Source organism: Procambarus clarkii, chromosome 17, assembly GCF_040958095.1.
Source record: "Procambarus clarkii isolate CNS0578487 chromosome 17, FALCON_Pclarkii_2.0, whole genome shotgun sequence".
Classification (NCBI taxonomy): domain Eukaryota; kingdom Metazoa; phylum Arthropoda; class Malacostraca; order Decapoda; family Cambaridae; genus Procambarus; species Procambarus clarkii.
Window position 1 is genome coordinate 36,478,896 of NC_091166.1, and position 72,089 is coordinate 36,550,984.

Genomic DNA, 72,089 nt, shown 5'->3' on the forward strand with positions numbered 1-72,089 from the left:
GGTTATCTTGTGGTTGTCTTGAGATGGTTTCGGAGCTTAGCGTCCCCGCGGCCCGGTCCTCGACCAGGCCTCCTTTTTGTTACGCATTCCCCCAGGGAGCAGCCCGTAGCAGCTGTCTAACTCCCAGGTACCTATTTACTGCTAGGTGAACAGGAGCATAAGGGTAAAAGATACTTTGAAAGAACATATGAATAGAAACATTAGAAAGAACTTTTTCATGGAGTGATGTGGAGGAGGCTGAGACTCCATACACAGTTTCAAGTGTAGATATGACAGAGCCCAATAGGCTCAGGAATCTGTACACCAGCTGATTGACTGTTGAGAGGCGGGACCAAAGAGCCAGAGTTCAATCCCCGCAAGCACAACTAGGTGAGTACTACCAATCCACCAGCAACCACTACCAATCCACCAGCAACCACTACCAATCCACCAGCAACCACTACCAATCCACCAGCAACCACTACCAATCCACCAACAACCACTACCAATCCACCAGCAACCACTACCAATCCACCAGCAACCACTACCAATCCACCAACAACCACTACCAATCCACCACTAACCACCTCAACTACCCTACCAACAACCATCCAGCAACAACCCAACAAGGAACCAGCCACCGTCGCCGCTACACACATGCTGCATATCATATATAATTCGTATATATAATATAAGCCATAATATAAGATATATTACGCCAGCGAACACGTAAGACGTATCCTACAAGGGGCAGCAAACTGGTAAGCTTTAAGATCTGTAAGACAACTAAGAATATCTCCTATTGCTGTAACGTAAAACTTACGCTTTAAGTTACATAAATTATATAGATTTTTCTGTATTTTATCCGTCAATAATTTGTAAATATTTACTTGGCAACTATCACTGTGACGCAGCATCCTCCTCCGCCACTCTCGTCAACACCTGCTTATGACGTAGCCCGTCGTTAACCAATCAGCAGCGCTCCAAACGGTCTGCCCGCTATGACGTCATGAGCTTCTTGGCCAATCACCGCGCGAATTTCGGCCAGCTGGGGAAGACTGATGTAATTAGAATCTTGAATCCCGCTTATCGGTCTTGGAAGATGTTGTTTGTTCCTTGAGAACAAAAGCAGCTGTTGGGAGGACTGTCTCGTCTCGTACTCCACCATGTTTTTATAATGAGGGACTTGACCTACACAGCAGTCGACTATGTTTATATATATATATATATATATATATATATATATATATATATATATATATATGTCGTACCTAATAGCCAGAACGCATTTCTCAGCCTACTATGCAAGGCCCGATTTGCCTAATAAGCCAAGTTTTCATGAATTAATATATTTTATCTAATTTTTTGCTTATGAAATGATAAAGCTACCCATTTCATTATGTATGAGGTCAATTTTTTTTAATTGGAGTTAAAATTGACGTAGATATATTACCGAACCTAACCAACCCTACCTAACCTAACCTAACCTATCTCTATAGGTTAGGTTAGGTAGCCGAAAAAGTTAGGTTAGGTTAGGTTAGGTAGGTTAGGTAGTCGAAAAACAATTAATTCATGAAAACTTGGCTTATTAGGCAAATTGGGCCTTGCATAGTAGGCTCAGAAGTGCGTTCTGGCTACTAGGTACGACATATATATATATATATATATATATATATATATATATATATATATATATATATATATATATATATATATAATATAATATAATATAATTTATGATTAATCATTATGATCATTAATGATCAATCCACCAACCCCAACAACCACTACTAATCCCCAAGAAGCACTACCAATCCACCAAGAACCACCACCCAATCGACCCAAGCGGGCATTCCTGCTTTGGATAGCGACACTCAGGCTATCTTCTATCTTGAGGTTATCTTGAGATGATTTCGGGGCTTTGTAGTGTCCCCGCGGCCCCGTCCTCGACCAGGCCTCCACCCCCAGGAAGCAGCCCGTGACAGCTGACTAACACCCAGGTATCTATTTTACTGCTAGGTAACAGGGGCATAAGGTGAAAGAAACTCTGCCCATTGTTTCTCGCCGGCGCCCGGGATCGACCCCGGGACCACAGGATCACAAATCCAGCGTGCTGTCCGCTCGGCCGACCGGCTCCTAGGCGCTTGAAGAGAAAACTTGCTGCTCTAGGGTCTCTGCGGATCAAGACGTGTGCCTGTCGCAGACATAGGGACTGCCAAAAGGAAGTCCCCTGCATGGGGAGCCTGCACAGCTGTGAGGCGTGCACGATCACTGGGGGTTGTTGCTGCCTCCAACAAAGCTGTGGCTTCTTTGTCTACAATGAGGCTGTCCCAACTAGATTGTTTCTTGGCTTTCGGCATGGTTGGTCTGAATGATATATATATATATATATATATATATATATATATATATATATATATATATATATATATATATATATATATATATATATTAGTATATTTTGGTAGCAGTCTTTCCTGTAGACATATATTATTAAATATGACCGAAAAAGTAAGATTAATAATTCTAACACGAATTTTCTCAATCTTTCGTACATTACGCTTCACTGTTGGAGGTAAATCAAAAATCAATTCTCCAAAAATTCTTTTTGGAGAATTGACTTCAGTGCTACACAAGCAGGAGGAGCTGCCAATCACCGGGAAGCGGCCAAGTCACGTAAATACAGAGACCTTGAGCACCACTACAATTTTGTCCCCATTGCCTCAGAGACGCTTGGTGCCTGGGGTAAAAGTGCTGCTAGCTTTTTAAAGGAGTTGGGGTCTAAGCTAATCGAAACAACTAGAGACCCCAGAGCTGCCAGTTTTCTTTTTCAGCGCCTTAGTGTGGCAATCCAGAGAGGAAATGCTCACTGCATCCATGGTTCCTGCCCGCCATCTGAGGAGCTGGAGGAGCTATTCAACTTGTGACAAGCAGCCTTGTACCCTGTATGTAATCAATATTGTAACTTTTTTTGTGTAATGACATTTTCAAATAAAGTTAGATAAATATACACACTTAACAAAAGAATATGGGTGGTAGGAGAAGAAAATATCAAAGTGTTCAGTGAGGATCCACAAGGTCTTCTCTGAGTACTCTTTATTTTCTTCTCCGAGGCTATGGGTCCCTACACTTGCACCAGAGGTGGTACCCCTTCTAGGTTTTAAAATATATATATATATATATATATATATATATATATATATATATATATATATATATATATATATATATATATATATATATATATATATATATATATATATGTCGTACCTAGTAGCCAGAACGCACTTCTCAGCCTACTCTGCAAGGCCCGATTTGCCTAATAAGCCAAGTTTTCATGAATTGTTTTTCTCTAATTTTTTTCTTATGAAATGATAAAGCTACCCATTTCATTATGTATGAAGTCAATTTTTTTATTGGAGTTAAAATTAACGTAGATATATGACCGAACCTAACCAACCCTACCTATCTTTATAGGTTAGGTTAGGTTAGGTAGCCGAAAAAGTTAGGTTAGGTTAGGTTAGGTAGTCGAAAAACAATTAATTCATGAAAACTTGGCTTATTAGGCAAATCGGGCATTGCATAATAGGCTGAGAAGTGCGTTCTGGCTACTAGGTACGATATATATATATATATATATATATATATATATATATATATATATATATATATATATATATATTGTGACGGTAACGCGTTGGTGTTCGGCTGTTTAAGGCTAGGGGTATGGCCTCGTCACATAGTTATAAAAAAAAATAGAAAAAACTGGAACTTCGTCTGTGGTAAGGTAAGGAGAAGGCACACAAAACACAAGTAAACTTTAACAATGAAATTTTAATTACGTTAATTAAATCAAAACATGAATAAAATGCACAAACAAATTCTTATAATAAAATCAATCAAAATAATAAGAATACTTAAATGACACAATGAAAAGTTACGTTAAGACAAAATAACAAGAAGTGCAATATACAAGTAAATGGGAGGTGCTGGAATATTGGCTTTAAGCCACCACTTCTCTCAGTACACGCTAGCGTCTAGCCGGGAGGAGTGGTGACAACGAGAGCACTGAACATTCTGAGGTAGGAGGTTGGGGCGACCCCAGACATCAAGTAGTATGGGGGGGCGAGTGCAGGTACAGCCAGACCGGCGACCAATCAGCGGAGCCGGTAGCGATCAACATGTAGTTTGGTGGTTTGAGTCCGAACAGGTGGCTGGCTGCATACGTTTGCTCACCCTGGCAAGCCTTGCTGGTGTTGTTGTTGTTGTTGGACATGTCTTCCATAGTCGTTTTATATAATTTCAACGACGTGTTTGTGGAGGGAAGAGCAGGCTCAATCTCTTGAAGGAGATTATTGTCACAATATATATATATATATATATATATATATATATATATATATATATATATAAAGATTCCCCTTATTATTAAGGGGAATCTGTCATAATAATTGTAACGTTGGTTGATGTAAGGAGACCTCGTCGACGACCGGGCCGCGGGATCGCAGAGTCCCGAAATCACCTCAAGGTAACTAGGCCATTTAGGTGTGCCGTTATATAGCTAGATTTTAGCTATATTTCAGAACTGAGGAGCAATTATGCATATATTGTTTTCTTATTAGAATTGATACCTCCCTCGTTATTAAATAGACATTATAGACGTGTGTATTAGATATGTAATGAAAATAGTTATATATATATATATTAGAAAGCCATAACACACAGTATATCAGTGAGGTTAATATAATATCTGTACTGAATTTGACCTAGATATATTCTTATATATGTCGTATATAAATATATATCTATCATATCTTGACAGTCAATATGCCTCATTCTTTTTTTTTAACTTCAACTTGTTCTAGCCTAAGTTTGTAGTTAGGCCTCTTAGTTTGAGGTTAGGCCTCTGCCCAAGGCACCAGATGCTGTTTGGATACCCAGAACCATATCTTCCCAATAACATGCGTCTTCCAAGTGCCTTAAATCCCAAATTACTGCTGCGTTAACGGGCTATTCATGCCCGTGCCACCTCTTGGGTGGCATAATCTTCATTAATCTACCGCTGCTGCGTGATTGAGGTCGACTATCTAAGCGAGGGAACAGCCTAATCATCCAAAGCTGCCCCAGGATTTGAACAAACCGTTGTGATTTACCTGTGTGCTCGAATTGCCATATATATATATATATATATATATATATATATATATATATATATATATATATATATATATATATATATATATATATATATATATATATATATATATATATATGACAATGTCAGACCACGGGGGAAAAATGAAACAGGAATTTCCTGACATGAAAAATGAAACAGGAATTTAAGGAAATTCCTGTTTCATTTTTCCTCCGTGGTCTGACATTGTCACATTTTTAATCACGTGTTTATTTTCGTGATATACACACACACACACACACATATATATATATATATATATATATATATATATATATATATATACATATACCGAGCCATTTAAGGGTTTTCAACCAGTTAATTTTAATTATGAAACCATTTAAGGCTTCAACCAGTTAATTGTCAAGCCATTTAAGGGTTCAACCAGTTATCAAGCCATTTAAGGGTTCAACCAGTTATCAAGCCATTTAAGGCTTCAAACAGTTAATTATCAAGCCATTTAAGGCTTCAACCAGTTGTCAAGCCATTTAAGGGTTCAACCAGTTAGTTTTCAAACCATTTAAGAATTTTCAAGCCATTTAAGGGTTCAACCAGTTGTTTGTCAAGTCATTTAAGGCTTCAACCAGTTAATTGTCAAGCCATTTAAGGGTTCAACCAGTTAATGTTCAAGCCACTTAAGGGTTCAAGTTAATTGTCAAGCCATTTAAGGGTTCAACCAGTTGTCAGACCATTTGAGGGTTCAACCAGTTAATTGTCAAGCCATTTAAGGGTTCAACCAGTTAATTGTCAAGCCATATAAGGGTTCAACTAGTTAATTATCAAGCCATTTAAGGGTTCAACCAGTTAATTATCAAGCCACTTAAGGGTTCAACCAGTTAATGTTCAAGCCACTTAAGGGTTCAACCTGTTATTTTTCAAGCCATTTAAGGGCTCAACAGTTATTTTTTAGTCTAGTGGAAACTTTACATATGGCATCTTATGCACCAGAAACTCTTTTGAGATACGAATATAGTAGTGAAATGTGTTTAAAGGATAATGTAAACACACAAATATATAATATACTCATTTATTAAATACAACACACGTATATATATAGATATAGTTACACCCCAAAACTATTCGTGACAATTCTTTTATTAACATTGTTAACATTCAAGAATACAGTATCCTTTCTATTTTTGAATTAATAAAAATGAAATTATTCCAGAATTAAAATTTTGAAATTGAAAAGTATCCTCATTGCTGCATCTTGTACAGCAGCAGCTGTATACAGCAACATACAGTTGTTGTATAGTGTAGCACGAAGTACACAGTAAGTACTAGCGTAGTACTAGGTACACAGGAGGTATTGAACAAGCACTAAGTATACAGGGAGTACTGGCATAGCACCAAGTACAATAAGTGGAGTACATCAAGTGTACAACTTAAGTACAGGTGTAGCCCTAAGTACACAGGAGGTAGCGTGTAGCACTAAACTTACGAGGGATATATATATATCATAGTACAAAATACAATATCTACAGTGTATGCACCACACCATTGAACTTGGTACACTGCATATACTATAGTTCCAAACGTAATACATCCTGTCAATACTGTACCACTAAGGTTGGTACAGGGCTGTACCACAGCACACAACTGAACCATGAATATGTAGTATAATTACACTCACACATGTAGTTATTCATATAGATTCATTCTATATGAATTCATTCATATAATCACATATAGATCATGTAGTATAATCCTGAGCCTGGTGATAGAGCTGTACCATAGCACAGAGGCTGTACCAGAGCAGTACACTTAGTACATGAGTACTTAGTAGCACTAATATTATTCTCGTGAACACAGGAGATACAAAAAAAAAGTATATATATATATATATATATATATCTTGTTGAAGGGATGCCAATGAGCCGGTTTTGCATAGACTAAACAATAAATAATGCATGAGAGGCAATGAATAATTTACATGTCCTAACAAAGGCATGAATAGGCAAAGGCAGTAGAGCAAGGGACCAGAAGCCAGAACACCACACACACACACTCACTCTCACACGCAGAGTCGCGGAGCTAACATACTCTCATATAATAATTTAAGTACAAATAATTAACAGTAAAATTAAAAACCGTCATCAGCAGCTTCTCCAGCAAGAGAGCACGACTAGAAAACACCCGAGAAACCAGGTCACATACCAGTGCTATGCTACATGTTTTCAGCTACCAGAAAATGTCACTAATGTGTGTGTGGGGATTTAGGGGAATTGGTGGGGGATTCTGGGGAGGATAAAATCCATTCTCCCAGGCACACAGCATCCTCCATTATCTTTCATGTACGGTATTTAGTAGCTTACAAAAGTATTTTTTTAGGGGGGGATTAGTCCACTGGACAATTTTATATGCAATCTATAACCCAGGTCTGATTTTAAGCAGATCACAAGTTGGAAACATCATATATATAATTCTATAAATATGCGAGTAAACAGCATTTTTTTCTTTCAGTTTAATACCAAATTAAAGTTTATCATTAAGGCACAATTTTTTTTTTAACAAAAAGAATGACAACTTTTTTTTCAAAATATACATTTAAAGGAATTTAAAATACTTAAGGCACTTATCCAGGTAGTTTGCAATCAATCAAAAGTTCTTTTGACATTTACAAACATTTACAAGAAGCAAACTAAAACGGAATGTAAATGCTACAATGATAAGAAAAAAAATTATAGTCTTAAATTATCAGTATTAACAACATATACACACTATATACAAAACAGGATTTATTATACAAAGAGAGAAAACTTGTTCAGAGTTCCTCACACAAGCGACGAGATTAAGGACTCTGCTTTTGTCATTCTGGACAAGTGTCACAACCAGAGGTAACATTGGACTGAAACACATCTTGGCAGCAATGCCTGACATCCTACCGTAACCTTTTTGAGTTCAATGACAAGTTCAATACAACTTGTCAGATATCAGCGGACCTTGAAAATCGAAATATACAGCACCTTGATTCTTGATAATTTATTTTACATATATTTGATTATTACTTAATAATACTGACACGTTCTCACAAATGCATGTAGGGGGCCCATAGAGGAACTTCAAGAGCAGAGTACATTTTTATCATGTATGATTAAATGATACAACTATTGTTAATCAAACCTCTTAAGGGGTGATTTTAGCATCATAAGCACAACTAGTGCAATAATCACGACTTTTGCATCAAGGAGCATTATACAAACTATATATCATAGTTGTTTTTTGCACTTGAAGTACACCTTCTCAACAGAAACAAAGTTGTAGAAAGGCTGACCTTCTCTGTCACCACCTGCCATTGCCTGCAGCCTCTCTATCCACGCCTCCTAGACCTCGAACTGCCACTGTGCCTGAGCCCATGTAGATATTAAGAGCCCTTTTTTTAACTTTATTTGTTGATATGGAGGAAGCACCAAGTGATGGCAACAGCTTGAAGCCACCGAATGAGGCACTAAATGACTCATTCAGACAAATGAAGACATTATTGAAGACTGCAGCAAAATGTTTAATATAAAAGTAACGTCTTTACTCAACTTCGTTATCTTTGTTCTAGAATCTAAAAGTGAGTCGTGTCTTAACTCCTGAAGGCAGACTAATTCCCACAGGTCCCCCCCCTCCAACCCCTGACTTTGACTGGATACAGGAAATGACTTGAGATCTACACCATTTGGTATGAACCAGACCGCCCTGTCACGAGCGCACGCAAGCACCCACCGCCTTTTAGATTGTATACGATAGCAGTTCGTAGATTCTTTGCATCCACTAATATAGAATATTAGTTCCTGGATGCTTTGTTTGATGAATTGTCCTCAGGAACCACCGCCACCCCACCCCCAGTAATGTCTTTGGTTTGGCTTCGTCTCCACCTCGTTAAATGACTTTGTGATCTGAAGGCTTTCGTTAAGTCCTTGTCGAGTCCACCAACTGCTTTATTATTTTGAGCTGACAGTTTCACTTGGACTTGCCTGGAGACTTGACAGACCGTGGGTACCTGAGGCTTGGTGTTGAAGGTGGGGGTGGCGGGGAGAGGGCTTCACTGGCCGCGCCTCTGCAGTTTGTCCACTGCAACTGCTACTTCTACACTACCTTTGCACCCCCGGAGACGCCACAGGGAGAAGTGCTACCGATCAACTACTGCCGACCTGGGTATCAGAAGTGTATGTCTGTAAGGTCTTTTGGCGTGTCGTTGATGTCGAACTCCATAGGCATGGTGGGCGGCTGCTTATTGGTGGGAGTCGACGACTGCTGCTGCAGCAGCTGCTGTTGGTCGTGTTCACTCTGTGGTAATACGGCAGTTTCATTTTCCACAACCAGCTCGATCTGCTCCAGTACAGGCATGAGGGAGCGAGGATCAAGGTTCATAGCCCCGGCGAGAGTTGAGAGAACAGTGGACCATTCCGACAAGTTCAAGCCCCGGACAGCAGCAGCGATGCTGGCTACGGCCACAGCAGAGGGTTCCACCTGGACAAACTCGGGTTCTGAAAAAGAAGGACAATACGTTAGCACTCTTTAATGAAACATTAACCCAGATATACATGTATATGTAACCATTTTGTTTCACTTTATTGGTTAAAAAATGATTAGCATTTGACTACCTTACACATTTCACTTAATGTGTGAACGTGTACGTTACCCCTCGAATATATCTGGATGTGCCCAGTGTATTTGACATGACACTAACACACCATTTTTTACGTGTATATACTCGCCAAAAGTAAGCCAAATGGTCTACTATCTAAGCATTACAGGAACAACTCTTACCAGAAATTTGCCTTGTTAATATACCAGTTGCAAAGTCAATTAACGCTGCTATATTAACAAGGCAAATTTCCTGCCAGCATGATAATCGAACAACCAGTTCTGATTGATATTCAGAAATTTGTATCATGTAAAATTGGCATAGATTATGATATTGGTTTTCATGTATAATCTTATACATAAAAGTAGAGCTCTACTTTCCTTGTATAGCGACAAGAAAGACAATTCTAAGATAATAGCCAGAAGGGAAAGTGAGATTTTAAAGATAGCGGCGGCAGGATACACGAAGGAAAATAGCGATGGAGAACAGACGAACACGCTAACGAGCCTCTCAAAAGACACGGCGCTGTTGCATTTTAGAGGAAAACTGTGCAGGGGATCTGGACCCTGTCAGCCACGAGACACAACCACAATGCTCCCTTTACAAATTTCAGATACACTCGCTAGAATTGCCTCCCCCCCCCCCTCCTGGAGTCCTGTGGATTTATTACCCTCTGGCGAGCTACGCAAAGGTTCAGCTCAGGCAGTATCTCACGGCAACAGACGCAATCAACACCCCCGGGTGTCCCGATGTGTAGCAGGGCATCTGAGGTCTAAATTCCCCTCCTTACTACCGTCCAAGCTACCATACCAAGGGGTATTCCACGATGAAACATTACCGGTCTGTGAGAGATGATAGGCTTGGCCTCCCGGGGGTAAACAACAGAAGCCCCCTCGCCATGACAATCCAAGCCGACCTCAGAACACATTGCAACAATGATGCCCCCCCTCGGCTGGTAGCCCCAACCCCCATCCGAGCGCCCGCCGAGACATCGAAGCGATCCCCGTTGAGCCCAGCAGGAGGACGCAAAGAGTCCTCGGGCACCTCGCAGTCTTTCCCGCTGGCTCAAGACCCAACGAGAGCGGGTCCACCTCCCGCGGCCGACATGCAAGGCCTATTGAACCCCTCCGGCTGAACGGTATTGTCCTCGCCTGTTCCATTGTTTTGCATTGTTGTTGTGTCGAACAGGGAGCTACGGGAGGGATTTGGAGACACAAGACCCGCCGGGCTAGTCCCAGTCCCCCACACGGCTCAAACTCCCACCCTTCACAACGGGGCTGTAACCTCAAAGAACTTAAAGGTACAACACCGGTCCATACACGTGGAAGAGGTGTATGATTTGTTATTGCCCCAATGCTGAAGTTATAAAGGCAACAGAGGCGGAAATATACATAATGTATTAAATCCAGAAATATATATTTATAATCCATAACGAACTTGTGAACGCAAAAAAAACGTAACTATTGATTTTACGATAATGTTGGTATTACAGTACAGCATTTTCGTACTCCGTGGCGCTATTCTTTATCATGCAATGCGAAATAGTATATCTAAGAGCATTAACTTTTATAGATATGTACAATCCCCTTTCAGCCGGTCACTATATCTAACACCCATTGGCCAAGGAGGACGGGATAGGAAGCGACTTTTAGATCTGACAGGCAGCAAAGACATAAAAATCATTATCAATCTGCCAGACAAGGGCCGGAGACAATATAAAATAAGGGATAGATTAACAAGGGATAAAAAGTTGGGCGGTGGTGACGAAGATGGTGGTGGTGGTGGTGGTGATGGTGGTGGTGATGGTGGTGGTGATGGTGGTGGTGAAGGCAGTGGTGGTAGGGGAACACGTTTCATCCAGTGGGACAGGGTCGGAGCGGCGTGGCTCGCCTCGCTTTTATGGGATGGTGACTTATTTCCCCCCTCCCTTCCCCCCTTCCCTTCCACTGGCAGCTGCTCCACACACACCCGCCCTTTAAAAACAACACTTCCTCAACACACACACACACACCATGGTTCATACACCTTGGAAACAAACTGACCACGAACCTGGATACAGAACCCATAGAACAGGCACAAGATAAAAACCATAGATAACAACAAGAACAGATATCAAGATAAAATACAAAACCACTGAAGACAAGGTCACAACACAAAAAGATAAAAACACGGTCTTTCGACCCAGAAGAAATGAGGATAAATTAGAAACGGACAAGACCGAAGAATTGCAACGAAGTCTCTCCTTAAGGGTACGAGCGGTCGGTCTATTTACCACAAGCTACCACAAACTACACAAACTTCAGAAAGCTTCCTGGCAATACGTTAGTAATGAATAAATATGATATATTTACTCATTATAATGTTGGTGCTGAATGTACAACACGAAAAAACATAATTTTAATCTGAAAAAGTATCTTTTTATAAAAAAAATAGACGAAAATAAAAAGCTGGTGACGCCAAATCAAGTCGACGATCCAAGCTTCGGTTAGGTTAGGTTAGGTTTGGTTAAGTTAGGTTAGGTTAGGTTAGGTTAGGATAGGTTAGGATAGGTTAGGTTAGGTCAGCCTAACTTAATATATCATATTTATTCATTACTAACGTATTGCCAGGAAGCTTTCTGAAGTTTGTGTAGTTTGTGGTAGCTTGTGGTAATTAGACGGACCCGGTACGAGCAACATGAGTTAAGAGGAAGAAGACATAGATGCATCTCCAGTGGCAGCATGCATGGCAACCTGGAGAATAAATGGCAAGAGAGTTGGAGCCGAGAGAAGAATAGGGGTGTGTGGAAGAGAATAGAAGGGTGAGGGTTGGGTGGCGTAGTGAGCATGAGAGAGAGAGAGAGAGAGAGAGAGAGAGAGAGAGAGAGAGAGAGAGAGAGAGAGAGAGAGAGAGAGAGAGAGAGAGAGAGAGAGAGAGAGAGAGAGAGCCAGCATCACCGCGGCGTGGACGGGCCTGCCAGACTCCCTCTGATCACCACTTGTGCTGCGTTTGAATTTCCGGAATAGAGAGTGCGCACTCCGGACATATCCACTTGGGACTTCCGGCGCGTGGCCACTGTTGCATTGGCCTTTAAAGAGCTGAACGTCCGGCAAAAGCCTGGTTGGTCATAATTAGAGCCAGACTAGTCTTTGTAATCCCCACCATATCCCTATTTCCCAGTTGGAACAACAGGGAGGCTGAGAGAGGAGAAGAGGTGTGAGGTAAATGAAACACAAGGGGGGCTTATGAGGAAGGGGGCATTGCCCCCCCCCAAGTCTCTATACAAGGCAGTTCACATCTGAGGTGACTTGCTTGCACAGTTACTCATCCTGCTCCACGTCCATTTAATTGGGCGGCAGTTTTACAGTCATGTGCATAAATTACTCTAAGCAAACGTTGGTTACTTGGCTAAGATTCCTGGTAATGGGTCATGAGGTAGGAGGGCAGCGTGGCGCTCAAGGCAAGGAGGGCAGCGTGGCGCTCAAGGCAAGGAGGGCAGCGTGGCGCCTGAGACCAGGGCGACGTGTTGTGAGGCGAGGCTTGGCAGCGTATCAAGTTTGAGCAGAGCAAAAGCGCCTTGTGTCCCTCCGCGGCCACGTGGTACTGTTGCGGTGAGGCTCTCCCCCACCCCGCCCCCAGCGGGCCGCCACCCTCACAGGTACGGCCCCACATGTTATGAGGGAGAGTGTGAGAGAGGGAGAGAGCCAAGGAAGAGCTACGCCAGCTGGTGGTGAGGGCTGGTTGAAGGTTCTTCCTTCAGCCAGCAGACACTTGGTCATCACAATGCCATCTACCAGACGGCATTGTGATGACGGCCCGCGGCTAAACCGACCAGCCTTTTGTAGCGCAATACCACACCTCGTGGCCATTTAAATGCCATACTGGCAAGCTCCTTATTAAGTTGTTCTTATCATAAGATCATTGGTTCATTACTTGAGCAGTGTCTCCTGGTTTCACATAGAGAAATCAAATAAGTTTACTTGAATAATGGAAAATAAATATATTTCACGTTGTGCGAGGGCGCACCACATCCCGTTTTCTACAGCCACGCGGTCCTCTGCCCCAACACCTGGGGTTTTAAAAATGGCGGCCAGGCTGGTTCCAACTAGTGTTTTTGTTGGAGAGAGGCTGGCAGCATCCGGCGGTTACGGTATAGCGCTGTTGTTGTTGTTAAAACACCCAATTTCAGCCATTAAACTACCCATTAACAATGCCACTGATGGAGTCTATGCACTACACCCAACTGCTTGCCTTAACACCCTGTTTCTCCTTTGCTTGACCAAGCTGCTAGTATCAGTTTACCTTACTGGACAGCCCCCCTCCCCCCCTTACCTTACCCCATTGTACCCCTCCCCACCTTACCTTACAACTCTACTCCCCCCTCCCCCCCTGTACCACACCACTTACCTGACCACATCTTACCTCACCATCACCCACGCACACCATGCCACATCACCGCTAGTACCCCTTCCCCCCCCCCATCACCACTAGAACACCATTCCCTCCCCCCACCGTCCTACCTCAGCTCAGACCGTGTGCAGGCTGCTCCATGTGGAACCTGCTGCCACCTGATCCACCTTTGTCACCGCTAGAGATCCCCCCCCTTAAGGGTTCCACCTTAGTCTACTACTACTACTACACACCTGACTGTATCTCAAGCATTACTACAGGGCACACACCCGACGAGCGACACACACACCTGATATATCTGCACAAACGCTAATCCAGACTTGAGTAAAACCCAACAGTAATGGGGGGAATCTGGTTGTAAACCCATTGGCGGGACGTGTTCCGAGGAAAATTAGCAGGCTAAGGCTTAAGATGAGCTGTGGGAAGGGAAAGCTCTAAGCCAGTCCCCCCCCCCCCTTCCACGTCTTCCTGCTTCAAGTCATAGGCAGACCAATCTTCACACGAAGGCTTTTATGCCTTTCATATCCCAATTTTTTTATCTCCTGTGAGCGGCAGCTGCAGTTGTTAGATGATCCTGGTAATCCATTAGGTGAAACCCAGAGACATACTGCCGAATTTGCCCTTACAGTCCCTCCCCCCCCTCAAACACCAGTCATATGCAAATTAGTCTACTAGGCCTCCAGGGTAAACCCTTCTACAGCCATTAGCATGGCAGAATATCTGAAGTATTACTTTCACAACACATGATCAGATTGGAATCAAAGACCCCGTCTGAATCCTTAAGTAGAAACCCATATAAAAATGCCAATTATTCCAGGGAGACCTGATTGATGAAGATTGAGCCAGCCAAGAGGTGGCACGGGCACGAATAGCCCGTAACAGGGAGACCTGAGAGAGAGAGAGAGAGAGAGAGAGAGAGAGAGAGAGAGAGAGAGAGAGAGAGAGAGAGAGAGAGAGAGAGAGAGAGAGAGAGAGAGAGATGAAGATTAAGCCATCCAAAAGGTGGCACGGGCATGAATAGCCCGTAAGTGGTGGCCCTTTTGAGCCATTACCAGTATCAAGAGCTGATACTGGAGATCAGTGGAGGTGCAACTGCACCCTGCGTGACGGGAGATGTCTACCGTCCGAGGGAGACGTGTCACCTGTAGGCTTATACAGGTGACAGGGGCTAGGGTGAGACCTCGTGGTTAATGCTGCCTGACCGCCCCTGACCTTTTAGCATCTCCGCTCGTCTGATTCTCCTGCTGGTGGCGGCCATTGGTCACTTCAAGGCTGCCATTTGTTGTTGATTTAGATTTAGCTACTCAGAACAAAGTGTCCATGTAGCACGGGCTATGGTGAGCCCGTAATACCATTTGTTGCCGGCTTAGTCTGAAGTGCCTTGAGCCAGCACGTCAACGCCTGGATAGCGAGAGGCGTCACGCCACAGCCCTGTCACGGAGGCAGGTAACCCCCCTCCAACACTCCGAGTTTTAAATCACCATGAACCAGGCCGTCGCAGGCGGCAGACGGGAAGCAACCAGCAAGCCACCGGGTGGTCAGAAGCTTGAGCACGGCGAAGCGGGTACGTGAAGCTTAAAGCAAGTGACGTGGATGACGTGGGCACGTCAAACTTCAACCCAAGCAGCAGCTGCTACTCTTTCTCCCCCCCTCCCCCGCCCCCTTCCCATTTCATCACAGTCATCGCGAAATACATCATCACTTTCCTCAGAGAGACTGCGGGTCCGGGTCTTAAATACCCGACTAAGATTGCTGGGTGAGCGTGTCTTCCCCCCCCCCCCCTGAGAGGCGGTGCTTTATCAAGTAAGTTACACCCCGGAGGACGCCCCCTTGTGCTTGGCGCAGGTTTTCTCCTCGTCTACCAGATGGCGCGCGCGCTCCACACTCGCCCCTCCGGGCCAGGAGGGATCGAGAGGTCATTGGCCCGGGGGATAACTTATTAAAAACCGACAGAAACACAATCAACACATGTACGGAAAAACACGAGATTCTAAGAACCTTCACACAGAGAGAGAGAGAGAGAGAGTCAATCTGCCAAAAGTTTCGTTCCGTTGCCTGTTGCATAGCTCTGTTTTCTCGCATATTAAACAGGCCCGTCTATGGAGACAGTGAGAAATATGAAGATAGGTCTAGCGATACGAGGATAAAATTATGTGTTACCGATAGAAACACAGACGTCAGTCCGGTGACATCATTTTAACAATGGAGGACATCAACATGGGGGTTGTGATGTCAGTTCACTAACCCCCCTATACAAAGACCTCTCTTCCCCTTCCTACACACACACACACACACACACTACACACACACACACACACACTATACACACACACACACTATACACACACACACACACTATACACACACACACACACTATACACACGTGACCATATAATTGCATCATGTAATTACTACACCAATTCCTGTTTAATGTCCAGAATATTTGCGAACAGGGAAAAAAATCAAAACTACATTATGTCTCGGTTAAATATTTCGCATGTTATATATAACCGAGAAACATATATCAATATATATATACATTACCCTGATATATTCCCCGGGTTTTAAAATTGACGCATTAATTACGGGGCATTGAACGGGGGGGGGGGGAAGGGGGGGGGGGGTGGGGGGCTTGGAACCACCCAACTGCTTGCAGGGTTGTTATTGAAGACGCGCCTCTCCAGTTTGTTAATGAGTGTGAGTGTGACATATTCGTGATTGGCGCCAGTGTGGCGGGCATTGGAGGGGGGGAGGGGGAGGGGGGGATGTGTGTGCGTGTGCATGTGTGAATGAATGAATGTGCCACCGCCGGAAATAACCATAAAAGCTCTCCCGACCACCCGACGCAGGCATGACCAATCGCCAAACACCTACAACAAACCCATTAAAACTTGGAGCGAAAATGCCGAAGAAGGCGCTTTACCTGACGGGGGCTTTCGCCGGTTTGCGCGGAAAAATGTGTCTTTTTGAGGGGGGACTACACCAGCAAGCCGGCAGACAGTCACAGAGCGAGGCAGCAGTTCCCAGACGGTCGGGGGGGTGTGTGGAGGGGGGGGGGGAGGGGGAGGACAACTGCACCTCACCCGTGTATAACGAACAAGTGCTAGACGTAAATGCAACACCTGTGAGCCGGGAAATGATCGAGGGAGGAGGAGGAGGAGGAGGAGGGGGAGAAGGGTAGGAGGTCCGGCAAATTACATCCCCCTTAATAACCAGATGGATTTTTTTTTCTGGCTATTCATTAATACTCAACTAAGGGCATTTATATTCCATACACACGTGAATTACTCTCCTGGCGCCAGGCTCTGGCTGGCGCCACCCTCAGGGAGCCAAGCTCACACGATTACAGAGGTGCGTACCACGTATATGGCTTTTAATACAGCCGACCTCCAAAGGATACCTGATCAACCGGGCTGTGAATGCATACATCAGGCTGATTGATAGCAGCTAGCAGTGTCTAAGAGCCTGGTCAGAGACCGAGCCGCGGGGAAGACGATCCTGGGAACCAAGGAATACGCCGTATAGTGACTGATTATCGTCAAATATAACCAGCGAACTATGGCAAAGACAAGAGTCTCCAATCAGGCCGCAAGTGCAAAGATTATTACCCATAATCAGCATCTCCAGCATCCCCAATCGCTTCTACGAGGACGTAGCCCAAGCCATCTCGCTCCTTCACCTACCCCAGCATGTGCACACGGGGTACATAAGAGTCACAAATGGGTGTTCTAAGGAAGGTTTCTCAGCTGTATGGGCCGGGAGGGATGGGCTGGGTCTTGGCCCCAGTCATTGAGAGACCTCTGTGAATACCTGCCAACAAGTCTCTTGAAAGCACTTGGCCAGGGGGATGAGGGGGGGATGAGGGGGAATAGGGAGAAATAGGGGCAGGGGAGGCGCGTGGGTCCCCTCTCCTGATACTCGCCATTAGATTCTTGCCACACCTTTTTTTGTGCCATTTACAATGGTTGCCATGTATGTGTTCCCTATACAGTCGTTACTGCGCCACAGGGATGGCCAGAACATGTGTTATCCTTGGCTTGTTGTGTAAACATCCTCCTGGCGCCATTGTAAATGGCGTTTACACCTTAAGAGCAACAGGTCGCCAATGACAGATCTTAAAGAGTAACAGCTCCTTAAGAGCAAGTCGCAACAGGACACCCCGAGGGCATCAATTGCAGCACAAATTTGCATTCGTTTGCAAACCCACCAACAAGCGAGAAGCTGCACAATCCAGTGGTACCATTGCAAGTCAATACATCTTGCTATACGTTTTTATGACGTACTAGAACGCTGTTGCAACTTGCTAGATGTTGGATATATATATATATATATATATATATATATATATATATATATATATATATATATATATATATATATATATATATGCTCACAGCAGGGTGCATGCTGGGCGACCATTTGATACTCAATTACAGGAAGCAACGACATCACTTTAACGTATTCGTTATATATAAATATATATATATATATATATATATATATATATATATATATATATATATATAAAGCGGGATTGACGGATAACGGCAGTGCAGTCAATCAGAGTTCGTAGCCGCGCTGGACCACCATAAAGACTGCCACCAAGATCCAACGCCACGGGCAGTCTTTCACTAAAGCCCCCCAGCAAGCAGACGACGCCACGGGGGCACAGTCGACTCAATACAACCCCCGGGACACGCCCCTAATGTCAACAACGCATAAAAGCCCCAAATATCACCGGGTTTATAATCGAACAAACCCATCATCATCCTCCTCACGTGTTACAGCCAGAGAGCAATAAACCCCCGAGCGAGGGTACAGCGGCCTGGGGGTGGGGTGGGGGGGGGGGGGAGAGCCATCAATGTGGCCACCAGTTCCTGCGACAGAGACAAATTTAGAGGCCTCCCCTGAGCCTATTGACACCCCCTGGATCGTCAGTCACATGACAATACTCCATTTGGTGAGTTGATATATCGTACGGCATCTTGCCTGAGCCTCAACTGCGCAATAATTCACACGAAGGTCCGCCCCTCCTGACGATGTGGCCCGGAGGGGATACCACACTGACCTGCCTGAGCCTGACGGCTGAGTGGATAGCGCTCGGGATTCGTAGTCCTAAGGTTCCGGGTTCGATCCCCGGGAGTATCAGTAACATCCATAGCAGCCAACAGTTCACTGTTCTGTACTATAAAGCTGGGGAGCAGATACGAGAGGAGTGAAGAGATGGAGCTGGAGAAGCTTAGGAATCTGTACACCCGTAGAATGACGGATGAGAGGCGGGACCAAAGAGCCAAAGCTCAACCCCCGCAACCACAACTAGGTGAGCACAGATGTCGACCAAAGGTACAGCACTCCACTGAACACACAACAGCCTCATTGATCTTCCCCGATGGGGCAGCAACTTTTCCCCGAGGTTCCTTGAGTACGTCTGGAGATGCTGCCGCTAAGCCTTGTGAAGGAGACCGGTCAGGAGCGCCTCAAGAACCGGTTGGCGAACAGACGCAGACGAGGGGACGAAGGGACGAAGGTTCCGAACCGCCTAACCCCCCAAGAAACCAGACTAAAAGAAAACGGAGAACAGGGAGGGATAGGGATGGATGGAAGAGGGAGTTAAAAGGCAGGGTTGAATAAAAGTAAGAGATGAGCGGGTTTAGGGGCAAGGGACGGAGGGGGAGGGGAGAGAAAAGTGGAAGGGGCACGTGTCCTCAGACTTGCACCTGGAGAAAAGTCCCGCTCACGTAACGGTCGGCCGACGCTGAAAGTATCGTTCATGTCTTCCCTGTTACCGGGCGTGGTGTTGGGTGTAACACTGTGAGACACCGAATGGCTGTTGAGAACGCTACCCCCCCCCCTTTCTTCTAGGATCACTCAGGCCCACACACATTCACAAGGGGAGAAAAATTAAACTCATTGTTGTGTATTTGAAACGAACTAGATCCAGAATGAGAACAAATAGGAAATTCTACCCTAAAAAATTGTATATATATATGTGTCCTATCTGCTAGGATCAGCGACTTGCGGTTTAAGAAACTCTTGGAGCGCCTTCGAGATGGTCTCATTCCTTAGGTCAGTATTCAGAAATATGAGACAAGGCGTAGGTCATCCGCAGCACCATAAACGTCTGGTCGTCGCGGTCCCCCACGACCCGGCGTGTCGTCCGACACGACTCTTGGCCACCTCAAGACACTGCTAACCAAGGATGACGTTCATGGGAGAATTGCTCTGCCGCTTCAGCGAGCGACGGAGGCGGGCAGCTGTGCTGTACAGGGGCCGGCTGACAGATCGAAACACCTCGCTAGCGAGGTCAGTGCTGAAGACTCGCCCAAGGGCATCGAAGTGGAGGAACGATGAGCTGAAGACTCGCCCAGGGGCATCGAAGTGGAGGAACGATGGTCAAGGAAGGTCCCTGCACATGGCTGTGTTTTGCAGTTCATTAACCTCGTTACTAGCCTCGACAGGGGTGGTCGACCCCATGCGCTCCCCGCACCCCTAAATTGATTCTGACGGCGGAACTAAATTGATCTTCCAGGAGCTCACAGTTGGGAGTAGCAAAAGAGACCTTGGCCGACTCGTAAGAGTTCAGTCAGTTGTCTCACTCAGAGCCACGGTCAGATATCTCAGGTGGGTTTGGTCAGAATTCACTCAAAGGCTTGGACAGAACTCGCCCAGAACCTTGGCAATACTCCTACTCCACTTGGCCAGGTCTTACCCAGGTTCTTGCGAATCTTGCGTGGTTCACGCCCACACAGGCAAGAACCGCGGCTTGATCGATATAGAGAACCTAATACCAGATTTCCCAACACATCGAGATACAAGTCAATTGGAAATTTTGTTGTTAAAAATAACTTTGCGAGAGCAGTGGTCATACCCTTCAAAACTGGGCCAGAAAGAGCCTACCGAGAGGCAGCTGGCCTGCTCCAGCCGGCCATAACGACGTTCTTGCGAATCAATTACCGGCTCCTTGATCCCCTCCCTCGGGCCAGATGCTAAACTACTCGAGGGCAACGACCCATTTACAAGTTAGACAACATTTAATTACCCGTAAAAGGATCACGGGACAAAAGATCAAGTCGAGAAGAAAAACTCAGGCATAGAATGGGGGAGAAATGGGGCGCCCCTCCCCACCACAATGGTGGTGGGGAGGCACACACACGCCCCACCACAAAACCACCAAACACCACCTCAATTGCCAATACACACCACCAAACGACCCAATCCATCACATTACCCTAGGACATATACCTATTTGATACTTGTGAGATCTACACAATTGGCACAAATTACGACTGAAAGGCACCTCTCTCAACTCTCATCAAATATTAATTGAAATGCAAGTTATTTTGTGTAAGACATGGACAATACGTCTACCATCCCCGCCTTTCAAGAAGAGATCCCCCACGATAGGGCACATCGGACGACAAAAGCCTAGAACCCACAATTTGGATCGGTATCTACGGCAGCATTGAAACTCCCTATAGGGAGAGGACGCCTCGTTCCTCGTGGTGCAGTAACCCAACCCCCGGGTCCAGAACCCCGGCTGTCGTCCTCTAATTCTTCCAGTCTCTTTCCTCACCCATTAGCACTATTATATCAGCTTCTTTAGGCGTACAATTCTCATTCACCCATAGACGAGGGGGGGTAATTACCAGTGTCTCATCGGAAACCGAGCACCTCCGTGTGTGCTGATGCATATAAGCCTGAGGAAAAGGGAGCCCTACAACGCCAACACTGAACGACATAGGGTCACATACACAGGGACCAAAAGAGCCAAAGCTCAACCCTCGCAAGCACAACTAGGTGAATACATACAATGATGTACATGGATATATATACACATACATATATGGACCAATATATTCTCATTAACGCAGGTTTTCAGGTATAAACTACATACAAAGACACTTTGAATGCTTTGAGACGGTCCCAATAGCGTTATCATGACAATGCATGCCGCAGGTATTCTCAATACCTCTGACATTTCTCCTGCATAGAAATAAGGAAATTGGGGACTCCATACACAGTTTCAAATATGGATATGATAAGAGCCCAGTAGGCTCGGCAACCTGTATACACCAGTTGCTTGACAGTCGAGAGGCGGGACCAAAGAGCCGTAGCTCAACCCCCGCAAGCACACCTAGGCGAGTTCCAGATGATGTTTACTACATTCCCAAGAGCATTACCTGTACTCAAGCCTCGGATCTGACCCACCAGGGAATAAGCCTTGGCTAGGCATCTTCCAGGACTGGGCATAACCAACCATAACCACAATAACATAAAGTAGTTCCTTGACAAATTAAAAGTACCGTTGTTCGTGATCCCGGGCAAAATGTAGCGGGTGTGAAGAAAATAAAGGAGGGTGATCTCGGGAGAGTTTAATATGGAGAAGAATCAAAATCCCCAGTGGAGATTATTGCCAAGATTCCACCAGACCTGCCTATCGGATAAGCTGCTTGACAAATAGCTGTGGGATTACCTACCTGGTAGTGAGAGATATAGGTGTGTGTGTGTGTGTGTGTGTGTACTCACCTAGTTCTGCTTGGGGGGGGGGGGGTTGAGCTCTGGCTCTTTGGGTCCGCCTCTTAACATCAATCAACAGTTTTTTTCACACACACCCCCAGGAAGCAGCCCGTAGCAGCTATCTAACTCCCAGGTACCTATTTACTGCTAGGTGAACAGGTGTGGGTGTTAGTAGGAATGATATCGACGAAGCCTACTTAGGACGGTGTTTGGTTTACAACGGGACTCATGGCTGACAGTCTGGACGCATGACAGGAGCAGCGGTGGAGGTGACAGGCATGACACAGGAACCCACCACATGACAGGAGCAGCGGTGGAGGTGACAGGCATAACACAGGAACCCACCACATGACAGGAGCAGCGGTGGAGGTGACAGGCATAACACAGGAACCCACTGGCCATATAATACGACATATAATTGTCAGAGGCGCTGGATGACTAACTTTTTAAAGGGACTCCACCCTACGCACGCGCGCTTGACATCCGCCCCCCCTAATCCCCCCCCCCCACACACACACTCCCACAATCCCACTAGCAAATACAACAATATTTCTCTCAGCTCAGTCTCCCAACACGGCCACCGTGCCGGATGATAAATATCCGGGTATCTATATACCCGGATAATAAATTTACATACATATACATTAGTTGATGTGTTAACTCTTAGGTATCTAAGCATCCCTTGCTGGGGTTTCTAAGCATCCCTTGGCTACCTAATTTCTACGTTCCTATCAAGTGAGAGAGAGAGAGAGAGAGAGAGAGAGAGAGAGAGAGAGGGGGGGAGGGGTTCAGCATCCCCCCTCCCCCACAGTCCTGCTCTGCTGCAGACCTGTGTCCAGGGTAATCACCGTGACGTCACTTCCCCCCTCACAGCCACGCGCTCTTCTGATTGGTCACCACACCTTACACGTGTCCTTCTTCCCCTCACCCGCACTATTACTCACACATCAGTAGCACCACTATTTTAAAACTGCACGAAAACGACACCAAACCCACGAATTAGTTGCAGAAAAAGGGACGAAATTCGCTAGTCGAATTGAATCAAGTCGAATCTTCGATTCCTGAACTGCCCCATTGCCCCTTACTTATTAGGGGACGGATCAGCTTCAATATGAGACTATCCCAGGGATAGGAAGCTGGGAGTGACTGTGGTGCTGGGAGGCTATCCCAGGGATAGGAAGTTGGGAGTGACTGTGGTGCTGGAAGGCTATCCCAGGGATAGGAAGCTGGGAGTGACTGTGGTGCTGGAAGGCTATCCCAGGGATAGGAAGCTGGGAGTGACTGTGGTGCTGGGAGGCTATCCCAGGGATAGGAAGCTGGGAGTGACTGGCGCTGGGAATCTCCCTCGGTACAGGATACAATAGATCAAGATTTCCCCTCTGGGGTGCGACAGGCCGATAGGCAGGACGGCCGGACGGTGGATAGGCTGAGCAACGTCCGTAGATTGCACGTAATGGACGCCATACACGCCCAAAATTGATAACCGGACACACATCCTCTCAATATCGGCCAGGACACACTCATAACCGGACACACATCCTCTCGATATCGACCAGGACACATTCACAACCGGACACATTCTTCCCATACTGGCCTGGAACCCAACATTTTAATCACTGGACTGGTGGTCCCAGAGCTGAGAGATATGAGTAACGAGGAAATACTATAAGAATGAAACCTAACGTTGTTGGATGACAGAAGAATTTGGAGACATGCTTACCACCTATAAAATCGCTAGTTACATTGCCGTTGGACGTAGGTCAACTTGCTTGCCATAATGAGTTGATCTTGATCTGTAAGATGGTACTAAGATGATGGTGTGGAAAGATACTTGCATCTGTCCTTAAAATCTCAAGATCTTTCGGCACAAAGATCAGCAAGATCTAAAACCTACACAGCCATGAGATAGTGTGACAACACACAGCTTGCAGACGCCATTGACGAACTCAGACGTGCCGAGTTCGAGTACACAGCTTGCAGACGCCATTGACGAACTCGGACGTACTGAGGTCGAGTACACAGCTTGCAGACGCCATTGACGAACTCAGACGTACTGAGGTCGAGTACACCACAGCTTGCAGACGCCATTGACGAACTCGGACGTACTGAGGTCGAGTACACAGCTTGCAGACGCCATTGACGAACTCAGACGTACTGAGGTCGAGTACACAGCTTGCAGACGCCATTGACGAACTCAGACGTACTGAGGTCGAGTACACAGCTTGCAGACGCCATTGACGAACTCAGACGTGCTGAGTTCGAGTACACAGCTTGTGCACGACATATAACCCTACTCGAGAAAATGGTTTCAGCCTCCCAGAGCGGGCTACGTTAGCTGTCTTCAGAAGGGTCGTAAAAAACAGGAAAATAAGCGAGACAGGGATGACAAAGGGGATATACAATAGATGAATAACGACCGGATTGAGAGGACCAGCTCAAAATGTCGAAGCTAGAACAGACAGCACTAAACCTCCAAGGAGAAGAGGGTGTGACAGAGGTACCTTAAAGGGGGGGAAGGGGGTAGTGTGGTTAGGACCATGATGGCGGTTGAAGGGGTGAAGGGGGTGGCGGTTTAGCCATTTGGTCAAGAGGGGCGGCGCCCCCCACGCCCTCACCTTCACCATATACACCCTAACATTCTCCCCAGACACCTCTAATCACAGCCAGCGACCTCGCCCACACGGGAGACCCCCTAAGGCTTTAGTCTCCCTACAACCCACAGGAAGTGACCTTTTAGAGACCTCACTACACCTAAGACGAGAACAAGAGGCAAGTTATCTCTCCTCCACTCTTGCTAATCCTTTGTCAAAAAGGAGGTGTTATTTCATAGGTCTACGCTGCTCACCTATGAAATAACGCCTCCTTTTTGACAAAGGATTAGCAAGAGTGGAGGAGAGATAACTTGCCTCTTGTTCTCGTCTCCATCTCACCAAGGAAGAGTTCAGAACGAGGCCGGAGAGGATTTCTCACCTGACAAGCAGAGATGCGGTCAGCCAGGATACCGGAACACCGCCACACCTCACCTCGGGCCCCTGGGGGTGTGGCGGGGCCCCTTGGGGTGTGGCGGGGCCCCTTGGGGTGTGGCGGGGGCCCTTGGGGTGTGGCGGGGCCCCTTGGGGTGTGGCGGGGCCCCTGTGGGTGTGCCGGGGCCCCTTGTGGGTGTGGCGGGGCCTCTGGGGGTGTGGCGGACCCCTGGATGGATAGTGGTGTCCTTATTCAAGTATATGGCCCCAAGCACGGCTCGCATGGGGCCCTTGGCGGTAGGTGGTGATGAGGAATTTAGGTGGGTTGGCCATGGGAGGGGCGAGTGCCCTTATCCTAGCCTACCAGAGGACCCAAAACAGAAAACGGGACAGTACGTCACTTTCACCAGCCGCTTCCATTTTCTAATATGACGATTTTTGGCCTTGTGTAACGCCTACGTGCGAAAAGGGACGTTCGTTGTAAGAGGACAGGTTGAGTCCACTACGGGGTCACCATAGCCCGTGCTACTTGGAACTTTTTGTTCCAAGTAGCAACAACAACAACAACATGACGTTGGGAAACGCTGGGAAAGGATGGTTATCTTGAGGTTATCTTGAGGTTATCTCGAGACGATTTCGGGGCTTAGCGTCCCCGCGGCCCGGTCCTCGACCAGGCCTCCTTTTTGTTACTCACACCCCCCCCCCCCCAGGAAGCAGCCCGTAGCAGCTATCTTAACTCCCAGATACCTATTTATTGCTAGGTAAACAGGGGCATGAGGATGAAAGAAACTCAGCCGATTTGTTCCCGCCTCCACCGGGGACTCGAACCCGGAACCTCAGGACTAGGAATCCGAAGCGCTGTCCGCTCAGCCGTCAGGCTCCTGGACTGACCACTTGGACGGTCAGGGTTTGAACGCTGACCCACAAGAGGCGAGTCCGCCCCTCCACCGTCCGTCCAAGAGGCCTTGGACGGACGTACCTTGAATTAGTGTGTAGACGAATAGTCTTGAGAACTGTTCAATCGGGTTAGGAGCCTTCGGAAAAGGCAAGCCCGTATCCGGACATCAGGACACTGGCGTAGGGAATTATCGGACACAGTATCGGCGTATCGGAGCGCTGGGGAGGGTAGAGGCGGTATCGTGGGTGATAATCCCGGTGTTCGGCGGCGGGCGGCGGTCCTGCCACCAGCGCCGCCGCGGCCCTTCCTGCTGATGTATGTGTGGGGAGGAGGGCGTGCCAGAGGGGGTGGGGGGATGGGCACCACCTGCCCCACCACACACACCTTGTTATTAGTGCACTGCCGCCGTCGCTGCCACCACTACAGCCGTCGCTACCACCACTACAGCCGTCGCTACCACCACTACAGCCGTCGCTACCACCACTACAGCCGTCGCTACCACCACTACAGCCGTCGCTACCACAACTACAACCGTCGCTACCACAACTACAGCCGTCGCTACCACAACTACAACCGTCGCTACCACCACTACAGCCGTCGCTACCACCACTACAACCGTCGCTACCACCACTACAACCGTCGCTACCACCACTACAAGAACAATCAGCGCCGCCGCTAGTCGCCACCACCAAACCACAGAGCAATACAAAAAATATCGCTACATGAAGCGACTATACCGCAACGCAACGTCCTTACATCTACAATAGGACCAAAAAAGCTAAATATATTAGAACATTAACATCTTATGAGAGGGACTTGATAGAACATCTTCTGAGAGGGACTTTGTTAGAACATCTTATGAGAGGGACTTGATAAAACACCTTCTGAGAGGGACTTGATAAAACACCTTCTGAGAGGGACTTGATAGAACATCTTATGAGAGGGACTTGATAGAACATCTTATGAGAGGGACTTGATAGAACATCTTATGAGAGGGACTTGATAGAACATCTTATGAGAGGGACTTGATAGAACATCTTATGAGAGGGACTTGATAGAACATCTTATGAGAGGGACTTGATAGAACATCTTATGAGAGGGACTTGATAGAACATCTTATGAGAGGGACTTGATAGAACATCTTCTGAGAGGGACTTGATAGAACATCTTCTGAGAGGGACTTGATAAAACACCTTCTGAGAGGGACTTGATAAAACACCTTCTGAGAGGGACTTGATAAAACACCTTCTGAGAGGGACTTTGATAGAACATGTTCTGAGAAGGACTTGATAGGACTACAAAGTCCAGAGTCGTGACAGTCCGCGTTCCTTCCTAGACTCGCGCTTTCCACTCCATCAGAATTTTGGTCGAGGCTTAGGCCCTGACCAGGAGCCTGGCGCAGGAGAGGCCGCCCCTACAGCACCTCGACACAAGGTCCAAAATACTACCCACGTCCTGGGATAGGCGGCCCGCCCTTCCACCCAGCAATATCATCACCCGATGCTACAATCTACCTCGGTCGAATTCCTCCTCCAAGACCCATTATAAGTGGGTGTGAGACAGCCGACCTCTGGGGGGTTTAAACATGGCGTGCTCGACTACCCCCGTAGCACATCTCGACGCTGCACAACCCCATGTATTCGACATACGCCAAGGCGTGAAAAGGGTGCGCGCACAAAGACATTCGCGTACACGCTGCCAGATGATCTGTCCTACGGGCGAGGTGGCGAGCCCCGTCACCTGGTTCGCGTGCTGCCCGCAGCCGCGGGCGACCACGATCTGGACACACCTAAACCACCCTCAACCACCACCACCACCACCACCACCACCACCACCGCCAACAACTACACAACCTATTACCAAACCCCGGGCTCTGGGACACCGGGAGAACTTGGCTATTGTCATTGTGTAGCTAAAGATCAGTTTCTGTGACCCGCTTGAAGTCTCCTTCTTCGCCGCTCGAACTACTACCCCCGTTCCTCCACTTCCAGGGGTCCCTATCAGATGGGGAAGATGTGAAGATGAAACCGCTATCATACATATATATCTCTGTACCTACACCTCTGTGTATCTACACAGCTGCTGCATCATACACCCCTCTGTACCCCCAGCACGCACCGTCTCCTCACTGTACCAGTTACAGGTACACCACTCCTCATTGTACCTGTATGAGGTATCCTCTCATCCGCTCCCCTAATCGGCCTGCTGCTCATCAATCATACCACCGCAGCCTCCTGGAACCCGGCGAAATTGCTTCTTGCAACTCACCTGCACAGTCTCCAGCTCCGTCAATCACCAGCAAGCCATCCATCCCAAAGAGACAGTGAAGCTGTCCCCTAGAGCAACGCGGAGCATGCCGGCTCCTGTTGCCGTTACCGCAAGTCTCTGGGCCACGCACAAACTGGTGTGTGCCACAGATGCATCTTCACCACAACAATGGCACGAAGTCTAGTTCGAAGTACCTGAACCAAGTCTCTTGCAAGCTAAGCATGACGGAACTCCACGTGAAATTTCGGGGATTTCAGGCCTATAAGGAGACCTGGTCGAGGACCGGGCAGCAGGGACGTTGAACCCCGAAATCATCGCAAGGATGGAGTGCTAAAGAATATCGGTCTACGTTGGGGAATTGGGGTACGAGGGAAGATAGATCAGGAGACTTCCCCAACCAGAAACTGGTCTCATCCACTCGTAACCTCCCCTCCTCCCCCCTCTCCCCCATCACACACAAACTGAAACTGGGGTCTAACCATGTTAAGGTCATCTGATTTATCTATTGTACAGCACCACCCTCCCTGCTAAGCAAAAATGACACGAAGAACCAGTTTTCAGCTTCCTGGGAGATGTTATTGTTGCCCTCCTGGGGGAGAACTTGTTCAACCTTCAAAAGGGGGAACATTTAAGTCTTAAAAAGATTAGGGGAAGGAGGTGGGGGGGGGGGGGAACCCATTGTTGACGAATCCTAATGTACTTCAGAGACTGGCTAATCCATAGATCTGCAGTGTTGCTGTGTGAGTGATTTATAAATAATATCCTAATGTATATGATCAGATTAACTAATCTCCTAAACAGGAGATTAGTCACAATAACGTGGCTGAAGATTAGATGACCAAACTATACATCAGAAAGTAGAGAAACTACGACGTTTCGGTCCGTCATGGACCATTATCACCTCTGGTAATCCTAATACATAGCCCTAATGTATATACACTGTCCTAATGTATAAATACACTGCCCAAATACATATACACTACCCTAATATTGCAACTGACAGGCCTTAGTGGAACTTGTAAAGAATAAATATGTTCATTCACTTGTAAAAGCGCACAAAAAAGTTCATGATCCAGTGCTCACTGAAGGAACTTTTTTCCACTCAAAAGTGGAGTGGGGATTTTTTTTTTTTTTTTTGGCCCAGGCTGGAACAGTCCTCGTGGAGGGGTGGAGTGGGAAGGGAAGGGGTCACGGGAAAGGGGAGGGCTTTGTGGAATGAAGGGCGGGGTGTGGGAAGGCAATGGAGGTGTGGGAGAGGGAGGGGAGGGGGGAAGGAAAGGGGGGAGGCAAGGACAGTGGAGAGCAGGGAAAGGTAAGCATGGAAAAAAAGGAAGAGACGAGAGAGGAAAAAAGGAAGAGGTGGGGGGAAAAAAAAGGGGGAGGGGGAAGAGGAATAGGAAAGCAGGGTACGAAGGTGTACCCAAGACCCATAGAAGACGAAGGAGAGGGCGTGTAGCAGCAGGGGTCAAGTTCCTGAGAGTACCTTGCCTACCAGTGACTACAGAGCTAAGGAGGCAGGTCTACCTCTCCACGGCACTGCCCTAATGCCCTGCCCTGCCCATCCCACCCCCCCCTCCCCGTCTAGTACCCTCGTACAAACAGGCACAACAGGAACCACTGTGCCCACTTTCCTGTCTCTTTTCTCACCCTTTTCATTGCAGTTCACCGCCAGCGCCCAACACGGCGGACTAGCGAGACAGCCTCCAGAGACTATCCTCAGGCCTACACAACTCCGGCTGATGTGTATATGGCCTTAAAAGTCGATATAAATTAGTAAGCACAAAGCCCAGAGGTCACACAACACCTCCCCCACAAGGAGGCCGGCATTCCGACCCGGGCTCGCGACACCTTCGCCCATACACTAAGCTACTTTATGCAAATCAGAGTGGTGCTTCTCAGTTTGTTTTGGACGCGGCTCTTGTGGGTAGGGATGGCCCTGTGCGTACAGCTGGGCAAAGGTGTATATATATATTCAAATGCTAATTGAAAAAGAAAAACGGTAAATAAGCTCTGACCCTTAGGAGAGACGCAAGAAAAGGCAGAAAGGTCGCGGAAGGAGCATATTTAAACGGAAGAGAAAGGGCAGGACGATAAAATGTTTCATAAACATTATAAACAAGGTTCAGAAAAAGGGAGGTACTGCAAACAAGTTTCAGGAAGAGAAAGGGGGTTGATACACCTTTTTAATTGTCCATGTTTGAGTTCAACGAGTATCTCCCTTCAGCGATGGAGACATAAGTAGGTTCAGATATAGAGCACCCCCCAACCACACACACACACACACACAGCAGCCCATCTCTGACACACACTCACCCCACACACACAACTGCTCCTCTGACACACTTTAACCCCCACCCAAGCAGCTGCCCCTCTGCCACACACACACACACACACACACACACACACACACACACACACACACACACACACACACACACACACACACACACACACACACACTAAACTGCCCCCTCACAAACACAAAAACTATCGTTCAAGAAAAAAAATAAAGAGGCTCGCGAAATTGACATAATGTCCCAAGTTCAAGTATGTTTATTGAGATAAGCAAGAAATACATCTCAAAGGGATAGAGTAGCTTAGGCTATTTCTACCCCCCCCCCATAATGTCCCGTTCTCTGTCCGTGGGTCCTCTATAGTACGTTAGAATAAGGCACTTTAGTACGAGTTTCCTGACGTTGGAAGCGCTCGCGATAACAGGTTGAACACAAAAGACATCTTCAAGACAACAACCATTCGACGCCATACGGGCAAAACACGAACAAGCTGACGCTCTGTCTAGTCGTGTTAATTAAATAGGTCCTGATTGACCAGGAGTCATTGTCAACACACGAATCACAAACATCGCCCTAAAACTCCCCTTTTTCCTATCAAAAAACTTTTGAAACCGGAGAGCAGAGCAACGCTACACGCAGAATCCTTAGACTTCCATCACCCACATGCATAGGAAGACAATGTCACTCATTATCTTACGTATTTTGCTTATTTTAAGCTGGCGATTATAATGTTTACGGTCGAAAAACTTTCCTTTTGAGGAACGATATAATATTTTTTAGGATCTTGTATTTGTCACAACTTTTTTTTTTAGAGAGGAGTGTGTGTGTACACAAGTGGTACTTATGTCGACCGGGAGCAGCGAGCAGGGCAATGCGTATATACGCACCCGAGGCTACTTTACTATGCCAATAGGCCTTAATGGAGGAGTGGGTAACCCCACACCAGCTCCAGCAGGAGGCTGGTAGTACTGTGCTGACTCTCAGGTGTCCGCCCAGTACTCTTCCCCCCTCCCCTCCTGGTACCTCTCAATCCACTCCCTCCCCCCTCTTGGTACCTCTCAATCCCCCCCTCCCCCCCTTACCATCTAATTTACACTCCTACGTTCTATATCCTTATCTTGACCCCTTTCTGAGTGCTATATAGTCGTAATGGCCTGGCACTTTCCCTCTATAATTAATTCCTTCCCTACTACGCCCTATAGCCATAACGGCTTGTCGCTTTCTTCTCATACTTATTGCTTCGTTTGGTCCTACGCATGCGCCAAGAGCTAGGAGGCGTCTGCGCCAAGAGGCTAGGAGGTGTCTGCGCCTGTCCCAAGGGCTAGGAGGCGTCTGCGCCAAGAGGCTAGGAGGCGTCTGCGCCAAGAGGCTAGGAGGCGTCTGCGCCAAGAGCAAGGAGGCGTCTGCGCCAAGAGCAAGGAGGCGTCTGCGCCAAGAGCTAGGAGGCATCTGCGCCAAGAGGCTAGGAGGCGTCTGCGCCAAGAGCTAGGAGGCTTCTGCGCCAAGAGGCTAGGTAACCTAGCGGGTCTCTGCGACACTAGCATGGTGGTTGTCGTGCGATCAACTAGACTTAATAGGCGTATTTGTCCCTCATACAATACACCAGCCGCCCAGCGTACGCTCTATGGGACTCTGGCGGCTAGTTTTGATAGGTGTATTCACGTGCATCTGCTAGGCTACGCGCGCGCTGATTGGCCCGTGGCGAGTGTCAGCTGGAGGTTCCTGGGCGCTGATTGGGCGGCGGAACGCGCCAAGTTGCGGGTGCCTACAATGTAGTATATATTTATAACCAAACGAAATAGAGCAACACTGATAATATTTTTCGGTATATTTACAATTTTAATTGATAGCGGTCAGTTCTCTTTTCATATTTTTCCAAAAACTACGCATTAATTTCCCACTAAACTCTCAAAACGACCAGAGGAGCGGACATATGTCGTGAACGTCCCTCTCATTGGCTGATCGATCGGGAGGGGTCGAGGCAATTCGCTCAGGAAAGGCGGTGGTGTTGATCTGCACTATCTACCTGACTGTAACAATCAAATTCACCTACAACTTTTAGCATTGCTGGCATGATACTCGATTGCAATCGTTGCACGAGGCTGCAACTAGGCTTTGGGAAAGGGATTTTCGAGGCAGTTCGCTTCAAACGGCGACATGTCACCTTTTCCCCCCGCAACCGCAATAGGTAAAAACTCCAGCCAAAGCGGTCACCCCACATCCCAACAGAGGACAGGACCCACCTGCGCACGCGCGTGTGCGTGTGTGTGTGTGGATTTTTGCCTCATAATGAGCACTGCCTCACATCAAGAGGGGGACAATAAACTCAAGAGCCGTGACAAAACATGCAGATAAGCTGTCAAATCCCAGCAGCTGCTGCTGGTAGCTCTCTTGCCATGTTTATCAGTCAACTTGTATCTAGTGTCAACACAACACAGAAGCACAGCGCCCAGTGACACGATCTACGATAACAGATTAACAGTGAAGAACAGTGTTAAAACACTAATCTGCCACAGCCAAATACAATTCTTTACCGTGATGCCCATTAGGAAATTCTGCATAGACTTGTGGAGTTTTTCGACAAAACAGCCAGTTCTATGATGCTAACTTGTTAGCAAAAAGATCAGAAACTCGTGGCTAGAACAGCAATTCAAGCATTCAACAACAGGCTGTTGTTAATGAATGCTTGAATGGGGGATATCAAGGGCACTTAATACCACACAATAGCTACCTACGAGCAAGGAAAACAAAAGGTATACAAATAAATAATGAATATGAAAACCTTAATATCCTTTCTTTTACTCCACACTTCTGGAAAAAAAACTTACAATGTCCTTTAGAGAACATTGTAAGTTTTCTACAATGTTCTGAGGGACGTCGACCAGGAGGCCTGGTCGACAACCGGACCGCGGGGACGCTAAGCCCCGGAAGAACCTCAAGGTAACCTCAAAGTAAAATTGATTAAAAAGAAGAATAAATCTTTAAAAATGAATCTGGCGCTTACCTGTAACAGCGAGAGCGATGAAGGTATTGGCATGCTTTCTGACAATGGGTTCGCTCCCTACGCCAGGAACCAGCGGTAGAAGATGATCTACGAAGTCGCAAGCCGTAATGGGAGCCAAGTCCCACCCAAGTTTCGACACCAACAGAAGTTCCCAACTCTGAAAATAACCAAGAAAAAAAAACATTAGATAACAGCACTCAATGAAGGCACTCAAAATACTTACATAAAACAGGAGGCATAATTCCAGTAGGTTTTCGTAGGGGTGAAATGGGAAGAAGGGGTGAAAGACCACGCCCATTTCCAATTACCCATCAAAAAACCATATAGCCTGAACAATCAAAACATAAGAGGAAAGGGGGGAATGGGGGGGTCACTATTACTTTTCACACTCTGGCCACAGTGAAAGATAAAAGGTTGCCTGGGGTAGGCCTAAGGCTTTCTGGCACACAAGAATGGCAACGAAGGCGGCCTGGGTCTGCCATTCTTGCCCTACGGTCGGACCGCCTGCGCAGTGCCCTCTCTCCCACCATCAACCTGTGACGGGGTCATCATTATGTGTGGAGCAGGTACCAATTTGGCCGTTTAGGAAAATAAAAGACTAAAGGGGAACCGAGAAAATAAAAAAAAAATGATGTCAAGAAAGGCTTTAAAGGATCCAAGTGATGTACTCGAAGGCCACCTGACAGCTGGGTTGACAGCGCGTTGGATTCGTAGTCCTGAGGTTCCGGGTTCGATCCCCGGTGGAGGCGGAGACAAATAGGCAAAATGTTTCTTTCACCCTGATGCCCCTGATACCTAGCAGTAAATAGGTACCTGGGAGTTAAGACAGCTGCTACGGGCTGCTTCCTGGGGGTGTGTAACAAAAAGGAGGCCTGGTCGAGGACCGGGCCGCGGGGACGCTAAGCCCTGAAATCATCTCAAGATAACCTCAAGAGAAGTGAAAAAGCTGCATCGTGTTAGTTTGTGAGAGGAATTTAAGAGTTTTAAATTAAGATCTTAATTTTTTAAGATCTAATTTAATTAAAAGATCTTAAGATCTTTTAATTTAAGATCAACCAGGTATCAACCAGCATGATGGAGGGAAGGGAACAGTTGACGGAATAGCAGTAGAGAGCGTTAGAGAGCAGTAGAGAGCGTTAGAGAGCTGTAGAGAGCGTTAGAGAGCTGTACAGAGCGTTAGAGAGCTGTAGAGAGCGTTAGAGAGCAGTAGAGAGCTGTAGAGAGCGTTAGCGAGCGTTAGTGGGAGGCTCGCTCATCAAGCGAGCTTCCCACACACTTCTAACGACTCACTTTACTAGTGTAGTTATTCTCCAGCTTCAACCCCCAGCAGATAACTAAGCAGTTAAACTTTATCATTATGACTTTTTGATGAGCTAGGGGTAGCTACGGTGGAAAGGTCTTAGCTATTAACTCGGTGTATCTGGCAGATGTTCCCGGCATCAGCAAAATGGCGAGATGGTCAGGCTAGGCTAATTAGCCAGCGATACTTGTTAGAGAATACACACACATACTCTCGTTGGCTCTTTGGCGGGAGCCAGAGCCAGAGCTCAACCCCCTGCAAGCACAACTAGGTGAGTACACCTTGGGGGGGGGGGCCGAGGTAGAAATAAATTGGAAGTTTCTTTCACCCTGATTCACCTGGCAGTAAATAGGTACCTGGGAGTTAGACAGCTGCTGCGGGTTAGTTCGTGTGTGTGTGTGTGTGTGTGTGTGTGTGTGTGTGTGTGTGTGTGTGTGTGTGTGTGTGTGTGTGTGTGTGTTAGAAATATATGTAGTGAACATAGATGAAAGATTTGGTTAGAAAGGCGAGGTTTGCCCCCCCCCCCCCCACACACACACCACCTGTTGATTGGCGGTTGAGAGGCGGGACCAAAGAGCCAGAGCTCAACCCCCGTAAGCACAATTAGGTGAACACACACACACACACACACACACCGTGGTTCAAGCTGCTGAGCCACACACCACGCTTCCTTAAAGAGTAATCTAAGGCCCTAGACACAAAATGCTCAAGTCAGTATATCTCTCCAAGTCTCAACAACTGTGTCAGAATGAGCCAATTGGCAACGTATAAACTATAAACTGGCTTCCTGGCTATAAGGTCACTCGACCGTTCTACAGGTCAGGTCAGGTCACGCCAGAGATGCCGACATGTGTTTTTCCTGAAAGATTTGACTACAATCTCATTAACGAACAGACCGAAAACGTGTAGTTTTGTGGATAGTGTCTTATTTGATGGTGATGTTGGTTGTGGTTCTGGAGGAGCTGTCAAGAACTGCCTGCGTGATGCCTGGTTATGTAAGCCTTTCAGGGGCAAGGGTTCACCTACACCTTCCAGGGACAAGGGTTCACCTACACCGACTAAGACATCCAAAACGTATCAATAATGAATTCATTTCTATAAACGTCACATTAAGTCTCTGTAATTTCACCAAAGCGCTCATTTGGTCTATAAAATCACGAGTCTAAGTCGTTCAAGACGATCCGAACAAAGCCAAGCCCTGATTTAAAGGCAAATGACCACGGGGTGACCTCTGGAGGAGGGATTAAAGAGGTCATGTCACTCGCCTCGACCTGTGTCGAGGTCAGACCCATTTATCTCCACACTTAACACGTGATCCTGTGAGGCTAACGACCCCTCGAGGGAATTGGGACCCCCCGAGAAGATTAGGTCATGTGTCTTAAATCTGAGATCTAAGGTCATGTCTGGAGCCAGTAGGAGTAGAATTACAAGTTGGCCTTCTCAACTAAACGGTCAACTTGATACAGTGGATCAAGTTGAAAGGGATAGACGAACACGCCATCTATCAGATTCCACGCATCGGGAAGTTTCGGAGGGCAAACTAAAATGGAATTTGAAAGCTGCATTTGGTCAAGATAGGGATGGCAAAATTGAAAGTACACACAGAAACCACAATAGCGTGATATATCAGATGAACACCACGGCCCTTGTGGATTTGTTCTTAAAGTTGAAGGTGTTTTGGGGTCCAAGAGACTCATGGAGTTTGGGTTGGACTTGTGGGCTGTCCTATGAGGCTGGGTTGGGAGTTAACCCGATAGGGTGGTTGACTAATAACCCATGGGGTGTGGGCGGCACTGTGGGCTGACCCTTGCGGTGTGGGCGGTGGTTGTCGATTGACCCAAGCGGTGTGGGTGGAACTGTCGATTGACCCAAGCGGTGTGGGTGGAACTGTCGATTGACCCAAGCGGTGTGGGTGGAACTGTCGATTGACCCAAGCGGTGTGGGTGGAACTGTGGACTGACCCATGTGGGTCAACTCTGCCTTATAAGCACTCCCCTTACTGAGACGGCTAAACACCATCACGCAGCAACCCAAGAGTAGGCTCCGCTCGTCACACCAATGGGGGAAGAGTTCAGAAGGGTTAAATTAGCATAATCAAAGCAGAAACAGCTTGTTTGGGGTCGAGGTTTCTGCCGACAGCTGTGAGGCCCTTCAGTCTCCTGCAGCGACCTGTCTTAAACTTCCACTTCTTGCAGAACACTCATCCTCTCCCCTGGCTCCTTAGCCCCTGTCCCCTACCCCCTTGTGGTAACAGCTGTTGCTCCTGGACACGCCCAAGGTGTGAAAGAGAGAGACTGAGCCCCTCACAGCGTTCAGTTTACCCTACAAACATGTCCGCTTCTGCTTCACCGCTTACCACACACATACAGCCCGGGACAGGGTTATGGAATGCAAACATGGAGATGGTGAGTGACCTGGAATAAGGGGCTCTAAGGGACCAAAGTGGACCTTCTCAACCCCTCCCCTTGTCCCTCGCTCCGGGCGGTGGGCCCGCCAGACTCCTCCTCATCCCCCTTGTGAGGGGAACCATAAATGCATGTGAACAAAATTTGTTCTGTAGTGGAGAGAGGGAGGGGGGGGGGGGGGTGGAGGGGACAAGCGGAAGACCTGGGTTGTATGATCGGTGGGAGACAATGGACCAGGCACCCACACTTACTCTTACGCAAAGGTCCATGGCCGGAAGAGCAAATGTTACGAGGAGGTGCGTTTGTGTGGTGGACAGAGCCAACCTATTCACTGGAATAATGGCCGCTGGTCCCCTTCTAAAGTGGCCTGCGACGTGGGCTTACAGGAAATAAGGGGAATGCCAGCACATACACATTTATTATATTTTCGGGGGCATGTGTTTGTGCGTTTTTATAAAGGCACAAAGTGGCATACGCATGAGTGACCCTTAAGATAACGAATTGACAAAAAAGCAACTCCCAGGGTGAAGCAAGAAGCAAGCGTGTCCTTGTAAGGCACCCCCCCCCGCCCGCCACGCCCCTTAATGGACAAACAAGAACCTCCAAGATGCGCACGCCTATAACCAATATATAGATACATATATACCCCTATTCTCACAAGACTGTAATGGTTAATGGCTAATACTGAAAGCATTTAGCATTTAGACGCTCTTATTGGTCGCAATTTAAGCGACGAAAAGTGTTATTAAGCCCTGCTCCTTCAATTGGCGCCATGTCAAGCGAGCGTCTTGCAAGATCTTCCTGCCAGCGTTCCGGAACGACCCACGAGACGTGGAGTGGGAAGAAGTCAGGAGGCAGGAAGGTATAAGGATGCGTTATAATGCATTGTGTCATTATTCGTGAAATAACCTATAGAGAGCAGGTAGAAAATACGACCCGGAAGGAAGAGGAAGATAGGGAGAAGGGTAATCAAGACAGAATGAAGGAGCCAGAGTACATAACCTTTGTCCCTTGGGGCTGACATCCACGGGAAGTCGTGTAACAATGCGTATACATACTCTGTCTGTCTGTCTCTCCTAATACCAATCACTAACACAAAAGAGTTATCAACGGCACCACCTCCTCCCCAACTCCTCTTAGTTATGATATTCAAGAGGAATCAGCAACTCCTCTGCAACAACACCTTTAATATCATACAGCAAACTATGTTTAAAACTGAAACTCAACCGGGCAAACAGGTATACATGGGCCACATGTGAAAAGTAAACACGGGAGGCGCCAAAGTGGACCTTGTTCACTTCTCCCGAGGACTCTCTACACTATGTTTACCTTATGTATCGCCCACACCCACAAGCTTTGCATCATGTGTGTTCTGCCCCACACCCGCAGGGCAGACAACCATGCACCAGTTTCCACTAAGCTCATAACACAGTTTTAGGCACGTATCCCTTTTCCAAAGATTTTGGAGGTTTCAATAGACTTTCCAAAGACTTTGGACGTTTCAATAGACTTTCAAGTACTCTCTGTATCGTCGGCTCTCCTTGTCAAGTCTGGAAGACAAAGCTCGCCTCGTCTTCCAGACGAAAACAGCTACGCATCGGCCATTCCTTTCCCGCATCAGCTGGAACAAGTCAACAAACGCTAAAAACTTATTCCAAAACACTCACTGTAACTCCACACGTTCTCACAATCGGTATCAACCCGATTCGAATTAGTCAAATGTAAATCATTTTGACAATTCAATGTCTAATACATTAGATTTATATGCTGGAGCGTCTCCAGACGGCCCCTGGAGGTGTGCGGCGGCGAGTGAGGAAAATGGCGGCCGTCTTTGAAGCTCTGACATCATCGTCTTGAAAGTGATTGGGACGCGACGGGAGGCGTCGGTGGTAGTACACACACTACAAGACTTTCACCGGGAAGACTGTTATGGCTGCGGGGAGGAGACAATGGTGAGAGAGGGAGAGTGGGGGAGAATGAGGAGTGGGGGGTGACGGAAGAGAGGGATATTGGGGGAGAATGAGGAGTGGGGGGTGACGGAAGAGAGGGAGATTGGGGGAGAATGAGGAGTGGGGGGTGACGGAAGAGAGGGATATTGGGGGAGAATGAGGAGTGGGGGTGACGGAAGAGAGGGAGATTGGGGGAGAATGAGGAGTTGGGGGTGACGGAAGAGAGGGATATTGGGGGAGAATGAGGAGTGGGGGGTGACGGAAGAGAGGGAGATTGGGGGAGAATGAGGAGTGGGGGGTGACGGAAGAGAGGGATATTGGGGGAGAATGAGGAGTGGGGGTGACGGAAGAGAGGGAGTTTGGAGGAGAATGAGAGGAGTGGGGGGTGACGGAAGAGAGGGAGATTGGAGGAGAATGAGAGGAGTGGGGGGTGACGGAAGAGGGGGAGATTGGGGAAGAATGACAAGAGAGAGGGGGAGGGGGGGGGTGACACAAGAGGGTATAGAACAGGGAGACAATCAACAGTGAACACAATCAACAAAGATGACTGACACTATAGCTAAAGGTGGCCCAAACCAACCGGACGAGATGGGTATAAATCAACCAAGCCTGGATGAATACAGCAGAGGGGTGATGAGTCCGTGAGCGACCGGGTGAGTCCAGAGAGTGAGTCAGAGCCTGATGAATCAAATCAGGGGGAGGGGAGGGGGCGAAGTAGCGAAGGCGCTGGGATCATTTATCGTCTTGGACGAACTTCCCAGGCAATTGGGCCCTTGGCCCACCTAAGGAAGCCTCAGGCGATCCAACCAACTTATTTCTGTCTCCTTGTGATTGGGGGTTCTGGATTTAACAAGGCAAAAATGGGGGGGGGGAGCCGCCTTCGACAAGCCGCCAGCTTCCTGTCCTCATCGAGGGGCACTGTAGGTGTTAGTGGCCCTCAGGTAAATTCAGGCATCATAACATTCTTCATCACTGAATGAAATAACTGAAGCAAAAATTCCTGCTAGCTGCAGCACTAGATATTTTCTTCTGTGAACTCAGCAGACTTACCAAGGGCGCGTTCTATTAGACAAGGCAGCGTTCTATTAGACAAGGCAGCGTTCTATTAGACAATGGCGCGTTACCTGGTTGATACCTGGTTGATGGGGTTCTGGGAGTTCTTCTACTCCCCAAGCCCGGCCCGAGGCCAGGCTCGACTTGTGAGAGTTTGGTCCACCAGGCTGTTGCTTGGAGCGGCCCGCAGGCCCACATACCCACCACAGCCCGGTTGGTCCGGCACTCCTTGGAGGAATAAATCTAGTTTCCTCTTGAAAATGTCCACGGTTGTTCCGGCAATATTTCTTATGCTTGCTGGGAGGACGTTGAACAACCGCGGACCTCTGATGTTTATACAGTGTTCTCTGATTGTGCCTATGGCACCTCTGCTCTTCATTGGTTCTATTCTACATTTTCTTCCATGTCGTTCACTCCAGTACGTTGTTATTTTACTGTGTAGATTTGGTACTTGGCCCTCCAGTATCTTCCAGGTGTATATTATTTGATATCTCTCTCGTCTTCTTTCTAGTGAGTACATTTGGAGGGCTTTGAGACGATCCCAATAATTTAGGTGCTTTATTGCGTCTATGCGTGCCGTATATGTTCTCTGTATTCCCTCTATTTCAGCAATCTCTCCTGCTTTGAAGGGGGAAGTGAGTACTGAGCAGTACTCAAGACGGGACAACACCAGTGCCTTGAAGAGTACAACCATTGTGATGGGATCCCTGGATTTGAAAGTTCTCGTAATCCATCCTATCATTTTTCTGGCTGTCGCAATATTTGCTTGGTTATGCTCCTTAAACGTTAGGTCGTCAGACATTATTATTCTATTCTATTACACAATGGCGCGTTCTATTAGACAATGGCGCGTTGTATTAGACAATGGCGCGTTCTATTAGACAATGGCGCGTTGTATTAGACAAGTGTGCGTTGTATTAGACAAGGGAGCGTTCTATTAGACAAGGCAGCGTTCTATTAGACAAGGGAGCGTTCTATTAGACAAGGCAGCGTTCTATTAGACAAGGCAGCGTTCTATTAGACAAGGGAGCGTTCTATTAGACAAGGCAGCGTTCTATTAGACAAGGGAGCGTTCTATTAGACAAGGCAGCAAAGACATCAAGCTCTTCGTGAACGATATGGCCCGGGTTCGTATCCTAGCCGAGGGGTGATTGACTAGGCGCCAATCCTTAACGGTACGCCTCTGTTCACCCAGCAGTGAATGGGTACCTAGCTGTTAATTAAAACGATTTGGCGGGTCGTATTCCAGGGGAAAATTAAAGATTAAGGACCTGCCCGAAACGCTATGCGTGCTAGTGGCTTTACAAGAACGTATGAACTCTTGCATATATAAATAAACTACAAGGAAAGGACATTGGAGGGGGCCTACATTCCCTCCAATGCGTTATGTGTGGTTTCCTCCGAGGCTATGGGTCCCCCTTCTTCCAGCTAGAGGTTATCTTCAGGTTATCTTCAGATGATTTCGGGGCTTTTTCTAGTGTCCCCGCGGCCCGGTCCTCGACCAGGCCTCCACCCCCAGGAAGCAGCCCGTGACAGCTGACTAACTCCCAGGTACCTATTTACTGCTAGGTAACAGGGGCATTTAGGGTGAAAGAAACTTTGCCCATTTGTTTCTGCCTCGTGCGGGAATCGAACCCGCGCCACAGAATTACGAGTCCTGCGCGCTATCCACCAGGCTACCAGGCCCCAGGTGGTACTCCCTTCCCAATAAACTAAAATATAAAACGCTCCCCGATACAAGCGTGAATTAATAAAACGGGGAAAAATATAAATAAATGCAATTCAACACACACACACACACACGCCCGCGCAGGCGGAAGACATTAGTCAACATTTAGTGAAGTTGCAAAGTCTGCAACGTGGATTGGCACCTGTGATGGAGGTGGGTGGGGGGAAAGAGGGAGGGGATTGGCACCTGTGGAGGTAAGGGGGGGGGAAGGGGGAGGGATGGGACGGCAGCTTTTCCAAAGGTCACGTCTCCACCCACCACCTGGGATAGGGTGGGTGGATGGCTGCCTGAACCGGATAAGTGGGCTATCCGGAGTGGTGTGGACTGCTGGCTAGTCGAACCCCCCCCCCCTACCCTTCCCCCTCCCCTCTTTGGGTTGGTTGACCTCACCCTTAAGAGATATTATGACATCACCGCGACGTCACAAACCTTGAGCAAACATCAAACTGTATCTCTTATTGTGTGTGGTTAGGTTAGGTTAGGTTAGGTTAGGTTAGGTTAGGTTAGGTTAGGTCGGAACGGGTTAGGATAGAACGGGTTAGGATAGAACGGACAGGATAGGTCGGGGTCGAGCTATGATTGGTAGGGTAGGGTAGTAATGACGTAGAGCTAGCCGATTGATTGATAAAAGATTATGCCACCCAAGAGGTGGCACGGGCATGAATAGCCCGTAAGTGGTGGCCCTTTTAAGCCATTACCAGTATCAATAGATGATACTGGAGATCTGTGGAGGTGCGACTGCACCCTGCGTGACGGGAGATGTCTCCCGTCACGTAGAGCTAACCGATTAATTGATAAAAGATTATGCCACCCAAGAGGTGGCACGGGCATGAATAGCCCGTAATAGAAGTGACAAGTTTCTCATGCCATACACCCCTCCCCCCTTACCTAGACGGATAGGTTGACCCACCTGTTTAAACTCGGGAACTTGGTTTGAATATATTAACTAGTTCCCTCTTCCTCCTTTCTCTCCAACCTTTCTCTCCCTTCTCTTCCCCCCTTTCCTCTCACTCAGCCTACCATTATCCCTCACCCAGCCTACCCCTTCCCATCCTTCCATTATTCCCAGCAGGTGGTCTGCACCTCCCCCTCCCCACTAAGGAGGGGCGGGGCAGTACTGGGTGTGATGGAGAGGGGGAGCTGCTCCTACTGTCACCTACTCTCCCCTCCCCCTTATAATCAAGCATCCCTGTCCATTACTGCTGTATTACTCGCTAATAATGGTCCTCAGCACCATACAACCCAGTGTGTGTGTGTGTGTGTGTGTGTGTGTGTGTGTGTATGTGTGTGTGTGTGTGTGGACACACAATGGCGTTGGACACTCATTTAAGGCAGGGAGTATCGGCCACGAGCAGCTGTCATAGCTGTGCTTGAAGGACTGCCCTTGTTCCTACAGCTCCTTGAAGAAGCCAGTTACCAATTACAAAACGCTAAGAGGCGCCGCCCTCCCCCCCCCCCCTCCCCTTTAGAGCAAATCCTTTAAGACTTTGCTGAGACATTTTAGCCGGATACATCATAAGTCTTTCATCGACTCTGGTTTTTGCGACAGTGTGGCGGCGTCGGATGAAATCACTAGACGGGGCATCACCCAGGGAAGGGGCGGTGGGCGGCTCCGGAAATCACCAGTGTCAGTTACGATGGCACTGTAGCAGTTAGGCATACCGGTGGCACTGGCCCTGTGGCTGATGCTAAGTCTCCCTTAAAGGGGTGCCACTGGTCACACCAAAAGCCATGTTTCATGCCTTATAACTCTTCTTATAATAAGAAGTCCCCCTTCCCCCCCCCTCCTTCAATCCCCACATACAGTCCCCCTTTCTTTCTGCCCCCCCCCACTTCCCCCTCACATACACAAAGCTCCTCCCACACAAAGTTTCCCTCCTCCTCCACACACAACATAACCCGCTCCCGCCACTCCTCCTTCCCATGTTCACGTTTGGCGCCAAAAACGACATGGCGCCAAAAAGGATTCCGAAAGAGATACCAGGAGCCTTCGCATCGACACCTTCACCACCCAAAAGTCCACCAATCGTGTGATATACCATTCCAAGTCCTAAACTAACATGGAAGGCAAAAATAGAAGTGAAGAAAGTGTATAAGGGCGCAGGTGTGAACTCGGCAGCCCTTCATTAATCAATTGATCTCACAGTGCAAAGTTATTTGGCGGGACCCCAACCACCCGGCCCCATTGTTGTGTCCCTTCCAATCGATACACCGCGGGAAAATTTTCCCTCCATTACTAAATTGCAATAAAAAGCTATTTTTAACCCATACTATTCGACCACAGGCACGGTATGACTATTAATTTAATGCAAATTAATTCGGAGTTAAAAATAAAAAGGTGCAACAATTGAGCTTAGCCTCTGAGAGGGGTCGCGTCCAACAGCCTCGTTGACCAGTCCAGCAACCAGGAGGCCTAGTCGAGGACCGGGCCGTCGGGACGCTAAGCCCCGAAACCACCTCAAGGTAACACTGTCACCTCTGATCATCAACGCACACCTTCACTGACAAATGAACTCCCTGAAACACACGATTGGGTTAGACTCGTTCAAAATGCGTTCAAAGGTAAAACGCGGGGTAATTACTCAAGAACATTAACCTGTTGAAGCTGTTGTGCATGTTTAGGGGTGTTTAATGGTAGCTGGCAAACCTCTTGACAATTACCTTACTAATTACAATTTACATCTAACTAATTAAGGGATCCAGGCTGTCGGGGGGCAGGCATAAGGGTGACAAGCAAAGGTCATTAACCTTCAACTCCCGCTAATTGACTCGTCAGTGGGGTGTGGCCGGCGCCCTCGAAGGCGTGTTTGAAGTCAAACACCTATATACCTTTGAGGCGCGACCAAAGAGCCAGAGCTCAACCCCCGCAAGCACAACTAGGTGAGTATACCCATCTGTGCTCAGTAGCTAAGTTAGTAAAACTGCATATAACATACCAATATATACACAATACACTTATATATGATGTATGATTACAGCATGTATAAGTGTATCGAGCTTCAAAGTAAACTTTTGGCTTCCACTGGCTCAAAAAGTGCACTTTGAAGGGCATCACCAGATGATTGACGGTTGAGAGGCGGGACCAAAGAACCAAAGCTCAACCCCCCCGCAAGCACAACTAGGTGAGCACCTAGGCCGACATGCTATAGCCATATAGCTTTGAGCCTTCCGTCAGCAAATGGCAAACAAGATTTCACCTTCCTCTCGTCAACCTACTTTAGCTGCAGTAAACATCCCCATTTTACAGCCCAATAGAATTGTCCCGCACCCATATCTACCCCTCCCCCCAACCTATAGGCCTCATGAAAGTCCCGCCTACCTGCAAATGTGAAGACAAAAAAATATGGTGGTAAGTGTAGGCCTAGACAGACATTTTTTCGCCTTGGGTTTTCCTCATATACAAGGCCATTTTGTTTAGTTTTATGATACAATGGTAAAACATAAAAATAGGCTTTTTCACGTGTAAAGGCCTTAAAAAATGTGGCCTAAGTACACGAGTTTGTATGGTGTATACCTGGAACTGTATGATATACCTAGAACGGTGAATTGTATACATGGAACTCAAGTGTAATATGGAGGAATATATATACTCGCTGTCAACCATGAATGTTTGTGACTACTGCCTCCCCCTATTCCCCCACTCTTCCCTGCATGACACCCCAGAGCACAGCCTACCAGCACACCGCCCCTCCCCCTGCATCAGTCCCCAGGGCACGGCCTACCAGCACTATTGCCCCAACTCACCTAAGCCATTGGACACGGGTGAGCAATCACCAATGCGGTACGCCAAGCCCGGACTAGGTAGGTTTGGCGACCCGCACCTTGTCCTCCTCAAGTTCCAACATTTTTTAAGCCAAAACCGAACTTGTAATTTGTCCGGCAAACCGGACATGGATATACAAGAGTAGGGTAAAGACCCACTGTCAAAACATTGCTTCGCTGTGAGGCTAAACAAGTCACTCGTGGGAACCAGACATGTTTGGCATCCTATTTCCCTCCCTACCCTTGACGTTCCTACCAATCCTCGTGTAGGCTTCTCTCCCCACTTCACTACTGTCTCCCCATCCCTCCCTCACTCTCTCAACTACCTCATCATCCCCTCCCACGCTTCACCGTCTCCATAACCCTTCCCACTCCCTCCATCTCCTTACAAATCCCCCTTATCTCTTCCGGGCCTACATTATCTCACAGTACCCTCAACTTCTCACCTATCTCACAGTACCCTCAACTTCCCACCTATCTCACAGTACCCTCAACTTCCCACCTATCTCACAGTACCCTCAACTTCCCACCTATCTCACAGTACCCTCAACTTCCCACCTATCTTCCAAATGTCACACGTCTGTGGTCAGTACTGGAAGATTAGGCTGACCACGCTAGGCTATTTCACATTACCGAGAGGCTGAATCCTGCTAAAACTGTCTTGATTCAGTCCTAAGTTGAAAGCCACACAACGGCCGATATATTTTGTTCCGCCTTAGGCTTTCACAGACCGAAAGGATGATGACACATGCCAAACTCATCATAAAAGAAGTAAACAATACAAGAATGTGTATAGAAGCTTTAACCATCAAACAGAATCCAGACAATTTTAGTATTGCAATCGTGGGCTCTAAATTGCATACACGCATGTGGTAAAAACAAAATATATCACCCCCCCCCCACTAAAATGTCAAAACAATTCAAGACAAAAAATGAATTATGTGATCAAGCTTCTTTCAAAGTTCCCATAGCGGGCAGGGCTGGCCGCCTCCACCCGCAACCTACCCCAGAACCAACACCTTCCCAGGATGGGCAGAGCAAACACCTAGCTAGCCTGATGACCCACAAACCCATTGTTAACCTGTATTAACACGGGGCTGGTGTAGGAATGTCCCTCTGGGAGCCTGGCGCTAGGCTAATTGCACTATTTGCAACATTTTGGATGCTAATGATAAACCTGTATATTTAAGACTGATAAATTGGCTTGTTGTGATGCATTTACACGTCCATATATATACACACACCAATAGGGCCATGTGTCCCCTCGTGTCTCCATCACTCTAATGACATGTATAAATCTGTGTCCACCCTTATATCAACTAATACACCAACCCATAATTCACTTATGACATGTATACATTCAATTTTACATTGATACATGAGTTATCATGTATACCCCCCTCCCCCCACACACGTGCACCTACACAATACACAGTGAAGACATGTACACCCCGTGTACAGCCTCACACGTACACCCACTCATCACAAGGCAAGTAGAAGGGGAGTAGAAGAACTCCCAGAACCCCATCAAGCACGTATCATCATCATGCTATTAAACTCTAACATCCGTACATACCTTAATTTCCTCAGCCGTGACAGAGTAGTCGGTGTAGTAGGCAAGGAGGTCTACTGAGAGGGGCCGGCATTGTCGCAGCTTGGACGCCAGCAGGAGGCAGACGGCACCCAACAACTGCAGTTGGGTCCTCTGTACGACACACACACACAGGAAGCGATCCAGGAAATTGATGGCCACGACGAGAACTCTGTCCTCACAGGCCTGTTCTTCGCATACCTGTGGGCAGATACAAGCCAATTTTTAAGTACAGTAATTAACAAAAGGCATCAAGCCAAGCAAAAAACTTAACTAAAGAAGGCACCAAGCCTGGAAGATTACTTCCAGCAAAATATATCATTCAAGATGCCAATTTCAGAGTAAAAAGAGGCACGATCATTGGTGAGCAAGGTATCAATCAGATTTGACGAGGAATTATATATATATATATATATATATATATATATATATATATATATATATATATATATATATATATATATATATATATATATATTCAGTTGTTTCTTGGTTTACTTTACATAGGTTTCAGAGGCAGATTAGCATATCAAAACCATTAGTTACTAATGTGAGCGTGTTGAGTAGAATGGATGATGTAAAAATTACGGGCTATTCATGCCCGTGTCACCTCTTGGGTCGCTTAATCTTTTATCTATCTTTATCTCTCGATTTAGAATGCCTTAGCAGGGATACCAGTCTCTGATCCATCAATTTATGACAAATCTGTTTCTGTAATACCGCTTCTATTATTGAAAATTCTGCCTCAAATTATCTTCAATAAGAATGAGGGTGGAAACCTCTTGATCAATTCTAGACGAATATGACCCTAACTAAAAGTGTTTACGCTACAGAGAACAAAGTTACCAACATCTGGAGCTGTTTAATTTAATTTGTACATAGCCGATAAGACACAGGTTCATTACGAAGTTCATATGCTTTTGAACTCAACCTAAGTACATTGTACATAATGTTAATGGCTTTAAAATATCACTTAATATAACAAGAGCAACTAGATTAATAGATTTCAATGGAAAATACTTGAGAAAATCCATAAGGACATTTGGCAACCCAAGCAGACCCTGGATTCTTATAGCTGGTTGCTAAGACAAATCAATGCACTTCAAGCACATTAAAAGTACGTTTGCATAGCCTAGTGTTTTCCTTCTCAAACTCCGCAGTATTGTTTTTGTAACATATTTTTGCCCGGTATTCGTAAGACAAGTGTGAGCAAGATTTATTATATGGTTTCACACTAACGAGGGCCCCGACCACGTGAAACATGAGGCTTTCGGTTCGTCTCTATGGTAGGCCTAGACCTCGCGGCCATACACGCACATCCATACCCCAAGCGTACTTAATTGTAGACCCTATGCCTCTTGTACCCAAGCTCCAAACCCCCCGAAGGTTGAATTTACGGCTATACGCCTTTTAGGCTCCATGAAGCAAATGGCCTAAATTTCCAAGACATTTAAAAAGTGGAAGTTCAAGACTGTATTCCATTGTTCGAAACTATTTTCTAATTACGTGTTTCAGGAAAACAGGTTTTAACTCGTAAAGATACTCATCAAAGTGTTTGAAGGGAAGGTAACAACTATCTGGGGAAAGCATTAAGATTATATAGCACTTTGAAGGGAACGTTTGAATGACATACCAGTATTTAGAAATAGAACATTGTACAAGGGAGTGGGATTCTGTCTCTCCTGTTATAGGAGGCAGAAGATAAAGTGCCACATACGGCAGGCACTGAGCCAGACTGTCAACAGGATTGGCAATGTAATTATTGTCAAACCCTACTTTGAAATTCATAGGAATAATTTCTACCTCTATAATTCGTATGAACTTTAATTCGTTCGGACACCGACTCAACAAGTCTCCATCAGCTGGCCCAGCACATGGTACATATCTAATAACAAACCCGGTTTGTTTTGAAATGAATTTACAACATTTTAACAGATTCTCTTTCTATTAAGAACAAAATTCTCAAGAAAGAGAAGGAAGTCGACTATTGTATAGCCCTGTGTAATTCCACGCCTGGACTATGACCGCGACTTTGACAAATATTGGGTCTGTCACATGCATTGAGAAACATGTAAGGCCATGTTGGCCGGCAGTTTGGGACAAGCCGGAGGTGAGGGGTGGGGGGGGGAGGGAGGAAGGATAGAGGGGGGGATCCCTATCCCATTATGAATGAATATGATCCCACACATTCTCTTAATGACAACATATATTTTTGGCCTAAAAGAGGAACACTAATGGGTCTAACAGCATTGTGAACAGTTATAACATTGTTTAACAAGCCTAGCAAACGCTCTTTTTCGATCTAGCCTTTGCCAGCCTCCCAAATACCAACACACACACACGCGCGAATTTCAAGCGTGGTGATGGTCAGAATCTTTGGTCTGGGGACACTAGGTCGGGATTTGCAGGATGTGGTCAGGGGGGCAATGTGTGGGCAATTAACGCGTGGTCAACTTCTACCTAGTCAGGCCTAGTCAATCCTTACCTAGTCTCACTGAGGGTAGAATCGTAGAAGAGAATCAATTTGTCTACTACAATTGGTTTAAGTGCAAACTTCAGTCTGAAGGCGAGGGCGAGTAGCAGCCAGGGAGGGGGATGAGGGAGGGATGGTTGGCTAGGGAGGGTTGGTTTAGGGACACTAGCCTCCTGCCCCCCAGCTCTCAGGCATCAAGGATCATGTTACGGGCATTTCCTGTCTTAAAGACGACCGGCGACGATATAGCCTCAAACTACGATACGTAGAATATGCTGATACTGTGAGAATAAACTTCACATAGAATGCTACAATTACAGGTTTTCAAAAATTATTTAACTTACGAATTAACGATAAAACATAAATTGGCAGAAATCGAAGTGTGTTCGTTATCTTCTCGCTAATCATTATTCCTGTGGTTTATAAGCGCAGTGAATGCATTTACCATAATGAATAACATGTAGTTGTCAAACATTGACACCCGCAAGTTATAATTATTAACCTTAATGTTGATTATTTGTTCGAATAGTTAAGCAAGATCCAACAGTATTCTCAACACACAAGATCTTATGCAGTGCTGCTTGAAATTCAGCCTCACAGAAATGCCAGCACACTTGTTGGGTCCAATATTATATATAATTCCAGCTAGTAAATCAAGACATTCTTGAAAATGCTACCTTTACCAATTCCGTTTATAGTCGTAAACACAATAAGAAATGCAGAGGTAATTCAATTCACTCAGTCCAGCCTGTCACACACTACAAGTATGGTAATGTGTTGTCGCTAATCAGGCAGGCCAGATATGGAAACACTATGGGTCCCACAAGAGCATTGCCATTGCCGTGGGTTTTCACCCTCACGTTTTGACACAACACGTGGGGCGAAAACCTTCCCACGAGGCTTTAAACAAAGACAGAGGTAAATAATTATCAAAAATCACTAAGCTAGCAACGTAAGCACTATACAGCAATGTTTAATACATGGAGAATAGGACATAACACTTGTTCGGTGCCACTAACAGGGAATGTTGTCTAGCCTCGGAACAGGTTCCTTCCAAGACCTCTCGATCAGCTTGACAATGTGACAATTACCAGCCCCACTGTCAACAACAGAACTACTCAAGTATTTAGCAGTGACATGTTCAATTATTTTCAAGTGGAGACCTCATGGGAAAACCCACGCTAGGCCTAAGTCACCACTCAAGTGGACGGCTCACATAAACACCCACCCCTAGGCCTCTTTTTTAAGTCGCCAATCCTAGCAGACGCACGAACGAGTAACCACGAGGCGGGTGTAACTTACCTCAAGCATCCATCTGGTGATAACCTTCCGCATGTAAGGCTGGATATCGCTCTGTATGTGCTGGAAATAGTTCTGTGGTGGAACGTAGAAGGGCTGGAGCTGCAGCATGTTGGAGAGGACCCGGCTGTCTTTGACGAGAGAGGGGTCCTCGTTGGCTATCGTCTCCTCCGAGCAGGCTGGGGCCTCCGAGCAGTACAACTCCATACTTGTACCTCGTCTCAAGGTGTTTGACTTGGTGGACTTGAGTCAATATAAAGACGTTAGTAAGACTGGTCCTAAGTCTTGATTTTGGATCTCACACACACGAGCAGTTGTTCCTTTCCTAGGACCCAGCCACAGACTTCTCAGGCAGAAATCAAAGACCGTGAGAAACTTGCAGAATAGGCCTACTGGGGTAGAGGTTCACGCCTTTATTTTTCCAAAATCAGGCACAAATACCAACACTGCTTTTCCATATAGTCACTAGATAATTACAAACGGAGCTCTTTAACACAAACAGTATGTTGTCACATTGACTTGCCAATTGGTTTTTATCAAAAATAATAATAATAATCCAGAATGGGAGAGATGGGAGAGGAGCGAGTGAGCGTGGTAGCGAGGGAGGAGCGACTGATCACCACCCGTCAACTCCCAGACGCGTACTAGAAGCTCAGCTGCGGGTCGCCCAGCTGCTATCCTCCGGGGAAGGATAACGTTGCCAGATGCTGCTTCTCGCTAGGATTATTTCCACTCGCTAGGATTATTTCCACTCGCTAGGATTATTTCCACTTCCCAAATTTATTTATGGTTTGCCTTTCTCGCGTGTTATGGAGTATTCAACTTTATTGATATCCTCAAGTTTATAAGTTTTTGACCCACCGGCGAGGAGCACTTGAGAAGGAACCATTGGGTAGACGCCTATTGTCTTTATGAATGGCGGTAAGCAATAACCCTGAAAAAAAATTGTCATGAATGGTTTGTTTACATAAATATTCTTAAATGTAAACAAACCATATATATATATATATATATATATATATATATATATATATATAATATATATATATAATGATGTACACTTTATTATGCAAGGTTATACAGTTACATATCTGATTTTATACAAAAAATGAACATTAAGAGGACACAAGAAAAAGTTCGCTTCCTAGAGGCTGTAGATTTCCTCGAACTCCTCCGACGCCGGGCAGGAACCGAGGATGCAGCGGGCATTTTCCCTCTGGATCGCGACACTGAGGCGCTGAAAAGAGCCTCATATATATATATATATATATATATATATATATATATATATATATATATATATATATATATATATATATATATATATATATTCCATACACATGCGACTATTTTTTATCGTCTTGGAAAGCTTGCAATTCTACATGGTGTTTTAACCGACTTAATATTACGGAAACGCGAAAATAAAATATATTTGAGGCCGTGTAAATTTGTCCTTTTTTGCCCGATAAACTTTATTTTTTGTAATAATTCTCAGGATAATTTAAACTCCCTCAGCTGTTGCTTTATTATTACTAATGATATTTAATATACAGAGAGCGTATTTTAACTTAATTTTATATATTTAATTCTGGCTGTGAGAAAATATATATATATATATATATATATATATATATATATATATATATATATATATATATATATATATATATATATATATATATATATATATATATACAATCTAGTTTTGCGTATATTTGGGATGAGTTTCCTTAGCAAAATGCATATACATGCGAGTACAGTTATTCATGCTGGCACGAGTTTTCATGCAGTAAATAATATACGCACAGGCACGGATAGACGTACAAACACGGACATACACGTGCGCATATCCACCAGGGGAAGGCTTGAGAAAAGCCTTCTCAATCTCAATTTGGGGAGAGGATCAGCCCCAGGTTACAGTTCAAGGAAATTAAATATATATATATATATATATATATATATATATATATATATATATATATATATATATATATATATATATATATATATATATTATAGACTGGTATATACTCTACATATAACAGGTGCAGATATTCAGAGGGAATAAGAGGGAATACCAAAAGGTCTACGGAATATACACATCATCGTTCAAGTTACTGAGACCCAACCCAATCGACACTTTACCTTAAGGTTACCTTGAGGCGTTTCTGGGGCTTAGCGTCCCTGCGGCCCTGTCCTCGACCAGGCCTCCTGGTTGCTGGACTAGACAACTAGGCTGTTGGACGCGGCTGCTCGCAGCCTGACGTATAAATCACAGCCTGGTTGATAAGGTATACCTTGGTCACACTTGGTCTCACACTCAGGTACTAGTAGTAGTAGAAGAAGTAATAGTGGTAGTAGTAATAGTAGTAGTAGTAGTAGAATAAGCAATTGTAGCAAGATAGTCTACATTCCTGTTCCATACCCATAGTGTTACGTCAACATCAAGATGTTTCCCCAACGTGTTTACATCAATGTTTACCAAAGGAGCTGAAGAGTCGGAAGTGAGCCTTCTGCTGCTCTATCCAGAGCTCATCTACCTAGATATGACTTGTAAAAGAGCTGCAGCTTCCTATTTCACGAGAGATAACTACTATCTTGACCAAAAGGCATTCTATCATCGGTTTTTCCCCTGAACCCCATTTATTGGCAGGGAAAAGGACAGGAACTTGCCCTTTCTCTCATGCTGGAAGGGGGAAAGGGAGAAACCAGACTTCACTCTCACGCTGGAAGGGGTAAAAGGAAGGGCTCTTCTATTCGCCTCTTCCACGCACCGATATTTGATATAAGATTTATTTGGTTGGGGTGAGTGGGGTGTAGTTTCAATTGCTGGTTGAAGGCAAGGGGATGGTGGTGGTGGTAGTGGTGGTGGTAGTGGTGGTGGTGGTAGTGGTGGTGGTGGTGGTGGTAGTAGCGACGGTGGTGGTGGTGGTGGTGGTGGTAGTAGTAGCGACGGTGGTGGTGGTGGTGGTAGTAGCGACGGTGATCGTGGTGGTGGTAGTGGTAGTGGTAGTGGTTGTGGTAGCGACAATGGTGGTGGTGCATCTCAGTGTCCTGATTTTCCACTACGTATAAAATCCAACCTACTAACCTAGCCCGAAACCTAAGAATCTAACCAACCTAACAGAGCCTGACGGCTGAGTGGACAGCGCTCGGGATTCATAGTCCTGAGGTTCCGGGTTCGATCCCCGGTGGAGGCGGAAACAAATGGGCAGTTTCACCCTGATGATCCTGTTGATCTAGAAGTAAATAGGTACGTGGGAGTTATAGACAGTTGCTTCCTGGGGATGTGTAACAAAAAGGAGGCCTGGTCGAGGACCGGGCCGCGGGGATGCTAAGCCCCGAAATCATCTCAAGATAACCTCAAGAAGATAACCTACCTAATTTTATCACTCCTGTGCATAGAAAACTCTGCAGGTATCTGTAGACCTATTCATAGGAGGCTACATTTGTAACGTTGGTTCAAGGTCTGGTGAGGGAAGTGATGATGCTCTATTCTTCATCATCATCATCAGCCTCCATCATCATGCTTGTGATCACTATCGGCAGGAGGTAGATGCGTGGGTAGGGTAGATAAGTAGTGAGTAGGTTGGTAGATAGGCAGTCAGGTACGTAGGTAGCTGCGCACGCAGGTAGGTGAGTATATTGAATTTGTGAGCTATATATGAAAGAATATATACGAAACCTGTACATCTTTCCTCAATCAAGACGGCTTTGTTTACATTTATTCAACAGTTCATGATCGAAGCACTTCGAGGTTGTTTATCACAATAATAATCTTGGGATATGAAAATAAGAAGACAGTAAATTGTTTATTAAATACAAACAAAGCCTCTATAATTGCCAAAATGATACATGGGTTTCGTAAGTAGCTAGAATAGGATTCTAACTATTACTATGAAACATTTACACCACGTAAATGCTTTATGAATCCTATCCTAGCCTCATGTAAACACGCTGGGTCGCTTTCTCTCCAGAAATCTGGCTTAGGTTTTCTCTTGCAATGTGAGGGGTGACTATTATTCCCAGGATGGCAATATAGGCTTCTGATCCTCCGCTTTATACGGTTAATCTCCTATTTTTGTCGATTAAGTGTAGCTGTACAGCGGGAACGTTTGATCATATTGAACTCTTGACAGAGAAGGTATGTAAGAACGATCGAAAGAAGGACCAGGAGTGATATGATCACAACGTATAAGATACCGAAAGGATTAGAAGGTGATACAGATTGCTATTTCCAGATGAGGTAAAGCATTGTAGCTTTCTGTATTTATTCTGTCTATAGAAAGCATTCCGTTAGGTTCTGGACACAGCACCTGCAGACACAAATGGGTATTGTTGTTGTTGTTTAAGATTCGCTCCTTGGAACAAAAAAATCCAAGTAGCACGGGCTATGGTGAGCCCGTAGTGGACTTTTTTTCTTACAAATGGGTAATAAAACCGTATGAAATAAGTTAATCATATACGATATGAGTGATAAACATACTCTCTCGTAGTGTTTGTTTACAAACAAAACCCCTTAAAGCAAAAGTTGTGGAAGCGACATCGATTCATAGCACGTCGCGGAGGTTAAAACACCAGGAGGCAGAGCCCAAGAGCTAGACAACATCTCCCTGTAGAGTCAGTTAGGTAAGCACCAGACTTGTTACAAGCCTACTCCGCACCATACGGAGCTCCTTCCTCCCAGTGTAGTATTTCTACCAAATATCCTTTTTATCTCGCCCCAGTTTTTTGCAGTCCCCCCCTCCCTCCCCCCCTCCCTCACCCTCCCCCATGTTCTCCCTTTCCGGTTAGAGCGCCGGCGGCCGCGCGCGCACGCTCGCTAGCCCAGCTGATCCCCAAAATAAATAACTCGGTGAACCGACTCCCGTTTTCTGTTTGCCTAAGCGATGACGGAGGGGGAGACTTTGATCTGCGCGAAGTGAAGTTTTCGTCTATGAATCAGGCTTTTCAGGGCTAATGGTCATTGGCCTAGAGAGGTTAAATGGGGTAACCTATCGGCCTGGTCAGGGACCGGGCCGCGGGAACATTGATCCCCGGAACCAACGTAAGGTCGCCTAAAGGTAACGTGAGGTTTGGCAGAAGAAACACAGATATTGTAACATATTTATTCTTTACATACAAGCTTACTATGTAACATCTGACTTGTGATTTCTTAAGACTTAAAATATGTTATGTGTGGCTGTGTCATGTGTGGCTGTGTCATGTGTGGCTGTGTCATGTGTTGCTGTGTCATGTGTGGCTGTGTCATGTGTGGCTGTGTCATGTGTGGCTGTGTCCTGTGTGGCTGTGTCATGTGTGGCTGTGTCCTGTGTGGCTGTGTCATGTGTGGCTGTGTCCTGTGTGGCTGTGTCATGCGTGGCTGTGTCATGCGTGGCTGTGTCATGTGTGGCTGTGTCCTGTGTGAAACATACTCTCTGTTGCATGATCTTAACTCATTTCGGGCAGGGTTCAGATTCACGAAGCAGTTACGCAAGCACTTACGAACGTGTCCATCTTTCCTCAATCTTTGACGGCTTTGGTTACATTTATTAAACAGTTTACAAGCATGAAAACTTGCCAATCAACTGTTGTTATTGTTATAAACAGCCTCCTGGTGCTTCGGAGCTCATTAACTGTTTAATAAGTGTAACCAAAGCCGCCAAAGATCGAGAAAAGATGGACAGGTTCGTAAGTGCTTGCGTAACTTCTTCGTGAATCTAGCCCCAGGGGTCTTTAATCCTAATTTTCCCCTGGAATACGACTCGTCAAATCGTTTAACAACCAGGTAACCATTTTATTGTTGGGTAAACAGAGGCTACAATTAAGGATTGGTGCCCAGTCAATCCTCCCCTAAAGGTTGCTAGAAGTAGTTTTGTCCCCTTTTGGAGAATGGGTCGGGGGTATTCAGTCTAATCTTGCCTAGCCTACCCTACCCTAACCTAGCCTAGCCTAGCCTACCCTAACCTAACCTAGCCTACCCTAGCCTAGCCTACCCTAACCTAACCCACCACCGTATCTGTATTCAGCGTTGCCTGTGCCAGATGTGGAACGGGCAATCTTAGGCAAGAAGCCTGGTGCTTCTTTATGCTAGACTCAACCCTGTGAGAGCCTTTCAATAGTCACTATGGTCAATACCCAGGAGAGAAATACATGTTTGCTACTGGTTTAGCCTCATACGCATTTGTGATGTATCGAGAGGGATCTATAATGACTGATTATGTTATTGTAAAAGAGATTATTGTAAAAGAGATTAATAGGTTTATTTACACTATCTATATGCGTTTGAACAAATAGGGTTTTGAACATAGTGTCGAGAAAAGAGTTTGCTGTTATGAGTTCCATGGAAGAACAATTAGGTTTAAATGATCTGTGAAATGTTCACTTCTTGGGTACCGTGTCTGTACCCCTGCTTGGGTACCGTGCCTGTACCCCTGTATGTACCCTGGCACATGCACACTACCACTGATAGTGATGCAAAATATCAATGCATCACATGTACCACCTGGCCTGTCACGTCCCAAACCACCTATCCCCCCACATCTATCCTGATCTATCCCATCTACCCCCCTGAGCGGGTGTCAGCCTGCCCAGGGAGAGAGGCATTGACCCTTTCTCAGTCCTCTAGTAATGAGAAACAATGGGATTTATTTAACCTTTGTTTCTATGTATCCTCACTCTCTCTCTCTCTCTCTCTCTCTCTCTCTCTCTCTCTCTCTCTCTCTCTCTCTCTCTCTCTCTCTCTCTCTCTCTCTCTCTGCAGACGAGGAGTCACAATAACGTGTAACTCCTATCCTATGTCTCTCTTTCTCTCTCTCTCTCTCTCTCTCTCTCTCTCTCTCTCTCTCTCTCTCTCTCTCTCTCTCTCTCTCTTTCTCTCTCTCTCTCTCTCTCTCTCTCTCTCTCTCTCTCTCTCTCTCTCTGTTGTACAAGAACAGTTATAGTGATCCTGAAGGCGCCCAAACCCATCTTCTGTGGTCACTACATCAACCTCCGGAAGCTCAACTTCTGTGGTAACTATATTTTGACTTTGTTGGAGGAAGTCAAGTGACAGAGCCAAGGAAGACATTCAAAAAAGGCACATTAGAAGGGGTAGTGACGGTGAACAAAGAGATGAACACCATCGAAGGTTCACACTGAACGCATTGAACACCATCGAAGTTCGGAGCACAGAAAATAACAAGAAAGTCTGTGAGGCGCCAAAGAGAAGATTCCAGTGTGTGACTGAGAAACAGGAGCCAGATTCACGAAGGTGTTACGCAAGTACTTACGAACGTGTACATCTTTCCTCAATCTTTGACGGCTTTGGATACATTTATTAAACAGTTTACAAGTATAAAAACTCGCCAATCAACTGTTGTTATTGTTATAAACAGCCTCCTGGTGCTTCGGAGCTCATTAACTGTTTAATAAATGTAAACAAAGTTGCTAAAGATTCAGGAAAGGTGTATAGGTTCGTAAGTGCTTGCGTAACTGCCCCAGAACTTCCAGTTGAACTGGCAGTAGCGCAGTTTACCAAAAATAAAGATTTAAGTGGCACAGAGATGCCGGCACAAGAGGTGAGGAACAGCTGGAGGAGCTACTTTAGAACGAAGACATTGTAACCAAACGGAGTCATTACCCATTGTTATTACTAGTTGATTGACAGTTGAGAGGCGGGACCAAAGAGCCAGAGCTCAACCCCACCGCAAGCACAATTAGGTGAGTACCCATGGCAGCTGCAGTTGGTTCTTGAGCCAAATTCCTCTTTGGAATAATCTTAAATTTATCGTTACAAAGGAGTGAACTGCCAGAGGTGTAGAAGACAGCTAATGTGGTCCCTATACCAGGAGAGGGAGACACAGGAACCACTGAACTAACGACAAACAACCGCTAACGACCATACACTGCAAAGTACCAGAGAAGGCCTCGTAGCCTGGTGGATAGCGCGCAGGACTCGTAATTCTGTGGCGCGGGTTCGATTCCCGCACGAGGCAGAAACAAATGGGCAAAGTTTCTTTCACCCTGAATGCCCCTGTTACCTAGCAGTAAATAGGTACCTGGGAGTTAGTCAGCTGTCACGGGCTGCTTCCTGGGGGTGGAGGCCTGGTCGAGGACCGGGCCGCGGGGACACTAAAGCCCCGAAATCATCTCAAGATAACCTCAAGATAACCTCAAGGCCACAAGGAAATGACTCGTCAGGCACAGGTAAAGAGTGGTGTAAAAAATATATATAAGACAATCAGAATTAACGTAATTGTTTAAGGTTAATTGGCCCATGCAAGGAAGCTAATATTTATATCCATCCAAACTCACTCATATATATGTCTAATCTACTCGTGAAACAATCAAGGTGTTCGATGCCTGTCATGTTACCCGGAAATTTGTTCCATAAATCAACAACACTACTTCTAAACCAGTATTAACCCAGGTGAAAAACCAGTATTACACAAAGTTTAAAACTAGTATTACACCAAGGTAAAAAAAAACAGTATTTACCCAGGTAAAAATCCAGTATTTACCCAAGTAAAAATACAGTATTTACGCAGGTTTAAAACCAGTATTTACCCAGTAACTGGTAACATATGCAGCATCTAACCAGAGTTTATAAAGAGATCAGACTTTAGTCCTGATCTCTTTATAAACTTTGATCTTTAGTTAAATCTAGTTAAATGATTTGATCTTTATTTAAATCTCTTTAGTTCAGTGTTCAGTGTTCAGAGGGTTTTGAGGCCAGCATCAGCCGTAAGCATTATCAATACTCTCAAAACACCCAGGATGGATTCAGTGAAATTAAATCATTCCTAACGAGTCTATAAGAGAGTTTTACGAAGAAATAATCATTAAACAACAGAGAGACAGATTGGCTGACTGCATTTTCCCTGTCAAAAAGCGTTTTACCCAGTTCCTCACATTGGATTCGTATATATATATATATATATATATATATATATATATATATATATCTCAACTATCTAACGGGTTAGAAAGAAGAATTATTTGTAACCATGTCAGTGGATGCTGCAAAATAGAAAGGAAAAAGATTAATATCAAATAAAACTGCTGAGAGGATTCAGGGAGATCTTAGAGGCGCTCCAGTGGGTGCTGAACAGATGGCTGTTAGTCTTCAACACTTACACATGCAATGTAATGAGCATAGATGAGAACGAAAGACTTTTAAAAACTGTGTCACCTCTACACTATTATGTTTCTCAAGCTTCTGTTTCTTATCTCGTGATATTATACCAGCCATATTTAGTTCCCAAACACACAGCTGTGGCGACGTTTCGCTCCGTCTTGGACATATCCTGTCCTGGACATATCCTGCCGTGGACATATCCTGTCCTAGACATCTCCTGCCGTGGACATATCCTGTCCTGGACATCTCCTGCCGTGGACATATCCTGCCGTGGACATATCCTGTCCTGGACATATCCTGTCCTGGACATATCCTGCCGTGGACATATCCTGTCCTGGACATATCCTGCCGTGGACATATCCTGTCCTGGACATATCCTGCCGTGGACATATCCTGTCCTGGACATATCCTGTCCTGGACATATCCTGCCGTGGACATATCCTGTCCTGGACATATCCTGGCTTGGACATATCCTGTCCTGGACATATCCTGCCGTGGACATATCCTGCCGTGGACATATCCTGTCCTGGACATATCCTGTCCTGGTCAGGATATGTCCAGGACATATACAGCTCAAGAAAGATTGTGTTGAAGCAGCTTGGCCAAATATCATCAACTTTCTCCCCAAACATTCCTGTGCTTTGATTTTTTTTTTGGTGTTATCTCGTCTCGACTTCCAACTCTAAGAGTCGGCTGTTAAGAGCTCTCACCTACTCTGAGTCGGCTGTTAAGAGCTCTCACCTACTCTGAGTCGGCTGTTAAGAGCTCTCACCTACTCTGAGTCGGCTGTTAAGAGCTCTTACCTACTCTGAGTCGGCTGTTAAGAGCTCTTACCTACTCTGAGTCGGCTGGTAAGAGCTCTCACCAACTCTGAGTCGGCTGTTAAGAGCTCTCACCTACTCTGAGTCGGCTGTTAAGAGCTCTTACCTACTCTGAGTCGGCTGTTAAGAGCTCTTACCTACTCTGAGTCGGCTGGTAAGAGCTCTCACCAACTCTGAGTCGGCTGTTAAGAGCTCTCACCTACTCTGAGTCGGCTGTTAAGAGCTCTTACCTACTCTTGAGTCGGCTGTTAAGAGCTCTCACCAACTCTGAGTCGGCTGTTAAGAGCTCTCACCTACTCTGAGGCAGTTTGCTTTCTTGCATCTACTTTCAACCTCTTTCTAGCTAGGAGAGGAAAACTAGCCTTGTCGAACAGCGAGGCTAGACACAGGATAGGCACAGGTGAAGGGAAGTTCAGAAATGCGAAATTATTATTGATACAACGAGAATTATGAAAGCAGGCGGGCTGTCTGCCTTGCTTCTGTCGAACAGCCAAACAGTCTTTTGAGCGAATTGACTGTCCCCCCGTCTAAGCAAAGGACAGGAACCGTCAAAAAGTGGAGTGACAGACGGCACCTCCTCACACCGAAGGGGGAAGTTAAACGTGATTGAAGTATGCAAATGAGGTGAACGAGTATAACAAAAGAGGTATTAATCTGTGGGTCAAAAATATCACCACACAAAATGCGACCCGAAACAATAGCTGCAAAATTGGGTTAATTTAGATTCGTGGGGGGGAAAAAAAGACCTGGGTAAATATTGATTTTGGCAATAGGGTTACTGATTTATGGAAGAAATGAACGGGAGCAGCATAATAGAGGTGGGATGACTGGATTGTTTCAAGCGCAGCCCTGACATGTATATGAATGAGTTTTGGGTGGATATAAAGAGAGGAGCTGTCCCGCTTGGGCTCATAAGCCCTTGCCAGTTGCCTTTGCTTTATTCATGGATATTCATATTTAAATTAACCAAACACCCGGTAAGTTTAATTTTTGGGACCACGAGGCTAAAGATCAGTGACCATAAGCCCAGCTAGACCCCCTAAGGTAAGCCCACGTCTAGGTAAGGGCTGTTAGGTAAGGGGAGTTAGGTAAGAACAACTAGGTAAGCTAGGTAAGGGTAGTTAGGTAAGAACAACTAGGTAAGGGCAGCTAGGTAAGGGTAGTTAGGTAAGAACAACTAGGTAAGGGCAGCTAGGTAAGGAGATACCTAGGTAAGAAGAACTAGGAAAGAACAGCAGGGAAAGAACAGCAGGGAAAGAACAGCAAGGAAAGAACAGCAAGGAAAGAACAGCAAGGGGTGTTCTTGAGAGAGGAGACAGCAGCAGAGTGTAGGGGGGTCTCTGGTTACCCCCTAATGTGGAGTTATGAGAGTTATGTGGTCCTTAGTGTGTCCCCCCCTTGGGGTGTTTCTCTTAGGGGCATAACCCTTAGTATAACTCCTGGCCCTTAGTGTGACCTCCTGTCTCTCTCCTGGTCCTTAGTGTGACCTCCTGTCTCTCTCCTGGTCCTTAGTGTGACCCCCTGTCTCTCTCCTGGTCCTTAGTGTGACCCCCTGTCTCTCTCCTGGTCCTTAGTGTGACCCCTGTCTCTCTCCTGGTCCTTAGTGTGACCTTCTGTCTCTCTCCTGGTCCTTAGTGTGACCCCTGTCTCTCTCCTGGTCCTTAGTGTGACCCCCTGTCTCTCTCCTGGCCCTAAGTGTGACCTTCTGTCTCTCTCCTGGTCCTTAGTGTGATCCCCTGTCTCTCTCCTGGTCCTTAGTGTGACCTTCTGTCTCTCTCCTGGTCCTTAGTGTGACCCCCTGTCTCTCTTCTGGCCCTTAGTGTGACCTTCTGTCTCTCTCCTGGTCCTTAGTGTGACCCCCTGTCTCTCTTCTGGCCCTTAGTGTGACCTTCTGTCTCTCTCCTGGTCCTTAGTGTGACCCCCTGTCTCTCTTCTGGCCCTTAGTGTGACCTTCTGTCTCTCTCCTGGTCCTTAGTGTGACCCCCTGTCTCTCTTCTGGCCCTTAGTGTTACTCCCTAGACAACCAGATTTTGCTTGGTTAGGTTAGATTTGGATAAGTTAGGTTAGTTTAGATTGGGTTAGGTTAGGTTAGGTTAGGTTAGGTTAGGTTAGATTGGGTTAGGTTAGGTTGGCTGATAGATCCCTGATGACTTAGCTGAGTGCCTTCTTAAATTCCAAGTGGTACACCTAGATGTCTTGAACACGCTGTCAAAGGTTCTATCAAGGAATTGAAACCTTGAGATGGTTATAAGTTCTTTTAACCTGTCTTCCCTTGTGTTTGTCGCACCTTAGAACGCCACAGTCTGATGAACCATGTTAAGTTAATTACTTGTTATGTGTGTTAAATATAACCTCTTTTTACTTTATCCTAATCTAACATTATTTAACATTACATAACCTAACTTTATTACGTAATATAATGTAACCTAACTTTAGGAAAAAGTACTTATCTTATAAAATGTGACCTAATCTAACTCTTCACCACGAGGGGTTCAAACACTGGTTCGTGTCTGAGTAGTTAACAGATAGAATGCATTAGGCAGTGATGTGGTGGAGGCTGAGACTCCATACACAGTTTCAAGGGTAAATATGATAGAGCCCAGTAGGCTCAGGAACCTGTACACCAGTTGATTGACAGTTGAGAGGCGGGGCTAAAGAGCCAGAGCTCAACCCCCGCAAGCACCACTAGGTGAGTACACAACGACCTAAACCCCGCTCCTAGAGATCTCTGTACCTGCTCCAACCTATAGGTTATCTTGAGGTTATCTTGAGATGATTTCGGGGCTTAGCGTCCCCGCGGCCCGGTCCTCGACCAGGCCTCCTTTTTGTTACACATCCCCCAGGAACCAGCCCGTAGCAGCTGTCTAACTCCCAGGTACCTATTTACTGCTAGGTGAGCAGGAGCATCAGGGTGAAAGAAACTTTGCCTATTTGTTTCCGCCTCTGCCGGGGATCGAATCCGGAACCTTAGCGACGGTCTCGCGTCATGCAGGTCGGCGTTCAATCCCCGACCGTCCATGCAAGTGGTTGGGCACCATTTCCTTTCTCCCTCGTCCCATCCCATATCCTGACCCCCTTCCCAGTGCTATATAGTCGTAATATAGGCCTATATTTGGCGCTAAGGCTTGGCGCTTTCTCCTGAGAGATTTCCTTACCTTCCCACGCCCCGTTTTCTTTACACAAGGTAACGCTCAATTAGCGTGCTCAGGTATTGGACTGGTCGAAGCGTGCGCATACGCACATGGGACTATTATTGTTACGCACATACGCCCGTATATATGTGTGTGCGTAAATACATTCGTGCGTGCAAACACCCTCACACGGATTCGCACGAACTGAAATTGCACCTAAACTTGCTTATAGCATGTAGATGGGGGGGGGGGGGTTGAGGAGGGGGGGGGGGTGGAATTATACGAATGCACCTCTTCCATGCTCCCATCTCATACTGTTTCCCCCCCTTCCCCCTTATTCCCATCCTCCTTCCCCTTCCTTCCCCAATCCTCAAAATCCTCACAAAACCTTAAGTCCTACCCCCCCCCATCCCGCCCCCTTCACCTGACTGATGGACAGTTGAAGCACAGGAACAAAAGCACACCACTCCCCATAACCACCAATCCACCCCCTAAGATCCCCCATACCATCCCTACCCATCCCTAAAGTTTTAATGACCATCCCCCCCTCCCCCTTCCCCTTCCCTTTTCCCCCACCATTTCCATTTACTCAAATCCCCCCCTTCAGTCCCCGCCAATACCATTACCTAATGGGACTTCCCACCCCTGATAACCCCTTTCTATCTTCCCCTTAATTTTCCCCTTATAAAGTGAGGGGAATTATCAGGGGGAAAGCATCAAGCCATTACGACTATATAGCACAGGGAAAGGGGGGGGGGGGCAGGATAAGGATTTGGGATGGGACGGGGGAAAGGAATGGTGCCCAACCACTTGGTGGACCATGTAATATATCAATCATACAATGTATATATATGATGTAACTATATAACCTGAGCTTGTAAAAGCACCTTCATCACCTTCAGTGATTAAGTGCTTAATTGCACACTAGTTTCTTTATCAGCTATCTCACCCTGTCAGAGTAAATGAGACAAATGTATGTGAATGCATGTGTGTGTGTATATATGTATGTATATGTGTGTGTGTGTATGTATATGTATGGGTATAAAGTATATATGGAAGCTGATCAGAATTACATTTCACCTTTGTGAATGTACATTAATGACACTATGTAAAAGACACATCTAACACTTTATGTAGGACATACGTAAATCTGTGTATCTATGTATTTACGTATGTAGGTTAGCTTAGCATTTTAAAAGCACCGAAACACCTTCTGTGGTTGAGTGTTCAATAAACCCTTGAACTATATGTTTAACACTTCTCTAACCCTGTCCATGGAGGACAGAAGAAAATGTATATATGCTGGTTAGCATTGTAAATGTGTGGCCACGTCTGTGGTAGAAAATAATAATAAAAAACAAAAACAAAAAAAAACTTGGTGGACGGTCGGGGATTGAACGCCGACCTGCATGAAGCGAGACCGTCGTTCTACCATCACGCCCAAGTGGTTGGGCTTCCCCTTACAGAGCAGCCATCCACAATCAGGAGACTTTAGGTTGACAGGAATGCACAGAGGGATACGAGAGTCATGTATGTAAACACAGATAGATGACGAACAACAGTTGGAAGGTTAGAAATAGGCTACACTACCCTTATTCATGAAGAAATCCACAAGAGCTGTGATAAGAATTCGAACCTATGCGTTGGGTGTTCCCAGATGCACTCTTTAGTCTGACTTACTGGACAAACAGCTAATTATTTTTTTTTTTTTAAATTTTGCCCCGAGGGGCGAGTTTATTGGGCAGCGCCACTCGTCTTGTGAGTGGACACACCGCCATGGCAGAATGTACAACACTCCCCAATAGGAAGAAAACCCACTGGGTTGTTCATCCTGTCACTTGTATACCCAGACACAGCTGGGACTTGCTTAACTGTCTCAAGTGAACAGCTCCTCAAACAAGAAGATTAACATCTGTCAACCCTTGAAAGCTTACGTTATCTTTGTCTGAATCACGACCAATTGGGTTGTTTGAGGGGCCACTAGTTACCACGATGGCTCGGTGTATATTTCGAATTGTTTGAGGTGTTAGAACCACGAGCAACCCAAGAAGCCCACCAAGCTTTCCTTATTAAAATTACTCGTACCCCAGTAGATAGAGCGTCTGCCTCACTTACGCTTGGGGTTCCACAGTTCGAGTCTCCTACAGTCCAGCTGAATGGCATTCTTATAACCACGGAAGTGTGGATGGCAAATAAAACAACGAGTAACATGTTGCTTCAAGGTGATGTACTAGAGCATAGATGGGATTACAAGCAAGGCAAGTGAACTTAGGGAAAGAGCACAAGAAGTGAACCCGGATGTAATTGCACTCACGGAAACAAAACGCTCAGGAATCAAAGTAAAACGAGCTAAGAACATTAGGAAACGAGCACAGTGCCAACTTTCCCCCCCCCCAGGGGCCAAATCAGGAGGATGTGGCCCTGGTGATTGGCACCCTGCTCATTCCTGACGAGGCTTCCTCAGTGCCATGACTTCAACTACTTCTCAGTTTACTGGCGTTTATTCTTGGAATTTTAAGGTGTCTAAGAACTCTAATATGACCCAACTAGGATTCGAACCCATAACGTCTAAGATCACACCTAAACGTACATATATATATATATATATATATATATATATATATATATATATATATATATATATAATATTATGTATATATATATATATACATAATATTATATATATATATATATATATATATATATATATATATATATATATATATATATATATATATATATATATATATATATATATATATATATATATATATATATTATACATATATTATATGTGAGTGTGTGTGTTAAGTTGGATTTTGTTGAGATACGTGAGGTAAGGTTAGAAACGAAGAATAAGTCTCTCTCTCTCTCTCTCTCTCTCTCTCTCTCTCTCTCTCTCTCTTTCTCTTTCTCTTTCTCTTTCTCTCTCTCTTTCTCTCTGTCTCTCTCTCTCTCTCTCTCTCTCTCTCTCTCTCTCCCTCTCTCTCTCTCTCTCTCTCTCTCTCTCTCTCTCTCTCTCTCTCTTTCTCTCTCTCTCTCTCTCTCTCTCTCTCTCTCTCTCTCTCTCTCTCTCTCTCTCTCTTTCTCTCTCTCTCTCTCTCTCTCTCTCTCTCTCTCTCTCTCTCTCTCTCTCTCTCTCTCTTTCTCTCTCTCTCTCTCTCTCTCTCTCTCTCTCTCTCTCTCTCTCTCTTTCTCTCTCTCCCTGTTCCTGCTTGCTCTAAACCTAATCTCCTCCCACCTTCCCTATAATATACCTTGCCTCCTCCCTCTCTCTATTCAAAAATACTTTTTATGTTCCCTTTCCTTTCACTCTCTCCCTTTATCACCCCTCTATCATCCCTCCCTTTCCCACAACCTTTCTCCTCTCCTTTTCGCAACCTTTCTCACCTCCTTCCCTTCCTTACAGGTTAATTTACCTCCTCCTTCCCTCCCTCATTACTTGTAGTTCCTCTTCCATCTCTAACCCTCTATGACCAATTCTCTTCCTTTTCCCTCCTATCCTTTATCCATGCCACTCCTTTTATTCCCCTTCCAATTATTCTTCCCTCTTCCACCATTCTGTCCATTCGCTATCCCTCATTTTGTCCTTAATTGTCGCTGTGGTGTGCAATGCCCACTTTCTCCCCACCACCACCACCCAGATGGTTCAGAACTACGACCCCCACCCTTCCACGACCTCCACGACCCCCACCCCTCCACGACCCCCACCCCTCCACGACCCCCACGACCCCCACCCCTCCACGATCCCCACTCCTCCACGACTCAAACGACCCCTTCCCCTCCACGACCTCCACGACCCCCCCCCCCACCCCTAAAAGACCCCCACCCTTCCTTGCTTCATTTAAATTGGATAGACACTTTTCTAGTTAACCTTTTTTGGAGGTTATCGCTTCATTCCAAAGCTGAAAGAGAGAGAGACGGGAGGGAGGGAGAGAGAGAGAGAGAGAGAGAGAGAGAGAGAGAGAGAGAGAGAGAGAGAGAGAGAGAGAGAGAGAGAGAGAGAGAGCTCTCCCCTAGTGAGCCTCCACCAACTACAGTAACAAAAGCTTTTCCTTAGCCTCGAGTTTTATATATTTTTCCCCCAATATGCACACATCACCATCTGCCACCTTCTCTCTCTCCCTCTCTCTCTTCTCCCCTTCTTTCCTCAGTTTTCCCACGGCTCGACCCCCTCACCTGTCCACCTTGTGTGTTTCACAGTGGGATTCCCTCCCTCCAAACGCCCTCTCTCCCTCCCTCTCTCTCTCTCTCTCTCTCTCTCTCTCTCTCTCTCTCTCTCTCTCTCTCTCTCTCTCTCTCTCTCTCTCTCTCTCTCTCTCTCTCTCTCTCTCAATCTATGTCAATCTCTCTCTCTCTCTCTCTCTCTCTCTCTCTCTCTCTCTCTCTCTCTCTCTCTCTCTCTCTCTCTCTCTCTCTGAACGCGTGATGCTTAATCAGAATTTACATTCATCTACGCGCTATGTCCTCTTATCTGGGCTTGGTAGATACGAGCTCTGGGGGGGATGCCCCTTCCCTCATCTGTTTATGTTGGTGTGTTTACATTCTCTCTCTCACTAACGCTCGTTAAGCTCAAGTGTAATTTGTCCATTCCTCCCGCCTTCCTAATCATCATCATTAGTCTTGCGTTATATATATTTTTTCCGCGGTTGTTAACCTATTACGCAGCCATTACGCCAACGGTACGCATCTTCAAGTTTCAGAAAGGAGTTTTTTTCATTTATTTGTGAGGTATAACTCCTCGATGAGGGGGCATCACCCCTTGTTTAATGCCTCCAGTGGGTTTTCTTCCTTTTGGGGAGTGTTGTACATGCTGCTATGGCGGTGTGTCCACTCAGAGGATGAGTGGCGCTGCCTAATACTGTCACTATGGCGGTGTGTCCACTCACAGGATGAGTGGCGCTGCCCAATACTGTCACTATGGCGGTGTGTCCACTCACAGGATGAGTGGCGCTGCCCAATACTGTCACTATGGCGGTGTGTCCACTCACAGGATGAGTGGCGCTGCCCAATAAACTCGCCCCTCGGGGCAAAATTTAAAAACAAAAATGCCTCTATGTATTCATAAATATTATGAAATGCCTTTCGAATGCCTTCCTGTTGTTTAAGAACATAAGAATAAAGGTAACTGCAGAAGGCCTATTGGCCAATACGAGGCAGCTTCTATTTATAACCTCCCAATCCCACTCATATACATGTCAAACCTACGTTTGAAACAACCAAGGGACCCCATTCAAAATAAATCAAGGTTTGTTTTGAATGGGCCTGTGTGGTCGTCTCCTGTAAGAACGAGTGGCTTCACCACTGAGGGGAAGCTTATATCACTCCTAAAGTACCTATACACACTACAAATCTAATGTAATATATATAATATTCTGGTAATTAATCACGCTACAAGATGGCTTTAATATAACCGGACTCTCCGCCTCGTATACGTCCCCACAAATCTACAAATCACGTCTCCAAAAACCCTCTAATCACGCCCCCATAAACCCACAAATCACTCCTTGAGATCTCGCTCTCAGCACCTCATCTCTCACACGAGAACAACAGATCAGCATCATCATAAGTCCCTGTCAGAACCACCCCCCCCCCCCTGTCATACATTAACGATCGTCCCCCCCCCCCCCGTCTATAGCAGACCCGTCCCATGAGACGGGAACTCGTTCGAAATAGGAAACAGCCTTTGGAATTGAAACCAGAAAATAAATATCAGATTTAGGAGACTTCAAAATGTTAGTTACGTGAGAACGGAAAGGTCATGAGGGCAGAGATGGGGGGAGGGTCGTGGGGCCAGTCAGCTAAGGGTGGGGGTCGTGGGGCCAGTCAGAGAGGGGGGAGGATCGTAGGGGGGCCAATCAGAAAAGAGAGGGCCTGGGGCCAGTCACAGGGGGTATGAGAGAGAGAGAAAGAGCCAGTCATGGAAGGAGTCTATGAGGTACGGAACCAGTTGGGTAAATGGAGCCGAAAGGGGGGAAAGGGGGGTGTGGCTCCAGTCATAAAGGAGATGTACAAGTCGGAGAGGAGGGGATATACTGGTTCCGTCAGGAGAGGGGAGAAGTTGAGGGGACTCCAAAGCCATTCTGCATGACGAATGAGTGTAAATTAGTAGAGGGGGTGTTGGGTAATTGGGAAGGGGGGGGGGTGAAGGGGAACTACTTGGCAGGGGGGGAGGAGGGGAGGAGGAAGAAAAGGAGGGGGTAGGGGACGGTGTAGAAGTGAGGGGGGGGAGGGGGGGGATATTGGGCATAGCCAATCGGTGAACTACATTAAATCGTCAAACAACCCATTTGTCAATTACCACGTCATCAATGTCTCCTCTTGTACGTGTGTAAAGATGCCTACCTTAGTCAGCTAAATTGTGAACGGATGAAATGTTCAAAAGTGTCTTAGATGTTCATCCCACGCCCTAAGTGCAACCCCGCCCTAGTGAACACACACTTGAAGAAATCATTCACAAACGGATCACATTTTGTCTACCGGAAAACACACCAAACAGCATAAGCTTTTAAGGGGCATAAGACCCTCTCAGATTTTGCCAGAAATATCATCTTGAAAACAAGAATATACATCTAAAGAATGACTGACATATACAGGTGTATAATACAGGTGTATAATACAGGTGTATAATACAGATGTATAATACAAGAAAACAACTAGTCGACAGAGAATGCTGGGAGGGAACCCCAGCTTGAAGCTTGACAGCTACACAGGATTTACTGCCACAAAGACCTGCAGATAGTGTATAATACAGGTTATACATGCTGACATGTATGACATGTCCTTTTGACATGCCTGCATACCCCACCAAGAAACTAATCACAAACAACCCTCATGCTCAGCTTGCTGCTAAATTAAGCACCATAGAACACATTCACAATATACAAGCTGAAAACAACATAGCACAGACCATATACACTGACCTAACACTCAATACAGCTACAGGGAGGGCAGGAAGTGCTGTTATTGCTCATCAGCCCGATGGCAGCACAATTCAAAGGAATATCCGAATTAGTAACTGGGCATCCACAATGCAAGCTTAGTTGGTAGCAATACTGGTAGCACTCGAAATTATTGACAACACTGAAGTAGACAGCTTAATTATTTCCGACTCCCTTTCCTCACTACGAGCAATAAATAGTTTGCAATCAAGTAATAACGTGCTTGTCTTGGAAGCTAGACGTAGATATATAAGAATACTTAGCAAGAGGGTAAATATAAAAATATTGTGGATTCCTTCTCACATTGGCATGCAGGAACATGATAAAGTTGACGCCCTTGCTAAGGCTGCAGTAAATACAGACAGTATTGAACGGAATCTTGAGTTATCAAATAGGTCCCTTAAAAGTGTCATTAGACGAGAACTCCTGGATGAATTTGAAGAAAGTAGAACAGT

General features: G+C 46.1%; 1 protein-coding gene across 1 annotated transcript; it reads right to left on the reverse strand.

Annotated features, from left to right (window-relative positions):
- Positions 1-6,184: 6,184 nt before the first annotated feature.
- On the reverse strand, positions 6,185-52,290 carry LOC123772383 (G1/S-specific cyclin-D2). Its single transcript, XM_045765481.2, has 4 exons — positions 51,648-52,290; positions 47,858-48,073; positions 34,084-34,240; positions 6,185-9,648 (listed from the first exon to the last, which is right to left on the reverse strand). The coding sequence occupies exons 1-4, from the start codon at positions 51,849-51,851 to the stop codon at positions 9,320-9,322; spliced, it is 906 nt and encodes a 301-aa protein (XP_045621437.1). The 5' UTR covers positions 51,852-52,290; the 3' UTR covers positions 6,185-9,319.
- Positions 52,291-72,089: the final 19,799 nt, after the last annotated feature.

What these genes read in the sequence shown, in the direction of transcription:
- LOC123772383 (XM_045765481.2), bottom strand. Translation starts at nt 51,851, where the DNA reads ATGGAGTTGTACTGCTCGGAGGCCCCAGCCTGCTCGGAGGAGACGATA. An exon ending in TCACCAGATGGATGCTTGAG is followed by an intron (nt 48,074 to 51,647) that starts GTAAGTTACACC and finishes ATCTGCCCACAG; the next exon opens with GTATGCGAAGAACAGGCCTG. An exon ending in TCACGGCTGAGGAAATTAAG is followed by an intron (nt 34,241 to 47,857) that starts GTATGTACGGAT and finishes GGTTATTTTCAG; the next exon opens with AGTTGGGAACTTCTGTTGGT.